We start from the raw sequence: 65,368 nt of genomic DNA, 5'->3' as shown, positions 1-65,368 counted from the left end.
CCCCAAATAAACTTGGTATCAAATTTACGCTGTTTGATTTTCCTTGATTTGGAAATCGTCGCAAACAAAGCGGAAATTGGATACACGCGCAAAAAAACCTGATACACGGTATGTTAATGTGATAAAACAAGTTTCTTAAGACAAATAGAGACATTTAAATCACGAACGTGATATGTATAATATTTGATTATTTAAACACAACATCCTTACACAAATCGATTTATAAATTGTATTTTACTGCTGACTTTCTTAGTTTTAAAATCGACATTGAGGCTTTGAGGATCCTGTAGTCAGGATTCTGTAACAAAGGATGTTATCTTCCAAATAGTGTTATTTTTGTAACTTTCGTATTTTTTTTGTTTGTTCAGTAAGTGAAAAAAAGACGACAAATTTAAAAACCGATTTTTTAGATGAGCGACAAGCAAAACTGACCCGTATAAAATTAAATTGTAAAAAATATTCCACATTTCATATATATATATCAATAGAAAGATAAAATTGTGAATTTTGTAAATATTTAAGAATAATGCACATGTATCCAATGCTAGAATTTATTTGGCTCTCAAATTATGAAGAAAATTGACAACAGGATGCCTCTAAATGCAGAACACCCATGCAATTTAGGCTCCCCCTAACATCAGAATGCATATAAATCAGCCAATTTAATTTCTGTGCCGTTTCAAGAGGAAATCCTTAGGCATCGTTTTGTGGTATTTTTAGGATACATTCGGCAGCTTTTTAAAGAGCTATATTACCCTTTAAGAAATTCATAAAATACTACCAGCGTAAATTCGGGATGTTTTTTTGGAGTTAACTCCCTTTATTTTAGAGTCTCGCAAAATTAATTTTTAAAATTTTCTACATACTTTTTTCATGTAATCGAAAGATAAACCTCTGTATTATGCAATTGATAACTTAAAAAAAATATGTTCATGTATTTCGCGTAAAAATAGCAGAAAAATCCCTAGTGAAAAAAACCCTGGATTTTATACAAAACTGTGTTTAGCTATCGTAGTAATATGTATTTGTAATAATGTAGTAATATGTACTTATGCTAGGTGCAATTTAAGTTTAGTTAGTATTCATGTTGAACGAAATAATTTGTCAATACTTAGGTATAGCTATTTGCGCTCTCTCTGTAAATCATTTAAAATTAACTAGACTTTCCTTATAATTAAAACATCTAAATACATGCATTGTTTATTTTTAAAATCAATAGGTGACATATTTATAAATGTGATTGATGTTTGAATAATTATTTTGTTTTTCATAAAGGAAAACTAACTGTACAGTTGTTTTTAAAATGACGTTAATTATACATATCTTGATTGCGAAAACATGTAGGTACGTGTGTGTTGTTGAGGCCTATAAGATGACTTGGAATTATAATAATTACAAATTTGGCATATCAACACGTCACATATTTTTGACATCAGGTTACAATTAAGGTGAGTCGTGCCACTGCAGAGAAGTATTGTTTGTTGTTAAAGGATACAATACGGAAATACTAATATTATTCTTACATTATTGACATCAACTCGCAAATTCATATTCTATATTTTTTTCTAGTTTTTAGTTGTTATTTTTAATGAAAATGATATTGAATTTAAAAGAAATATTGATAGGTATGCACTTTTCCATATAGCGTAAATGTCTCTAAATTGTGAAAAAATGAAGTTTGTTGAACCAGCAGTGATTTATTAATTAAGGTCTCGTTTCCTTTTTAGCATCCTTATTTAGTATCATTTTACAAAGATAAAAATACCCTATAGTTTACACTCATTACAATTTAAAAAATGTTTTCAATTAACTTAATCTACCTACATGTAAATCACATGTGAGTTTTTAAGAGTTTAATTAATGTTCACATCAAAATATTAATCTTTTTAAAATGTGAGATTTTTTTCTCGGATATAAACCTTTTCTGTCACTTTTGTTGCTATCAGGCCTGCAAACCTGTATAAACAAATAACGCTAGCGTGCTATTTACAGCACAACTTTCTGTATATTGTGTTTGCAACGATACCAAATGTAACATGACTTTTCTATTAGAATTTTACCTGTTTCTTACCAAAGTGTGTTTGGTTTTGTAGCTGATTGTTTCCTGAGAAATGTTTGAATCAACACTATGTTGTTACACATGATTCTTAAAACTGTTCGGCCCAATTCCGAGCTAGATAGTGGTACAGTAAATGTCATTGCGCAAACCCTAACGGCGAATATAATTATAGTTGGGTCCAGCGGTGGTGTATCGCAAGGGTGTAAAGCATGGACAGGCTTGTATTCCCTGAAATAAATCCGGTCCATAGTTAAAACAGTTGAATAAGTTGAATAAGTACACGCACCATATTTGCAAAAATTTTAAAGTTGGTAGCTATCCCCGTATCTAATCCTAATGTTTTACATCCCACTTATAACATTTATAATACTTTCAATGGCAGATGTATATATTTTCGACTTATTGTGAAAAAATGCATATGCCTTAAATTTTATATAGCATTTTGATTTCAGAAAATAAAAAACAGTTCCTAAAAATATCTATTTTACGATGTAGAAAACATAATTCTCCGACTTCACGACTTTTTGCATTATTTCCATTATTTGTTACTTTGCGACAAACCTAAATTAGAAAATTGCATTAGGTGGCAAAAAAAAAGTAATATGGTTACAGAAAACAACGATTAATTTATTAATTTGATTTTAAAACTGTCTTCTTGTATTTTGCTGTTTTGGTCAAATGCCTTGTTTCTCTGAAAAGAATTAAAAAGAATAGCAATTAAGATTAGGGTTTGTCTATCAAAATACAGGTTTATTTTTCAACTCGGCATTGTAATGGTTATTTTATTTTTATAAACAACGCAAGTAAGCTTCAAAATATTCAAATTTATATCACTTTAATTACAAGTGGCCCACGGGCCACATCGCTCACCTGTGCAACAATAGGCATAATGAAATCAGCTTCATGGAGTCATGATACAAAATATCTGGACAATGTGATATAATACATGTAGATCCTATACAAAAAAACCTGTATCCACCTGGATATCCTCATATTTATAATCAAGTTCCTTTTCTAACAGGATGATTTGAGAAATGAAGACAATAATTTTTCTATTGATCGACGTATCAAAGAAAAAATTGACCGGAAAACTTCATGAATAAAACATTGAAAATGTTTATTCGAGTTCAGGGGCAATAATCATCGATATGTGCAAGTCAATCACTTATTGAACTAACATTTTAAAAACAAAATGGCGACCAATATGGCGGTGCCAAGGGCTGGAATTATTTTTTTTAGACTATAGTACCCCTGAATCAACTCTCATTTTTCACTGATTTTCTAGAGAGGTTATAGTCAAAGCACTGAACTTTGAAAGGTGGACTGACCTATAATTAAGCCGTTTTTTGGATTGTCATCATCTCAGTAATGCATTATTCTTTTCTAAACAAAGGAACATAAATCAACAATCTGGTCTACACTATTTTGTTTTTGTGGCAGAAATTTGTAATAACTATACCATTTTTCATTCAACAAAGATAATAAACTTTTTGGCTTTTGCACACATTTTCTATTCCACTAATAATCCTTGACCATATGTGCCGAAATCATGTGTTTGTCTGTAAATGAAAAAAAAAAAAACTTTTTGCCGATTTAAGATTTCCTTTTTCGAATTGATTTATAAACGTTTCTGACACAGCGTTTCTACGTTTTTCAACTAAGGTCTGGCACAAACTAAGCGGTTAATTGTTTGGTATTTTAGAACATTATTGCCAAAATGTCGTTTTTTTTATTTGTATAAAATATATTATATTATAACTTCTCATTTGAATTGAGCAGCATCAAAAGACTTACTTGTCTATGCAACGAGCTTTATTTGAGCTGTTTTTTGCCTTATATTACAAACTATGATGAATGAATTAGTGCGGAGGATTCACTTTTAATTATTCTTTGGTTGAATCACGTTAAACGTGTTAAAACGATATTGATAAACTGATTTGAGCCTCCTTAAGAATATATACACATGTATTTTAAACAATGGAGATGCTTTAGTTGTTTAACATATACATTCCTTGAATATGTCATTAATCTTTAATTTTTTGAACATTTAAATGAACTTGTTCTTAGGTTAAATTAGTGATATTCAACAATTACAGGTTGAATAACCAGCGACTTATTGATTCAGTTATTTTCACATTTTCTCTTTTTAAATATGCAGGTTTTACCTATCATTTGATTCTCTTTATGATTAAAGACAGTTTATCTAAGTTTAATTTCCTAGCGTAATGAATACGTCATGGACTTTTGCAGATATCAATAATGTTTGGTGTTTTCCAAATATGACGTAAGCATAAATAGTGATATATGTGGGTTCGTAAATTATGTGAAAGAAATTGAATTTCTTTCAAAGAATTTTACAATTGAGTTATAGCTTATCCGCGTTTGTTCATGCATTTCACATTTGTGGACAAGTTTATGTTCTGAAATTACTGAAGAGATTTATTTTCTTTGATTTTGAAATCTTTGAAGAATGAATTTCTTTCAAAGAATTCACAACTGAGTTATAGCTTACACGTGTTTTTTCATGCATTTCACATTTGTGGACAAGTTACTGTTCTGAAATTACTGAAGAGATTTATTTTCTTGATTTCATTGATGTGAGATAATATACATATATGCGTATGTCTTTAAAGGTATCGATTAATAAATAATTCATTGCCATAGAAACGATTTAAAGATAGGCCGTCTGTACAATTTCTTTCATTAAGCCTTGGTTCTTTCTTAGAACAATATACATTAATAATGCTATTATCATTTAGGTGTTTCAAAGACGGCTAGATGGATCAGTAGATTTTTTTCGAAATTGGACAGACTACAAGAAAGGATTTGGAGATCTAAGAAGCGAATTCTGGCTAGGTAGAACATCTTAAATTTTTTTGACTTTACTTGTCTTTTTTTTACTTAAAAACAAGTTAATGATTCTCCAAAGGCTAAACTGAACCTTTCTGATTACATTATGGTCTAGCATCTTTCTTAAGTTGCTGTTTGGTTCTGTAAACATATACATTTTCGACTCTTTCTTGATATCCATTTCACCAATATCCAACAAACATATGAAATATAATCTTTAAGCAAATAGAAATCATATTCAAATAGAAATGACTTAATTCTTTTACAATTGGTACAACCAACCCCCCCCCCCCCCAAAAAAAAATATGGCGAGTCTATTAAAAAATACCAAATGAATGACATAGTTAAGACTACTATTTTGATCCTGAAATACACCTAACAATTTATCTACGGTGTGATATATTCTACAAATTGATCTATACGAGGAACACAATTTTGATCATTAAGTATTTCGTCTATGTTTGAATGACCACTAAGGACAATTGATCCCCTGAATCTATACATAGGTGTTTACTGACTATATGATTTTCCTACGTTAACGTTTACATGCACACATTTTACGCATTGTAAACATCTTAATGGCAGGCAATGACATACTACATTATCTGCTGAGTCAGGGAAAGTACATGATGCGGATGGACATGGCAGACTTCGACAACCAGACACGTTACGTCAAGTACAGCTATTTTAACGTAGGGGACGAGACATCAAAGTATTACGTGACCGTATTCGGGCACTCGGGGGACGTTGGTAATAAATTGATGGAGTTCCGTTATTCATTAATTTTCATCAAAATGTTGATTGGTTTTTCAAATGATCCAAATTTCATATTCTTTTACTTACCTATGACGCTACTTATAAGATTAATTAATTGTCCTTTTCCGACTTAATGTGTGAATTGTAGATCTGTTTGTAGGCAATTATTTTTATAAAAAGTACACGAAAAATCTTTAAACCATATGAATCAAATAAAACATAATAAGTAAATCACATTTTTTGAATGAAATATAGTACTCGGAATACTAAAGCATTGCTGCATTGTGTATGCTTTTGTCAGTCGTTCGGGATAGGACACACGGGTTGCGAGCAAGGAAAAAATATCTTGATAGAATGCATTTATTTGTGTAATGACGCCGCTGTATGATTTTTAATCAACAACATGACTTTGGTCTAATTTAACTTGTTCAAAACGATCTGTATTTTGTTTCGTAGGTGATTGCTTTACGACAGATCGAGGAATTAACCACATGATGTTTTCCACAAAATACCAAGACAACGATATACTAGATAATAGAACGTGTGCGGTCATATACCAATCAGGCTGGTGGTACAGAAAATGCCAATGTGCCAATCCTAATGGCAAATACCTAGCTGGACGCAACGATGAGTTCGGAGTAGGAATAACTTATGAAGCATGGCGGGGTCAAAATTACTCATTGAAATTCACCCAGTTCATGGTTAAAAAAAGATTCACACAATTTCAAACAATGTCTAGAAAGTAGGAACCAGCAACTTTTTTCAGATTAAATGTTGTGCATTCCTCCGACAACACTTGCCTCTTATTCACGTGTGTGGGACATAATCATTGCATAATTAAAACATTATTATGGTGTCTGGTACAAATGATTAAAACTGTTTTATCATGCTTTATGTTCAAGGGTTTCAAAGGTTGTTGTTTTACCCAATGTATTAGGGAAGCTTTGATTAAAAATGTATTATGCATCAAAAGTACATTAAATAATTACAGGTAGTAATTTCAAGTTTTTCCACTTTATCATTTTTAGACGGGGTCACGTGATCCCGCCTTTAAGTTTACTGTTAGTCAAAGTCTCAAACCGGAAGGCACGCGTAGAACACATGAATTGACTCTACGCGTAAGAAAATAGTGCAGAAAGTTTTCATGCATTTTACTAAATATATATAATAAAAAGACGCATTAAATATTTTTTAAGTCGTCTGTGTATAAACCTAATTTTATTAAGAAAATAAACAAGTAGTTTTATTGATCAAAATATTCTTGCTCGGGTTCAAATGTGGAATGAGTTACATAACTGAATGCACAGCGCCGTTGACGATTCTGTTGTTGTGCAAGCTCATTAATCAATAGAAGAGGTTGAAGGTTGAATCGAAAGTAAAGTTCCCAAACGCAATGTGCCATTTTTGAAAAGTCGTGTATTTTGACAATCTTTCGCCTGAATACTACCGAACTTCATGCGCAAGCCGAAGTTAAAATCAGGACGGATTATACAAAGATGTCTTACATATTAAAAGATGTCTTACATATTGAATAGGTGTTTCATTGGCTTCCAGTCTACTTGCGGTATGACTGCTGTTCGTCTCTGAAGGAATTTTGTTCATAGAAAATAAAGACAAGTCTGAATTTGCCTTCTCGTTCGTTGGCTCTTTAATTATTTAAACTGGATTTAAATTTTGAAAAATGGACTGTAAGCAAAATCTATATACATTTAGATTATACATTTTGGGTGACCAATACATCAAATAATATAAACAATCTTATCGATTGAAGAACCAAGTTAAATGTTAATGTTCATGTTGTCCGGTTTAGTTGGAATCAGGCTTGGGTTGAATAACATTGTAAACTAATGCATAACATTACTATTTTTCATGAATTAGGGCATTAAATAACCATTACTTCTTTTTCTTGAAGTAATGCCTTACATTACCATTACATGAGTAAAGTTATGCAATACCATTACTTTCTAAGAAGTCAATAAGTTTTAAAAAAGTAATTTAAAAGCTAAATAAAGATTTGTGTAGACGTTTTATAAATAAAACATGCTTAAACATATTGACAGGTTCATGTTCAATATCAGGTTAAAATTCAATGACTTATACAAGATTCCTGTTGCACTTGTAGTGCTCAAAGTAAGGTTGGTCCCGTAACATTTACACGCTAACCTTAGACGTGATTGGAGGCAAGGTGTTTATCTGTTCCCCGCTTACACTGATGAACATATATAAGTTTACAACAGAACACAATAGACAAGATGTTAAAGAAAACATTTACAGACATGCTTTTTCTTCAATCCTTTTTCTTTTTTCCATAAGCGGAGGGCACAAATTATCTGTATAAATAATTGTGTTACTTTCTTGATGGCAAAACATGACAATTAACAATAAATAATTGCTACAAAAGTACTATATCGTATTGGTTCAGTGATTGTAAACCTGAAATAGTCAAAATAATTTCTACGTCACCAAAATGTCCGACAAGGAGACCTTAAATACTTCCATCATTCTATGTACATGTAACTAATCGTTATTAATGATATCTGAATAGAAAAGAAAGTTTTAGTAAAAATCTAAGTAGGTTTTCCACTGTAGCATGAAATAGATTATTATAAGTTGATGTAATTCCAAAAGATAATGATTCATTTTGGAACAGTTTTCAAAACATATTTCTTTTCAACCTAAACACATGAAAATCATTTGTGTGCTTATATTTTGTGAAAAAAATATTTTGATAGAAAGTTGCCATTGTGTCTAGGCTTACGTTATATAATTAAACTTTGATTTGAATTGATATCATTGAAACCTAATTGTTGATCATAAAAGACTTTCTACAATAAAAATAGAAACATGCAACAGCGTATTCTTATCGTTCTTTGCATTTTCCATTCTTGTATGCATTGTCCAATCTTTATTTTTTACTATATCAGCATCAAATACTTTTCCACACGGGTATATCCCTTGAATTGGTAGGACAATGAAGTAGTCTTGGAGAAAACTAGTTTCTATACTTGCAGAGCATATTCATTGCGAAAATTAGAAAGCAAGTGTCAACATTTGATTATCGTTTGAAAGAAAGAAATGAAATTGTTTGATGTACACCCTTTTCAAAACTGTAAAATTCCCTACATTATACTTTCATTTTCAGATTTTTTCAGTACAGACAAATTTTGCCGGATAACGAATCTAACTTTTTACCACGAATTTTTACAGGAGAGAGACAATTTGTTGAGCTTTCATATAAATGGTCCTTCGTTGCTGAACGAAGATTAGGACCAGAGCTAAGAACGCTTACGTTAGAATTACCGCCTATGGAAAATGCAATACTGGACTTAACCATACAGACCAATTATTTTAAAAAATTATAAACTTTCTTCTATTAACATCTATTTACAGCAGCTTTCAAAGATCTGCTTATCTAAATTAAATAAAAAGGATTTCTTTATGGGTATGACCCCCCCCCAAAAAAAAAACAAAAACAAAAAAAAAAACAAAAAAAAAAAAAAACAAACAAACCAAAATGCATCTTGTGAAGTAATAGGATAGGGAACCATTCAGTTTCGTTCCCCAAATGTTTGGATTTATTCAAATCGCATGTTATGCATCGATTGTAAACAAAAAACTTGATAGTGAAAAAAGGTGGACGTTTATTTTTGATTTTCCAGAATATTACACATATTGAGACTCTAGCTAAAGCGATGTCAAAGTCGTTTTACAATAATCCCCGCCATGACGGCATTTGCGAATTTCAATATGAGGCGAAATAACGCGATACCAATTCTAAGTCGTTTGTTTTGAAAAAATAAATTGTACATCTTTTTTTTTTAATAAAATATGACTGAGTTGACCGGGATAACTACTGTAATGATATTATTATACATATACTTACATGTAGCATAATCATCATTTAAAAGTATACACAAAATTTGATATAAACTCGGACCAAGAAGCTTTAACAACCCAATGATATGATCAATTAACGGATGTTCTTGTATGAGGACTTTAATCGCAAAAAACGAGGTTCTATTTTCGCACCCTTGCTGCTCTAAGACACAGAGGATGCGGCAACAGTCTCATTCCTATAACGACTGCTTAATTTTAATCAGATATCACAATCAGTGGCCCTTTCAAAAAATCTCAGAGATGTTTATACACAGAATTGCTGAAGAACTAAAGCAACAACAAAATAACATTTTTTATTTGTCTGCAGTTTATTGACGTCTTTGCTATAAAAATTTATTTTAACATTTTATCAAACATAATAATGAAAAAACTGTAAATGCAAAAAAAGAAAATAGTAAAAAACAAAACCAAAATGATTGTCATTTTCAATTTTTCTAATTCTTTTTTAAATACTCTATTGATTATATTGTTGATGACCAAAGTAAGATTGCATGATGATTCTTTTGATATAATGTATCAAAATCATGCAGTAATTGTTAATGCAAAACTAGAATAAAATAATTGATTTCTCACCATTTCATTTCAATATTACTCTATCAATTAAAGCAATAAAATCTATAAATTCGTTGATAGCTTTTCAAACAACTAATACCCCCAATTACAAACAGCTTGATCTATATTTTTGTTTTTTAAATAAAAATATCTACATCGAATCAAAATATATATCACCTATTCATTGAACAAATTCAAAAATCTGCAATAAAATTAAAGTTTGTTGGCTTAAAAAAAAGTAAGAAAAAATGATATATTCATTCAGCAGCAGTGTATAAGTGTGGCAACAAAGATACAATCAGCGTATCTCACAATAACAAGAAATTTATATTTAACTAGACAAAAGTCAAAAACTCCCGTCTTGGAAAATACCAAATGCTATGTAGGGGCTACTATACATATAATTATATCATGATCAGAAGTATTTCATTTGCTTTATTTGGATAATTATCAGTTCCCATTTTTATCAACTCATACATATTATCTATTTTTATGAATGCCATGTTCATAGCTAGCTCTAGGTCTTTTTAAAAACTTCTTGCCTTTCTTAAGTAATGAATACTATTTAAATGATCTAACTAACATGCAGTTGTCAATGGTTCGTTTTTTCTAGTTGGTAGATTGGCAACAACACCCGCTTTTGTCAACTCAATGAGGATATCAACATCTCTTCTATAAAATGCTATTGTAAGTGGGGTTCCAAATCTATCACTTATATTGACATCAGCCCCACTTTTTATTAGTTCTTTGACAATACATAAATCCCCATTATTGCATGCAGTTGTCAGAGGCGTTCTATTCCCATCGCTTAAATTTACATCAGCCCCCGATTTTATCAACACTTTTAAAAAATAAATGTTTCCAATCGCACATGCAACTGTTAGAGGAGTTTTCTTTCCGTCGCTTAAATTAACATCAGCCCCTGACTTAATCAACATTTTTACATCATACAATTCCCCCCTTTCACATGCAATCGTCAGAGGTGTCCCATTTCCATCGAATAAGTTCACGTCAGCCCCAGCCTTTATCAACTCCTTCACAAACCCTTTCTTTTTTATTCCACAAGCAATTGTCAAAGGTGTTTTATTTCCATCATTAAGGTTGACATCAGCCCCCGCCTTTATCAATTCTTTTACAATACCCAAATCCCTTCCTACACAAGCAGCTGTTAAAGGAGTTCTATCCATAGACCTATGATTAACATCGGCTCCAAAGTTCAACAACTCTTTCAATATATGCACATGTCCCATAAAACATGCATCTGTCAGACCCCCATCAGTATGCACATCAGCTCCATTTTTAACCAACTCTTTAACAAGATCTAAACTACCTTTAGCACATGCAATTCTAAGGGGCGTTCTCTCTCCATCGCTTTGTTTGACATTAGCTCCCGCTTTTATCACTTCTTTCACTACATCGATGTCTTCTACTTCACATGCAACTGTTTGAGGTGTTTTATTTCTTTCGCCCTTATTGACATCAGCCCCTGCTTTTATCAGTTCTTGTACAATACCTAGTACTTTGTTTTCACAGCCAGCTATTAGAGGTGTTATTGTTCCATCGCTCAAATTGACATCAGCTCCTGCTTTCAATAACTCTTCAGCTACACTTGATTGTTTGCTATTACACGCAGCTGTTAATGGAGTTTTGTTTGCATACCTTATGTTAATATCAGCCCCGGCTTTTATCAATTCTTTGCTTATACACAAATACCCTTTTTCACAAGCAGTGGTGAGAGGATTCATGTTTTGAACATTTAAATTGACATCAGCTCCTGCTTTTATCAACTCGACTACTATTTCCAGATGTTCGTTTTCACATGCTGTTAAAAGTGGGGTGATGTCTCCACTATGTAAATTGACATCAGCCCCAGAGGTGATCAATTCTTTAACCACATCCACATGGCCAATTAAACATGCAGCTCTTAATGGTGTTATAAGTTCTTCAGTTTGGTTGACATCGGATCCTTCTTTAATGAAATCTTTAACGACGCTCAAATACCCTTTATAGCATGAAGTCGTGAGTGATAATTCTTGGCCAGGCTTAAGATTGGCTTCAGACCCTGCTTTAATTAGCATTTCGACTATATCATACTTTTTATTCGACCAAGCAACTGAAATTGGATCTGTTTTTAGTGGATCAAAACGTTCATCTGATTGTTTAACATCAGCTCCTGCTTTTATAAGCACTTCAACAACATCCAAATGTCCCATTTTACATGCTGATGTCAGTGCTGATGGGGATTTAGCCGCTGCACTTCCATACTGTTGTTTATGTAAGTTGACAATAGCCCCTGTTTTTATTAACAATTCAACTACCTTTACATGTCCCATTTCACATGCAAATGTTAGCGGTGTATATATATGAAAAAGTAATTGTTTGTGTAAATTGACATCAGCACCTGCTTTTATCAACATATCAACTATATTCAAATGTCCTTGATAACATGCAGCCATTAGAGGTGTTTGTAAGTCGCCACAATTTACATCAGCCCCAGCCTTTATTAACAGTTCAACTATGCTAGCATGTCCTTTTGTACATGAAGAAATCAGAGATGTGTCCATCACATATCTACTATTAAAAGGGACAAGATATTTTAACAACTCGTCTGTCATGTTTACATATCCTAAACTACATGCGATTTCTAATGGATTATCACGCATACGAAAAACAGTTTTGAAATCTTCCTCAGCCAGGCATTTTAATAACACTTTCAAAGTGTCTGTATCTCCACTAAAACAGCCAAGACAAAGCAGTCGATTTTTGTCGTTATCTGAAGTGTCATAGTCAATAACGCTTTCATTTGTCATGCCATAATCGTCATCAGAATCATAGCTATCCATGGTTGAAGGTCGTTGACCTTTAAAAAAGGGATTTTGAAAAAGAATGTCGGTCTTGCCATTTTCCTTTACTAATTGTTCTGTAATGTATTGTAAGATTTGATGGTGCCCATGATATATCACCCAGCTGATGGCATTTACGCGCGTGTAAACAGCGTAATTTACTTCTATTTCATTGAATAATAAGCCAATTTTGTCGCAAACAAAAAGTTGACTTTTTTCATGTTTCTTTTTCACATACATATAATCGTGTATTTTGAGGTTTTCCAGAAATATAGAATATAGTTCTGAATACGACTTCGTTCTCATGACTTTCATAAACGCTTGAAGCACAGATTGCACTTTCAAAGCTTCATTTCCAAAAACATTGAAAATTTCTTTATTCTCTACGTCCTTAAACAAACGCTCACCTAACATTTGCAACAGAGTGTTTTCTGTCAATTTAATAGATAAATCGATCACATTTGTTTCAGCTTCCGGTTTATGTTGTTGGTCATCTTTAGGCATTATTTTACTTTCACCTTCTATTTTATGAGTATCGAATGTGTTTACTTTGATGTAATTGGCTATATAGTCACTGCTCATATACTCCAACATAAGCTTTCGACACCGATGACCAAAATGATAAGCAACGATTTCGAACATGGAGTCATGAATAAAGGTAAACTCACTTTCACATTTCTTTGTGTAAGTTCCCTCCATTTCTGACAAAGCATCAATGAACTCGAAGCTCTCTGTGTTTGTCTTTACTTTACATTCCTTTAGGAATCTGCATTTCTTTTCACTAAATATGTTTCCATTGTAAGTACTATTGCCACTCTCTAAAATTTCTTCTGACAATTTGTTTTGATTTGCCATCAGTAAAACTAATGAGGCATACTGTAATTTGTACAAGGTTTTCATACCATTAAGTTCATTCAATATGCAGGGAATTGGCAGTATAAAGAACTTCGGACCATAAATGCTATACCTAGTTGAAAACAATTTGCACAACAAAGGAAACATATGTGATGATGATGCCAGATCTTCTTGTGACAAAATATTTGTGTCCAACTGATATTTAGTCATCAGATCGCGTTTGTCCTGATCATTTAGCGCAAGTTCATTACTATGTAACAATACGACATTATCTTCTTTGCACAGAAAACTTTCTGCAAGAGTTTCGTGTTTATATACTGTCTCTCGGCATGTCATAAGGACCTTGGTTTTTGACATGGTAGGGTTTACCAAAGTATCTTCATACCTGCTTAACAAACTGAACGCTGCGTTGTCTAACCCAAACTTGCCAATCACATCATCAATGACAAACACTTGTGGATCGTGTTGATCACAGTAAGTTTCTATGTCTTTGATATCTTTAATGTTCAAGATTTCGTATCCTTCGTTTTGTAGCTTTAGCGCTATGTGACGTGCTGTAGCCGTCTTTCCTGAGCCCGGAACGCCAACAAACGTCACATAGGACTGGGCTCTAACTTTATCCAGCATTGAAGGGAAGCTGTGAGTTTCTAAAAACACTTTTTCATTTTCTTTCCATTCGGAAATATCTAGAAAAAACGAAAGAGAAGGAAAATATACTTAAAGATATATCGTTTTTGTTAGGTTACCAACATTTTTGTTGGAAGAGCTTTTTTAATATTGTTGAACAACGTCAACAAAATTAATGTTATCGCTGTTTTTAATAAAAAGAAAATTTTATAAAGGTTTTCACTGGACCATGACATAAAACATTTTAGCAATATTGTCTTATATAATTGTATTTAATGTTGAATTCAACTTAAAAGTTTCCTTTTGACCACACTCTTCTGATTATCTTAACATTGTAATTGATCTTTTAAATAAAAGGCACAATATGGTTTGAAAAGTTATGTTAAGGCATATCGTGTTTTGGAATGGAACACTCTAAGTTTTACAATGCCTAACTTTCGAAACTGGAACAGAAGGAATAAGAAATGTTTTTAAAGGATGGCACATACGTGTTAATATGCCAGATCTTTTAAAAAGGTTCAACATCGCAAGTTCAAACAAAACTTTACTTTAAAATAACGATCGTTTAGTTTTTCTCTGTAATTACCACACGAAAATCCTGTACTTTATTAGGGAAAAAGTTGATGATGAACAAATGCATTATATCCAAACTAACTCCGACAAAAAGCGTTCTGCATATATGTTGTTTTAACAAGGCCAGCACAAGGTTCTATACATCTTATACAAACCAAATATATTTACGCACATGGGTTACATTTTGTAATAATTTCAAAAGCTTAAAACATTAATATGTGTTGCTTTACTTTTGATTCCAAATGGAACTCTTGCATTTTCCAAAACTTCGATTTTCTCTGAAAAAAAGAATGAACATATGTTTTACAAAACCCCTCGAAAAGGGAAATTATACTGTTAAAACTTACACCCATTGGCAAGTATTTCATTACAACAGAGTATACGAAAGCAAACAATATTCCTCCACGGACAGCATTTACAGTAATCAGATTTAGGATAAAAAACTGATTTTTCAAAATAAAACATGTGCCTTCAAGTTAAACTCAGATTTTGGATGAAAAAATATCGATAATGATAATCAATCATTATCAATGATAAGAACAACTATATAAAAATGTTGGTCGCCCAAATATATTCAAAGGAAAGTATAATAATTTCGAATCAATAATTAATATGCCTATCTATGTTCAGGATTTTATAAACTTATCAATAATCTTATTCGAAATCATTAGGAACATTATAAAACATTAACAGAACATAACAAAACATTAGGAACATTATAGAACATTCCAGAATATAAAGATATATAATTCTTACGTTCGAGATTTTCAACAGTTTCTTGTAGTTTTTCAACAACCAACAATTTGTCGATGATGTTCTGTTCTACTTCAGGGTCCATAGAACACGACTTGAGCCGTGTCACAGCGTCCTGGTGATCAGTTGAACTTCCAATGTACGACTCTAATTCCTTCACAATCACATAAAGGTCATTCCATTGGTTTATGAAATCAGGATCCGGGAGAGAAAAACTCGCTACATGTCCGTAATAATCGTTTCTAATCAATCGAATGCGCTCTATGTTTGCTGACACACTCCTCTCTGTTGGACTTGGTTTTTTGCCCCATTTTAGTCTATGTTCAGGGATTGAACAAATGTTACGTAAAAGAAAGTAGAGCAACGTGGTGTCAAAATGTGAAAAGTTCCCGCCATAAACGATATGTTCTTGTGTTTTGCTTATTGGAGGCTTCTTGTGTCTTGGGAGATTGGCAAGAAAAGTCTTAAGATTTTGTGACAAGGTAGCTGGAGGCATTTCTTTTTTCAGAACAGCGCGTAATACATCAGTGCAGGGACCAAGGATAATCCGGGCTATACGAGCAAGGTTGGTGGTCTCCGAGGTAGAATCGTAATTTGATGTAGCCATATCGAGCTTAAAAGACACTCTTTCCTGCAATAAAATAACACCTAATGTAAAATGAATAATTTAAAAAAAAATCAAATATGACATATAAACTCTGGTATAAAGTCATAAGATCTACAAACTAGATGTACTTCGATGCAGCCTCGTGTATCTGTTGTGGCTCTTTTTTTTTACGATAACTGAAGGCCAAGAAGTAAAGTACGACTGTGGTTTCGTTAAAGCAATATGAGCTGTAATTTTCATGATGAATTTTTTTAACGAAAATGTTATTTTCTACTAAAAGGACAAAAATATCATGATTTTAAAATTTCTTTTCACCAATTTTTTTGTGAAAAGGGCCGTTAAGGAGCCTTAATCGGAGCTAAATAGAATTATTGTGGTCTTTTACAAAAATTAATTTTCTATATGTTCCTTAGCAGAGTTATCTTTCCTCTGACAAAAATTAATGATTTTTTCCAACCTTATTTATTATAAAAGTGTAAGATACATGCAGCCTTAGCATACTAGCAGGTTTTTACAGCAAAAAGAATTCTAAAAAATACAGCTCACATTGCTTTAAAACATATAGTCAAACTTAAAACATTTTGTCCTATAAAAGGAATAAGGAATCATTATGAGGTGATAATTTCGGTCGGGGCGTGGTCAAATCAAATAAAGCCCGAAGGGCTTTATGATAGATTTGACCACGCTCCGACCGAAATTATCACCTCATAATTATCACCTCTTAATATTCAAAGAATGATTCCTTATTACTTATATTTATATTATTTATAATGTGCACGATTAAATATCTAATAATTATAACATTTTTACCGTTGTTTTAATTCGTATAATTATGCAAACCCCACTGGCGCCCCAGGAATACGTCATTTGACACTTGCATCACACGTGTGTTGTACAGGAAAACTCACAGACATGTATTGAAGAGTCAAATTTGCAAATTTATTAAGTCGATACAACAAAATATCAAATCAAATATCATTTGATTTTTAAAAAAAATGTGTGTAGTTGCAAAATAGTAAATAACTAGAGTGTTTATTTCGTGATAGCGGAAGGTACTTTCCTCCTGCGCGGTAAGGCGGTCGATCTACACCTCAGTCGAGATTGTACTTGATGGTAATGGAACAGTTCTCAAAGCGGGAGTTATTCAAAACTCCAGATTTAATGCTCGAGTCGGACATGGTGGAACAATTAAGTTCATTTTTGACAGGTAAGTTGGAATTTTCAGAATTATAGGGAACGATTTGAAGATTCTGTGATTGTTGGCCGGAAATTACACATGAATCTTCAGATGGATCTTGCGGTGGTTATTGTAGATAAAGTTGCACTCGCACTTTTTTTTGGGGTAGAAGACAGTTCACGATTATAGCTACGTATGGAAGCTTCGTTGCGATGCCCGGAGAAGTACATGATGTGTCTTGCTTCAAATCCAGCGTCGTTCATGGCCTGAATTGCTGTCGCTCTTAGACAGTGAGCTGTGTAACGTTTGCACCCGGCGGCCTTGCAAATATCCGGAAGGAAATTAACATATGATCGCTTTTTCATGGGATCGGCTGTGTACCATATGTTGCAATCTTTCGGGTAAGAAATGGCATCTTTAACGCATTTATTGAAAAGATGAGACGCATTTGGGTCCGTTTTAGACAAGAAGAACTTCAACATCTTCACAGGACAAGTTTCGTTTCCAGTTTCATACATTCTTTTGTCGTTCAGTGCTTCAAGTTTGTGAATGCCACCTTGATAGTTTTTTTGTTTTGTTTCATGCTTCAAACAAGCATATATGGAGCCTTCTTCGTCAACTTTGAAATCGAAGGAATCTACCCGAAGCTGATGATGGAATTCAAGACCACGAGACACAAAATGTATCGCGATGATGTACCACATTGCAAGTCGCAGATTGACTGGAGAAGAATATGCACTCTCCAGGTAAGCAGAAATTTTCTGTAAATCTGATTTGTGAATGATCTCCTTATGAGTTGTAGGGCGAGAAGTTCCAGTGACCATTCTATGCTTCATGAGACCGGTCAAACTTTTATTTGCAGTTTTGAATGCTTTATCGTTTACAATGTCTATATTTCGACCGATGTCGGATAAATGCCTGTTTATGGCGGCTCTGATTGCTTTCATGGTATTTTTATGATATTCGGAGGTATGCTCCTTTTTCGCGTTTTGGGGTTTTGCTTCACAGTAAAAGCGACTGAGTTTTTTCGCCAGATCCTCCTCGCAAATCTCAGTCAGATCTAGAGGGACTCCAAACGTTTCAATATGCCAATCTGTAATAGAAAACGCACAATGATATCCATGTTTTGACAGTTATTTGAGAAAAAACTGTAACTGCATAATATGGGCTGTTTTTGTTTGCGTTTAATTGCTGCTTACTAATATTCACTTTTTAAAAAAAAGAAGCGTACCTGTAAGAATCTTTAAACCCCATTTGGTGCTTTGTTTTGTAGCCTTTGATTGTGTGAGTTCCTGAAATCCTTTAATTTCGTCGTCGGAAAGCTTGGCAAAACGAGTACTTGTTGGCGTTTCTGGGGCTGGCAACCCGGGATCATCGGATTTTTTCAAATCGGCAAATGCCTGTTGGGTTAATGTTATATCGAAGTCCGAAACGACCATTTCGGATAGAAAATTGTCAAAATCAGAATCAAAACCTTCTAATTTTAATTCTGTCAGGAGGGCTTCATAATTATCCCCACTAAATACTTCAAAATCGCCATATTTTACCGCATCTGATATATCGTCGTTCATGGTGGCTGCATTCGATCGAAATAAAAAATGAAGTGATCAGCAGACGATCATTATAAGAAATCTATTCATCAGCAGACGAGCCGTTTATATAAAATATTTAAATTGCATATTAAGATATTTTTCTATAAATTTTATTTTAAATGGTAACCTTTACATGCTCATTTTAATTTTCATTCATTTTGTGTGCGAAAAGAAAACATTTCAAAACCACTACTTTTTTTATTTAGCACATGCAATGTATTACTACGCGCGCCGTGCAGCCAATACCGTTTTTCGGTTTTGCTATAAGACACGCCCATTTTGTGTCACTCATATTTTTTGATGTTATTCGGTTTTAGGGTTCAAAATTGATTTGTAATGTTATCACAGACAAAGACAGTTGAAAATGTAAATATTAGATATTAACCAAATAATTTCGAGCAACTGATTAGTGTCTGCTAAATATCTCTGTATCTCCCCCTCTCTCTCTCAGCGAAATTCTCTCTCTCTCTCTCTCTCTGTGAAATCTCTCTCTCTCTCTCTCTCGTTCTCTCTCCGTCTTTTTTCCATTTGCCCCAAAAATAATGATTTCTTATTGATGTAACATAGTGATTAATTATGCCGTATATAAACAAAACAAAGTCACCATAAGTCACCGTACCCAAATTACAAATATCTGGGCTCACTTGATGAGTATTGGAACCGTTTTCATAAAATAGCAATATATCAGAGTCTAAATAGACGCATACAAACATTATTAAAGGGACTTGGACACAATTTGACTTAAAAATTTCAAATTTTGTTTTTCCAGTTTCAATGTTCATACTGATAAATATAGAAGTTCATAATGCTATGTCAAATTAAAAACTCAAATATCAAGTTATAAGCAAGATACAGAGATCATAATTCTTTGTTTAAAAATTTTGTAAACAAAGCTAGAATATTGTTATTTTAACATATTCGTTGTATTAGTGTACATTTCAACCAAATGTAACTTTCTTTTGTTGATAATAGTATTTAAGAAGATATTGAATTAGTTGAAATTGTTTTTACATGTCATTTTGTGTAAGAAATGGTAATTCTCTACATTACATTTTTTGTAAACATCTATAAGACTCGAGCTTTGTTTACATAACTATCAATTCTTACTTCTGTATCTCGCTTGTAACTTGACTTTAACATTTTGGTCAATCATTTAAAATGCACCATTAAACCATTTTATACATAAAAAATAAAAATATTTTTTTTGATCTCAAATCGTGTCCAAGTCCCTTTAATGAATTAACTGAGTTTTTAATTGTGTTAATGCATATTGTAAACATAAACAAATAAAAGAAGGGTCAAATACCTAACATCTCAACTTAAATTGACTGTTGTACACGTTGTTAACAAATTCTTGAACAATTTCTATTCGATCTTTCTCACCTTGATAGAGGGTTCTCTAATTATGTATAGAATGGCCTAAACTATTAAAATAAACTAGGTGTTTTTTGCCGCTCATAAACTTTGTCTTGCAAACTTGAGGTATTCAGAATGTAATAAATAGCAAGATTACCTCGTAATGTTTTTAAATATTCGGTGTAGACTTACAATGACAAAATGACACACTATGTATTATACTCTCTCTCTCTCCTTTAAGTTTAAACTACACTTTTGCGCAGAAAAAAACGTTTTAACCGTGGTCTGAGCTATAGCCTAGCCATTGCTTACCCAATGAGCCCGGATTAAAAAAAATATTTATTTTTTTTTTTCATTAAAAATTTATTTATTTAGTAGAATATCAAGTATGGGCAATCAAGAGTTGTATTTTAATCGTTAGGTTTAAAGTGAAATGCAGAGACGACGTGCTCAAACGTTTTTAGTAATGTGTGAACACGACCTTTGCCATGTTTTATGTATGGAAAATTCCAAAGGTTAGGACAAACAATGGAATATGTTATAAGGTTTTTAAACGTAACTTGCAAGTTAAAAGTAAGAATTCGTTATGTTTTTACTGATGCACAACCAATTGTAACAGAAACATAAAATACAAAAAAAATTATTTGGAAAACTTGACTTTCACTCATATAAATTTTAAAAACTGTAATAGTTAACTTGAACTTAATAACATAATAACGATAGTTGTTATTTTGCATAATAGTAGTTGTCCACTACGAATAATATTGATTTCATGTGAATAAAAAGCAACCTGAATATGATTTCTTTTTCCTGATGCTTTTGTAATTCACGGTAGTTATTCTCATTTTACCGTTGCTTCAACTAAAAAAGAAAAACCAAGTGTTTTTGTTCACAAATAAAAGAACACATCGACCGGAAGTATTCCATGTAAAGAAAAAACCCTACAATCATATGGCGTTATGACTCAGGGTACTCAAATATCATAGACTGTCGCATAGCGCGCTCCCGTCAAGCCGTGTTTACAAGTCGCTAGTGTTAAGGTTGAGTGATTTTGAATCGGCCTATGATATCGAGAACAGTCTCTGTCTATTCAAATTCTAATTTTTTCTTCTTGTCGACATTTTGTGTTAAGATTATGACAGCAACATATTAAACTGATAAAAAAGATTAAATTATCTTAAAAATAACTAAAAGCTTTCTCGAGATAGATAACGATTCTAATAAAACAACCGCTAACCCCAAACATGTACGATTATAACATAATGACAAGTGAAAATATAAAAGAATAAAGTAAGAGTTTTTCGTAAAGTTTATAACGATTACTTTATAAATCCGATTTTTGGAGCTGCAAAATATTTAGTCAAATTCGATATGAAGACATACACCCGAAATACAAATACAGTTATTTAAAACAACAAAGCTTGAGAACTTTCATGGTACATGTACTATGTTAGACAGCTCTAATGTCTACAGTAAACAAATTGTCACACAAGAAAACAAGAAAAATGTAAAATGTTAATCAATTTGAAAATTTCGATTTAGCGTTTTACCTTAATTCCAGATCCAATGATTTACATGTAAGACACGCATTGTGCACTTCCACCTGCACCGATCCAATGAAATGATTGTGATAAGGTCTAGTGAACAACAAAAGTCTTGGTTTACGTATTCGGTAATGGTGAAGTTTTCTGAAGTGGAAGGTCATTAAAGCAATCAAAACAATTATGCGTGTTTTCAATGATTAAAAAATTAAATTTTAAGAATATGAACCCTGCGATTAGTTGCAATCCAATAATTTTGAGTGTTATGAACACATTTTTTTTAGATGATAAAGATTTAAGAAAAACAGTAAAAATGTTGCAGTTCACATCATATGTTTATTATTTAACATAATATTAATTACAATATACTTTATATATCGTAGGAACATGTGACAAAGACAAAGGGTCAATATGATATTTCACTTTGTTAACGTGGTGATATTGTTGGCACAGTTAAGTACAAGTACATATCAAATATAAACATAGACAATGGTTTGCCAAACAAAACTCTCATAAATTCACATTTTTTGCTTACAGTTTGTAGATAAGACCCCCCAAAAGAAAGAAAAAAAAATAAAGCAACAAAAACTAACCACACACAAAAACAAAACTTACGATGAAAACAAAATAAAACAAGTATTTCGTTTAAAGGAATGATCGGCAATAATGATATATAGATAGCTAGAAGCAATCAACATGATCAGTTTGATGTAAAATTATTAACAAATACTGTATTTTATTAAAATATAGAATATTCTGAATCTGTACACCATAATTTCATTATTATGAACCGTCAACAAATTTAACTGAAATAAATTTGGGGAAAGCCGTACATAAACTCCTTGTCTTGTTTTATATTTTTAACGTAATTATTGAATGTTAATGTATTTTCTTCTTCAGAATACTAGGTACAGCTCTTCAAAGAGCATTAACACGTATACACAGAAAGAGATGAATTAAAATATTTTAAATGCGACTGAAAAACATTGAATGCCATCATAATTTGCTATTGAGGTCGCATTATTATGTAACCTTGTTTATAAATCAAGCCGTCTTCCTAGCTACTATTATGCAACATCAATAGATCGAGGTCAGTTTATGGAGCATCTTCTTATGATCGAGGTCAGTTTATCGAGGTCAACTGCATTGCTGAATGAATCTTTCGATCGAAATTCTTACGCGTGAGACAAAATATGCATTCTTGCATTAACAGGTCGAATTCTATTTAATGTATGTTTGCATCTCTTAAGGTAAACGAATGGAAATAAAACTGAGTTAAATGTTATCTAAATACTAAACCAAAGCTTCAAGTTTTATAAGAACTACTTATGCAAGCGGAATGTGTGCGCACGTGGAAGCATTTGCCGGATGCCTCATATGGACACTATAGGGATCGACCGAAGCCAATCACAAAAACCTAAAAATCAAGAAGGAAAAACCCACATAAAATCGTAGAAAAATGCAACATTTTTCAAATTATTTAAATAATTGCAGAGAATTACTAATTCTAAAACGGGTAATATGTACAGTTCTCGCAATTTGGTTAAAATGCAAATCTCTACATTAGCGGAAAGCGCAGAGAGATTCTGACGACGATCCTTCATTGAGGGTCTTGTTTTATTTTTTGCATGAAAGATACATGTACATTTATCCATCATGCAATCATATTGTTAGATACAAAATCAGCAATAACATTGTTTTAAAATGACTTCACTTACAGAAAAGCGCGTAACTGAAATACATTTGGTTAAATTAAAGGTTATTCTTAAGAGTCGGAACATGACCCTCCTTGGGTCGTCGCTGACAGATGTCTCAGCGCTTTGCGTTAATGTAGAGATCTGCGGACATGTTAAGTTCATGAAGCTATCTTAAGACTGTGGTGTGTTGTTAGTATGTCTTAGGATAGGGCTTAGTCCTAAGCCTGTTTTTCGAAAATCTCATTAATTTAGGAACCACAATCACTTACATTGAACAAGACCGTCCTAAGGTTCTAAAATCCCTTTTACAGGATATTGGACTGTTGTGAAGTGTTTTTGAGACCAGTAAAATAAAGCAATCTTTATTTCAGTTCCAGCATTTATGACAAACCTAAATTTTCATTTAATCGTGGAGGAGGCAGAGTAATTAAATCATCCATGTACGTTCATTTTAACAATCTTGAGGAAAGCGACATCCCCCACCTTATTCTTAATATCTACATTTAGTGACATTCATTGTTCTGAATACTAGTTTTGGGTGAAAAGTTATTCAGTGTCTTTGACTTAAAAGTATATCGATATTGTATTTTTCATTCTGAAAACAATAATCTATAAAAAATGCGTAATGTTGAAAAAGCTGTATTGATATATAATAACTTTTTTCTCATGCACAGCAACGGAAGGCCCACGTGTTGTTAAAACAATTATTTGCTTGAAAACTAATCCTGTCGTAGTACATTTTCTTTATTTGAATTTTTTAAAAGTTGTTATTGCTCACTGATACATTTAATTAATACGTATAATTTTCTCCTGTAGAATATTTAATGATTTATCCCTGCACAGTCTCTCAGATGTGATCGGTATGAATAAAAGTGAAAAATAAGAATGTTTTAGTAGGTAAGTACATATATATCTTAACTTAAGATGATCCTAAGTTACCATCGAGCTACATCTTAAGACTTGTCTTAAGTTGATCTTACGATGTTTCGTAAGTCATATCTTAGAAACACAATTAGGTCATATCTTAGGAAAGTTTCATGAACATGTCTGCATTACTGATGGGTGGATAAGGCGTGTAAAATGCCAATACACGAATGCATGGATAAGATAATAGAAGTGACGCTATTTCTATAATTCAATCAAAATCAGTCAAAAATTGACATTTTCTTTACCTTTTAACGAATGGGAAATATAGAGCGCATGCTTGAACAAGGAAATTTTTTTTGTCAGCTATTAGTCTTGGCTAGTTACATCTCTGATTAAAATATTTTGTTTGTTCAAGCATGCGCTTTATGTTTTCTGAAAAACAAAAAAACTGCTTGAAAACTGTGTGTGATGTTTTAACGTTATGTTCATTTTGATTCAAGTGCCCACAATTTAGAAATATGGTATCATGAAGACAGCCTTTTCCCGCCATTTTTGCATTTTTAGCATAAAACAGTTTGTTTTCAAGTAGCTGCAGAACTGTAGCTCTCCGGGGAAAAAAATATTGACAGACCGGAGAGCTACAGGGCCACCCATTGAAAAAATTGTATATTTATTGCGCTGAAAAACGTGCGCTAGTTTTCGACTAATTTACTTTATTTATACGCAAAATCTGTAAAAACAATAAGTACCATTAAATTCTTCGTGAAATGTACTGCTGATATCGTCTCTTCACTTGCCTCGGATATTCTTTTAAACACCATCACCAGTCCCGTAAAGTCATGTGGTGCACTTTGTTAACATGTAAAAATGGCGACTCTCGATCTCGATGTAAATTCCACATACTTGATTTTCCGAGTTCGGTAGCGTGTCTCGGAGAAAGTCTGAGGCAAATAAAGAAGCGATATCAGTAGTAAATTGCATGAAGAATTTAATGGTACTTATTGTTTTCACAGAATTTGCGTATAAATAAGGTAAATCAGTCGAAAACTAGCGCACGTTTTTCTGCGCAATAAATATACAATTTTTTCAATGGGTGGCCCTGTAGCTCTCCGGTCTGTCAATATTTTTTTCCCCGGAGAGCTACAGTTCTGCAGCTACTTGAAACAAACTGTTTTATGCTAAAAATGCAAAAATGGCGGGAAAAGGCTGTCTTCATGATACCATATTTCTAAATTGTGGGCACTTGAATCAAAATGAACATAACGTTAAAACATCACATACATATCTGTACAAAGAAAACAAAGAATTACAGTAAAATGATAATGTTCATTTTAGGGGGCCATTTTAGACCCTTATCATATATAGTCCTTTATTTGAACATTTATCAAGATATTGATGTTTATAGCATGATATATACGTGACATCGCCGCGTCATGAATTTACATAAGGAATAAGGAATCATTCTTTGAGTATTATGAGGTGATAATTTTGGTCGGGGCGTGATCAAATCCAATAAAGCCCGAAGGGCTTTATGATAGATTTCATCACGCTCCGACCGAAATTATCACCTCATAATATTCAAAGAATGATTCCTTATTACTTATATTTATATGATTTTAGGCCATCGTACGATTAAATCTTTAAATATAAATAAGCACACTCCGCCGGCGCCTCAATTTGGCGATATTTGTATTATGGGTTATATAGTACAAAATCGATACGTTGTGTTATCACAGACAAAGACACTGGATAATGTAAATATTTTTTTTTTTAAAGTTTGTTTATATAAATAAATTACATGCTTCAAAATTTAAAAAAGCCTCAAACAACACAATATCTCAAAATAGATATATTATCAACTTTTTCTGTTTTGAGAAATGAGGAACCGTTACCGTCCATTTTGGATATCTATAATAGCATTGTACATGTAGTTCTCGAGAAATTTTTTTTTAAACATTTTTCCTATTTACTTCAATGTTTAACTTTGAACCCCTATTGGTGCCCCAGTAGCCATGGTTGATTGCATAATAATCCCACAGACTGTTTCACTTTAATTCATCAGATGAAGATTTTCATACATGTTCCCTATATCTTTTCATGTTAACTTTGAACCCCACACGGGGTCCAAGAATTAGTCTGGGGGTTACGGCTTCCACAATTTAGAAATTTCACAATTTGAAGATGCTCGAATAATAATCTCAAACACTGTAGCATTGAGAAGAAGATTTTGAAATACTTTCCCTATATACTTCTATTTTAAACTTTGACCCCCTGGTTTTTGGATCACTGTTTTAACAATTCAGAATTTACAATAACAAAATATCTATACATAGAAATATCCTAAACTGCTGCATTGTAATTCACAAAAAGAAGATTTTTAAACAATTTCCTATTTACTTCCATGGGGGTCACGATTTTTCGGGGAAATACTGACAAAGGGCCATTAAAATGACAGTTTTGGAAGTAACATTCTTCCTCATCATATTTACAAATTAGTTCATTGGCCAAATACATGTATCAAGTTGAAGAAGAGAACATTTTTAAAGAATTCATGCATTTTCTCTATGTAATTATTAGAGCCCTGTCCTAACACCAGAACCCCTGACACGGGGGCAATGGAAGTCACAATTTTGAAAAAGGCAATCTTCGGCATCATAGCTATATACTTAATTTATGAGCATATTACCCAGGAGCAGAGGAGAAGATTTTCAAATCATTAATTTATTTTCAGTATGTTATTATTAGAGCCCCGTCCTAACACCAGAACCCTTGACCAAGGGGCCATGAAATTTAACAAATTTGAAAGAGGCACTCTTCCTCATCATAAATATGTACATTGTACTTAGTTGATTGACTTAATACCCAGTGGCAGAGAATATCTTTAAAGAATCAATATAAAATTTTCACTTTATAATCATTAGAGCCCCATCTTTACACCAGAACCCTACACACGGGGACCATAAAATTAATAATTTTGAAAGAGGCATTCTTCCATATCATAAATATGTATTCATTGGTTCATTGACTAAAACCCATAAAGAAGAGGAGAAGATTTTTTAAGAATTAATGCATTTTCACTATATGATTACTAGAACACCATCCTTACACCAGAACCCTTCGGACGGGGGCCATGCAATTCACAATTTTGAAGAAGCAATCTTCCTCATCATAACAATGTACTTAGTTTATGGGCTTAATACCTTTGAGCAGAGAAGATTTACAAAGAGTTTAGTATGCATTTTCACTACATACATGTAATCATAAGAGCCCCCTAATCAATGAACCAATGAATACATATTTATGATATGTACATGTGAGAATGCCTCTTTCAATATTAATTGTTAATTTTAAATTAATTGTTAATTATTAGAGCCCCACTCTCATCTTTTTCACAACCATAATAAATTCCATTCACCACTTCTATCATTGCGAATATTATTAAAACCAAACAAATGGTATTCTTAAAACGACATTTTAACATTAATGTATCTCACTACACGGAGAATTTTACTTTTTATGACACTACGACACAATATGGCGATTTAAGGAAGTATGGGACTCACGATTTTGAATCTACCGCGCAACTCCGAATGACGTAAACCAATTCGCGGTCGTTAAATCTGTTGGTTCAATTCTAAGGTATTAAATGTTAAAAACTATAGTGGAAAGGATTGCATAGTTTAAAAATAAAATAAAACGTGAATATAAATGATAATGAGAGTTAATTTAACCCAAAATTCTTATTTTACGACATAAATATCGGTTCAGTTTTCGGCAATGCGGAGGAAAAGTTGATTTGATTTTGAACGTTGAGAAGACCAATCGGCACATAAAGGTTGCAAAATCTCAGAAATAGGATGGTCTAGTGCAAACGTGGACGCTCTCTTGGGCAGACCAATCACATATTTTGATATTACAGCTGAATAATTCTCATCAGAGATGGAGGAATATGACTCGACGCCAGCAAAAGCGATCTGTCCAGGTTTGACCTACATTCATTGATAGAGTAAAAGTATTTGGTAATCTCAGCAAGATTAAGTTCGTCGAGACTGAAAATTTTTGATAGACGTCCCTTCAAATTTTCAGTTTCGGCGAATCTTGCTGAGATTAGAGTAAAAGTAAAATTGATATAGACATCATTGCATTTTTCTTATATAAATGCTATGGCGTTGTTATGCACATGCATTGGTCTCTGCTGATGAATATGTAAGATACCTATGCCCATCAAAGTAGGCATCGTACATATTTGTGAGTAAAGCCTCAAGCACCTGAGATGTAATTTCATAATTAAAAAAATAATTATAATCATTTATACAAGTTTTTCACAGTATGGATCAATACACATATCCGAAGTATTCAGAACACAGTAGAAGTCTCTCATTATTAATAGTTAATTCTAAAATATATCAGAATTTGTATCATGTTGTCACATGTTTCAGATAATCAGATATTTCCAGTAGTCGATTTTCAACGCATGAGTTCAAAATGATGTCATACTACACATACGAAATCTCCTGTCGTCTTTATGCATATCCATTAGTCAAATTATGTGGCATTGATCATGGGTCTGTTCGTATAAAGACAATAGTTGGTAATGAAGATGGCACAATGATTTCCAAACTTCGGACAAACACACATATTGGTAAAATATTGGTAAAACATTGAATGCTAATCATGTGAAGGAAATTTTAAGGAACCATCTATACTTTGTGAAAAAAAACACACAACTTTAATTTTCAAAGTCATACAGTATCTCAAAAGATGTGTATACTACATCTTTGCCCAAATAAAAGCGGATGTTGCAAGGATAAGCCAAGGATGTGCTCTTGTCCGCTTCAATATTTATGTTAGATTTTTTTTTATAAAATTGTTGGTAGGGTTCGTTCTGGAGCGCTACATGTAATTGTCAGCTTCATTATTTATGCTAGATTGGTAATACATGTAATAATGTTGAGAGGGCTTTTGATTTGGGTGCATTATTTTTATAAGTTTGTTGATTGATTACATATACATGTAAGGACTTAAATGTCCAGTATAAACTTGATTAGTATAAAAAAAAAATTCATACCATAATATATGGTTGTAACAGTAATGGATTTAGTTCTACCAAATGGCTTAAAATTATATTCGGTATTTGTACTGTGCATTTTGTACATGATGTAATGCTGATTTCGATCCTTCTTTATGTTTCAGAGTTGAAAAAACAATCATTAAATACTTGTAGCAAATCATTAATTAAATATTTGTTTGTTCATACTTACTAGAATTATTTTGTTCCTACCTGGTATATTGTTATAAGGTGCAAATGGTTATAAAATTTGTATTTTAACAGAGGAATTTCAAGTTAAGCAGAAGAAATTTGGGATTAAAATGAATTATTTTTTACTTTTTGGTGAATTTTATAAAGTACAAGCATTGTAATAAAGATATTATTATTGAATCAATGTTTATTGAACAAAAGGTTGGTATTGATTATTTTATCAACACTGAATAGTGATCAAGTGAAAATGGCGCGAGATTGTAAAAACAGGCCAGAGTAAATTCAGACTGCAATATCTTTTTATCTAAGTCATTGACATATAAGTTTTTCCTTTTCCAGTGAAAGCATAACATTTGTATATTTCGTTTAAGTTAAAAAATAAAATTTCTGATTATATCAAAACAGATTTTTTGATCATTTTGCATTGAAGATTAACACAAAAAGCAACAAATTTGAACCTTGCAGAGGAAATCCGGTCGCACATTGTATGATACTGGGGAGGCTTTCAGATTTTTTTTTTAAATAAATTGTTCTTCTGTCAATGGATTATTAATAGCATATAAGAAAAATGAAATCAAATGATCACAAACTATGTAGCATTGCTTCATTTCTGTTGCAAGTGGTGTATTTCCAACAAGGGTATGTTTTGATACCGTTACCATGGAAACAAACATATTACCCTCTCAAAAAATTGTTATATTCTTTTAGAAAAAATGCAATGCTATTTTTTGGTTACTTTTGTGTCAATCCCATACTTCCTTAAATGCTTTTGTTAAACTGTTTGTATCCACCGATTTAGTTGTATTTTGTCATAGCCCAGTGGTTAAAGTATTGAACTAATGAGCGGCAGATTATGAGTTAGAATCCACCTGGAACTATATTTTTCATGTTTACTGAACTCAATTTTTAAAAATATAATTTTTTTTAAAATTTTCACATTTTTGCCTTATTGAATTATATGTTTCTTATCCATTATGATATCTATCAAAATCAAGTGATTTTCTGCAGATTTTAGACACATTTTCAAAGTGTAGTGAGCCACCTAAAAGCAATTTGTATGAACTTTTTTCATTAATATTGAACTCTTTATTTAAAGCTTAACACCAACACCAAAAAACCTCAGCAGAGGAAGAAATAAAAAAAAAGTTTTTAAATTTGTTTTTTATTGACTGAAATTTTTGTTTTAGTGAAAAGTCAATGTCATAACAGTCAGTTATGTAAAGTCATTGTCCGTATCATATGTTCTATACCCTTGCTCTTATAATAATTTAGGTGCCATGTTGTTGCACCTGGAAGGCTTCATAAAGAGAATAATTGATACATGTACCACAAAAGGGGATAAAAAGGGTAAACAAAGATTAGAGTCACTACCAGTAAGAAATTAGATTTAGAAATGCAGCTTTTCTTAATCATTATGATGGCATGACTCTCCCAATAGGCTCTAGGTCTCAAATGACACACTTCAGCTATTTACAGATAGTTCATTTGGTGGGATCGGTATATTTATTTCACAATAAATGGGCATTTGGTAGATGGCCACATCATTGGTTGAAATTAAGCAGACTACATAACATGACATTTTTAGAGTTCTTTTCAGACGTTACGCCGTCATAGTTTATATTCTCTTATTGGCTAATAACAGGATATTGTCACATAAACAATCCAGGGGTAATGCTGATAGTCAATACACAAGCATCTAAATTCTATTCGTGGCGTTAGTTAGAACATTCTTACTCATGACCCTTCAATATGACATTTTAATTTATTTCATGGGTACACTATTAGAAAGTTAAATGCAATTGCAGATTCTATTTCTCGTTGCTAGTGGCTGCTTTTCATACTTTGGTTCTTCATGTAGATTCAGCTTTAAATCAACTGCCCAAAAGATTTATGGAGGATTTGACAACAGAAAGCAATAGACTGGTAAAGACATCTATGGCCAAGAACACCTGGCTTACATGTAAGGCAGCTTTTGAAAGTTTCAATCAACGGAAACAGCAACAAGGGACTGATGATGAAGTAATCAAACAATGGGGTTGTTTGAAGTCCGAGGCCAAGGCCTTAAACATTAGATTTAGTAAATTATACATTACTTAGATAATGAATGTTTTAATTTGTCTGTCCGCCTGTTTGTGTGTCAGCGGAGGGCAAATTTTTGGAGGGGTCAGCGTGGTAGCCTCCGAGACAGGACACACGAGCTCCTACATGTATAACATGCAAATGCGAGTGACGTTACTCTAGGCATTTAATAAAATATCCACTTAAAATTATTAAGATCACGTTTTTAAGACTAAATTTGACTGGCATTTTTTGGTTTTGGGGAGAAGGTGCACCTTCACTCAAAGGACATGAACATTGGACCCTGCAATTGGTCTTCGTCCGTCGTCGTGCGTCTCCCGCTAACAATTTTACATTTTTGATTTCTTAAAACTTATAGCTAAATTTTGGTTCTAAGTATCTCAACAGTAGTAGAAATTCAAAATTTGAAATTCATAGTTGCTTGTATACCATCCTTGGGGCCTCATGTGAAATTCATAGTTGCTTGTATGTACCATCCTTGGGGCCTCGTGTTTTACAAATTTAAATCTCAGTATCTGAGGATGCTTCCATACAGTTTCAGTTTTTCTGGCCAAATGATGTTTGATTAAATGATTTTTAAAGATTATATTTATATATTCCTATGTAAAACTTCGACTCCCCCCCCCCCCCTTGCGGCCCCACCTTATCCCGGTGGACCATGATTTGAACAAACTTGAATCATTCTTTCTGAGAATGCTTCCACACAAGTTTCAGCTTTTCTTGCCAAATGGATTCTGCGAAGATGTTGAAAGATTAATTTTACATACTCCTATATAAAACTTCACCCCCATTGTGGCCCCACTTTACCCCTGGGAACAATGATTTGAACAAATTTAAATCTAAACCATCTGAGGATGCTTCCATAAAAGTTTTAGTGTTTCTGCCCAAATGGTTTTTAAGAAGAATATCTTTGAATAATATCACCAAATTTACAATTTATCCTTATTTTTTCCCCTTAGAATAGGGCGTGGCTCTTTTTTAACAATCTTGAATCCCCTTTACCCAATGATGCTTTGTGCCATGTTCGGTTGAAATTGGCCCAGTGGTTCAGGAGAAGAAGTCGAAAATGTCAAAAGTTTCCAGCAGACAGAGGGACGGACAGACAGACGGACGCCGGACAAAAAGTGATCAAAAAAGCTCACTTGAGCTTTCAGCTCAGGTGAGCTAAAAACAAATACCATTGATTCATACATGTATAGAATTTTTAGAAACACCATCAGTTCATACATGTTGCCTTTAAATATCTAACACCATCAATTCATTAATGTTTTTCCTATTAGCCAACTTACACTATCAATTTATACATGTAATGTTATTAGAAATTAACACCATTAATTCATAAGTAACTAACACCATATGAAGCGCTATGAAAAAAAAACCCACAATCAATTTATACATGTAGAGCTTTTAGAAATCTAACACGATTTATTCTGATAAGTAGGGATATCAAAAACGAACTCCATAAATCATATGAACATGTAGGGATATGAAAAACGAACACAACTTACATCATCAATTCATACATGTAGCGCTTTAAGTCAACTATATATATATATATATATATATATATATATATATATATATATATATATATATATATATATATATATATATATATATACACACATGTATCCCTTTTAGACAACTTACATCATCAATTTATTCATGTAATTATAACATTTTCAGACAACTTAAATTGTTAATGCATACTTGTAAAGCTTTCAGTCAACTAACATTATCAATTCATCCATGTAGCGCTTTTAGACAACTTACATCAACAATTTATACATATAGGGCAATAATAATAACTGTTATCCAATTTTTACATATGAAGCCCTATTAGACAACCAACATCATGAATTCAGATATAGAGAGTAATTACGGTAGAAAACTGTTCAAGCTGTCAAATCATTTAAGTACAAAGTGGAAGAAGCAGAACCAGAGAACAATTTCTCTGTATGTTTATTTACATTTGACTCAAATGTAAACATGCAGAGAAAACTGCACTTAGTTTACTTTGAAATACAATATGAATTTCTAAATGTGTTACATTTATAAGATATCGATTAAATTCTGTCAGAATACATACATAAAAATGAATCAAAATGTATTACATGTACAAATTCTGGCCATCGCATCCATGCGTGCAAGCGATGCACTGACAGTATTCTGAAAGTCTTCATCGTAGTCTTGTTCTGCTTCTTCAAACTTTTATCTTTTGGCTCCTTGGGCTGGTTGTTTCTTTGTTGCAAAGTTTGCAAACAAACCTCTTATTTGTTGCTGACTGAGCCATTCGGATGGTTTAAATAAGCGATGAACATTTTTTTCCACTTCATACCTCATACTTTTGGATACTGAATATGGATTTGCTTTTTTTCCCTAATTGTTTACCCTGCTTCAAAGCCATCAAAGATGTAATCTTTTACTTTAAATGAGAATTGGGTAACATTTTCCCGTTTTTTCAGGGCATACCAAGCAGCTTCAGTAAATGTAAATGAGGGATTAGTCAGTTCTGTGTGAGATAATGTTACATGATTGTTGCCTCTAACATACTTCTCTGCCTATAAACGTTTTGTAGTATCTTCAGTGTTATCTGTTTTGTCTTAATCATATACAATGTAACAGATCAGCTCGAATGGAAATGCAGAAAAAGTTTTGCATGATAGATTGTAATGAAATTATTCAAAATCCTGATAGAGAAAATATCAAGCTGTTTGTTCATAAATTTAAGAGTTTAACATGGTTTCACATTATCTACTTTCTTATTCACTCGTTAAAAAAAAGGACAAAGAACTGTGTGAAAGATTTTTGATATCCTGTCCCTCAATTAAAACATGCAGTGAATTATTTTCTGCCTTAAAGATGGAACTTGGGCATATCATTAAGCATGTTGACATGTTTCATTCACAATCACCAGACACAGTTAAAGAAAAGATTAAAGAAGCTATGAGTGTAGAGAGTGGTAACATCAGAGTTTTAGTTGCAACAAGTGCAGCAGGGATGGGAGTGAATTTCAGATCGGTTAAATATGTTATAAATAATGGACCTCCCAAAGATATAGATGGATTTGTCCAACAGTTTGGTAGAGCAGGTCGTGATGGAGGAGTGGCCATGGCCTTGTTACTTTTTCATGGTAAACAGTGTAGAAAATTGGATGAAGACATGAAAACCTATACTCAAAATAAAGAAACTTGTCGTAGGGACATCATACTTTCAGCATACAAATCAGCTGTGATATTTGTGATGTCCAATGTGATTGTAATAGTATTGACTGTTCAAATTTTAAACATCCATTTTATAAATACGAATTGCCTGTGTGTTCTTCAGATTCTGATAATAGTGCTGACGACATGTTTGACGACGATTCAGATTAAAACAAATCATTTCATTATATTCCTGATGTTGTTTTCTATGTCATTTAAAGGTATGGTGACATTAAGTGAAGAATGCTCATTTTTCTACCGCAGCAAAATTGAAGAAAAAAAATAAACATTATTCAAGTTAATTGAACATATTTAGAACAAAAATAAAAAATAAGAATCTTCACTTTGGAAAAATTTCAAATTTTGTTGCATTAGACAGCATTTCTTCACTATATGTCCTGTTATTGATATTGCCGTGAAATGAGAAAAACATCCTTAGGTCGTACACATGTTAATCATATAATATACACAATCTGAGGTAGATCCAAAGTATGCATGTCAAAACAAGGGTTAATTTGGATATATTAAGGAAGCAGTCATACTATTTGGCTACCGACACTCTAAAATGCATATGATAAGTGTAAATACTTGGTCAATACATAAAAAATGAGACCTTAAAGGCTAAAATATGATGTAAAGCATAATTCATTATGCTCATAGATGTATCTATATATTGTAATTACATAAGAAAACTTGCAACATTCTTTTGAGCTTTAATCCAGTTGTGCAAGTCTTCACTATTAATAGAATACAATGGCTCCTAAAAATTTGAAAAACTTTCCCATTTTAAATCTTTCATCTGTCCTTTTTGTCGCAATACTTTCACAATTGTAACAATATCACCTGTTTTGTAAACTGTTGGTCTCGTACTCCTTGATTTTACAGTTATAGTACTTTTCATTAACTGATCTTTTATTCCATCTATTACTTGTGTTGTCATACAAATTAGCCTTGCAGATTGAAAGGATTTGTTTGCACCTTGTGTGTTTAACTGAGATTTAATATTGTGTACCATTATCATTCGGAATATTGTTTTTAATTCCACCTTTCAAGTTAACGGTCATGTTCCATTTATACTCAAAGCTTTCTTTGGTATCTAGTATGGCAATTATGTATGTAATCATTCACCAAATCCAAATTTTATATTTTGAGTGTTTTACTGCAGAAGCATACAGCCATTCCATAGAAGCATTGCGTACAATTCTTTCACCATCACCTATTTGATAAGCATTGCATGTATCTCTTAACAATAAAGACATTAAAAGAAAGCAATAAACAGGATTTGAATCTGCATCCAAATTTTCAACACTACAAAACTTCCAGCAATGTTTTTTTTTCTAAATGTTTCTTGAACCAACCAGATTTGTAGTATGTTTTAGCACAAAGAGGACACTCGTACAAGTCTTTCATAGCTTCCATCTGGGAATCATTCTGATTCAAAGCCTGTAAGTTTTCTGGCAAATGGTGTATTGTTCCAAAATTAAAAAAACCTAAATATTCGACCAGTTTATTTGCGGCATGGAGAACCCAATTAGTTTTTTCTTGGTCATTCATCATAGAAAACACAGGTGCATCTACAGGTGTTGAACTGATGGCATCCATGTCCATGGTATCCAGGAAAGCTCCTACAATGTACCCATCCGTGACGTCATGAATGAACTGGTGATGATTACTGAATTTATTGATTACTTCATCAGGTCCTGAAACATCTCTTCTGTTTATGAGATTGCGAAGTTGGTAAATTGTCCCAACATCTGATGAGGTTTTTTCTTTGTAGAAGAGTTAGTAAATGCTCTGTAGAAATAAAAGTTAATGGCAAATTATTGTATAGTTTACCTTATTCCTCTTCATCTAGAATTACAAACATTAAAATTTATTGTAAACATAAAAAAAAACAGCAAAAAAGTAACCCTCTCAATTTCATGGGCATCTGTTAAATACCCGGTAGATTTAAAATCAACCCCTCCACCCAATGATAAATTCATTGAAGTCTGTCTACATATTATCACAAAAGCAATACCACAAAATTGAGAGATGATGTTAGACCAAATTAAATTATCATGCATTTGAAAAGTAAAGCAATATCTAATATGGCAATGTCTTTAAAACAAACTGCATTTTTTTTTAAATAACATTTTAAATCAATTTGAATTAATACATGTGTTATAAAGGCTTGGTTTATGTTATAACAATTTATCAATAAATTTTCTTATTTTTACACATAAAAACTGTCCTCAATGGACCAGTGATTTCTCTAAAAATAATTCCATTTTTCTGGGGAGGGGGGGGGGGTTGTCTATAAGGACGGAGAAGCCATTAAACCCTATTTTTCATCAACATTACTATGTGAACTTAATTTGTTAGAATTTTCCTAGAGGGAGGGGGAGGTATAGACACGATTTCCAGTCTAGATCAACACACAACAATAATAATCAGTTAGTAAAACACAAACACAAATGAAAACAAAAGAAGAACTTACATGTGAACAAGGTGAAAAATAAACTTCATACTTTTTGAACTGTCAACTTTTGAAACATCCACGCTCAGTATACCAACAGAAAGTTCATTTCCCTGTACAATCCCTCTGGCCTGTGAATTAATCCACTAAGGCTCTCAAATTCAAATGGGACATTCTGCATGGCCTCCTGCGCAGAAAAAGCTCTCTCATTCGTCAGAACGTCTCCACCGAACATAATTCTTTCTGGCGTTTCATTGTCTACATGTGGAACTGCTAGGTGATGGATTCTTTGAAGTATAGTAATCGTGCCTAAACTTTAAAAGATAATGAAAAATATTTTCTTAGAGAGTGTGAAGATCTAATTTTAAGAAATGTTCTCTCACGGTCATATTAAAACATGTATATGCACATAGAAAAATTTCCATTACATTTAATTTTTTCTCATTTAATTATACCTTTAGAAGAATTCTCACTGGCTTCAATTAGTTCACAATTGAGAAAAATAGACTTCTCCTTTGTCTTCTCCATGTATGGATGTGAAATATAAGTTAGAAAGCTTGCACTTGCAGGTTTCAAAAATTCAATATACTTCAGCAGGATGTGAGATACATGGAAAACAATGTTTTTACAAAGGCTGTCAGTCTGTACCAGCGATGGTATCCAACTATTTGTTGGTACATTTAAACAACATTTCTTTCTCTCAGCATATTAGACGGTAAATTCAAGTCCTCTGCTGTAAATCGTTTTTGCTTGGCCATGACTAGGAACCAGTGTCAGCTCTTGCGCTGTTTCTCCATGGTCATCTTTGCTGGACTGATCGTGACGTCCAAATTATCCCCAAGAATTTCTATTGGCTTTGGTTTTGAAATAATGTTCTGAACTGAATGATCTCCTGTATCAGATTTATCATCAATTTCACATGCAGCAGAAAAAAGCAAATTTTTTTCTGCACTACTTTCAATTCTACCAGTATGGTACTGTGTTTTGTCTGCTTCACTTTCAACAACAGCAGCATGGCACGGTAAGCCTTGTGTCTCACTGTCTCCACAAGCAGCAAGCGAAGTTACTTCTGTATCACTTTCAAGCCCTGCAGTAGGAGACAGTCCTGAAGCATTCCTTGTAAACTCTTGTTCGTGATTTACATATGTTGAAACTGTGATTTACATATGTTGAAACTGTTTCCATAATCTGTTTTTCTTGCTGTTTCACAAGTTGTTTTTTCTTTTTCGTTATGCTTGTAGGCGACACAACTACACCAAGATCATGAAGTATTTTCAAACCCTGAAAAGATAAACAATTTAATCAATCCATGAGTGTTGAACTTGAAATTTTAACTTTTTAATTACAGTACTGTGCATGTACTATTTTGTTTTGTATCTGTTTCAGCAAAATAATATTGTTTGGAAGTTCAACTCAATTTGTAATAATTCAAATGACTTGTATTTTAAGTATTGAGTTTCAGTCCCATTTTTACATTTATGAATATAATGTCAAACATTAAAAATCTATCACCTCTTTGGTCATTCCACATTTGTCTGCAATAAGTCCTAAGATATACTGCAGCTGATTAAGTCCTTGGGATCTTGTGTAAAGTAATATAGCTGCAGAGGCTATCACACCAGGCAACTTTTTCTTGGTTCTCAAATCCAGGTTAGCCGCACCACACATAGAATAGTATGCAAGTAAGGAGCTTTGGCTTGAAATTCATGAGAAACAGCTGTCCAATCAAATTTAAGAAGGTTTTCTGAACTTTGATTTTGGAAGACATTTCCATTTCTACTAACAAGAACATTAATTTCTTTCTGAATCTCTTTTTTCACAACATTCACAATAGCATCCTTGTATTTATCATTTTTCCTGTAATGTTTCATAATTGCTTCAGGTTTCTTGCTGTTCATCATAGCTTTCAAGGCCGATTTTTCAGGTTCAGTGTTAACATACTTGGAGCGTTTACCATAAGGGTACTTGACTGTGATCTATCAAAAAATAAATAAATGAATTGTTGATCTTTACAAGACGTACTGTACATATGCCGGTATATGTTCATATCCATGTGAACTTTGCCAAGGATCAAGAGGTCATAATATGATGCCACAATGATCATTGCGCATTTTATAATTGCTTATTTTTTTTTTGATATTCTATTATGTATGTACCAGGTATATAAAACATGATATTGAACATGTTTTATTATTTATTTATTTGTCAATTTTAATAATCTGATTTTCTCAAGATAACAATGATAAAAAGTTCACCAATTTGAATTTGTTTGATAGTCATAGATATCAAATCTCCTGCTTTTTATGCTATAATTTAAAGTCTATGAAATAAAACGTTGAATATGTGGACTGGTGTGCGACCAGTTCTCACCAAGTACCGCTTCTCGCTAGTACATTTTTTAAAATCTAAAATCTAATCTGCTCGCCAGTACATAATTTAAAAACTATGAAATAAAATGTTGTATCGTGGTGTGCGACCAGTTCTCACCAAGTACCGTTTCTCGCCAGTACTTTGTGACGTCATTTTTTGTATATAATTTTATATGACAGTTTGTTGATTAAATGACGTCACAATGTACTGGCAAGAAATGGTACACAGCGAGACCTGGTCACACGTCAGTAGTTTTACGAAATGATTATGGTACAAAATGACTCCTAGTAAAATTTCATGGAGACGAAGAATAATTGTTTCATAGTTCCTACCATTTTTGTACTCAATATTGTATAATATTTAAAATATTTGATTTTTGCAATAGCATTATAATATATATATATATATGCAAAATGTAAACCAAGTGCGCTATATTTACCTTAACATCGAAATCTTCTCGTGGTTCTTTTGTCCTTGTGACTTGAGTTACAACCCTTTTCTCTGGTGTGACTTTAGGTGCAGGACTACATTTACGGGTAGGTGTGCAAAATAAACTTTTCTTGAGCCTTGACCTTTGTGTCGGCGTTTGTATAACTAACGGTCTTTTTTCCCCTCTTCTAGGCGTACTTACACACTGTTGATCAATGCCTGGCATTGCTTTGAGTGTCGCTAAACGTTTGTCGCGTTCTTCTGTTAACGACACAACTTTCGTCTCAATGTCCCCATCATTTAACTTCCTTATTTTGTTCAGTTTATTCACACACTGATTGCAAAGAACGCCAGTCATAGCTATTCCCAGTATTTTGAAAATATTTCCATAGTGATCTTGGCTAATATTTGATGCTAAGGACCTGTAAGACTTTTCCCGGAAACTTTTCTTACAAACGCCAGACGTCTTCATGGGCGCCGCCATTGTTGCATGTTTAGTTAACAACAAAACGTATTTTCAAAACTGAAGACTTCTAAATGTACTATCAGAGTTTCTGATTGGTTGTTCAATATGAACGAATTCGCATATTTTACAGCGATATTTCGGCTGGTTTGGCCACGGGTGATAAGTAAAAGACGCGATCACCCGTGGGTATCCGACGATGAACCCCTTGCTGAATCAACGTTTTCATTAACGCATATAAAGGGAAAAAATTGAATTTTTTTTAAAATTTATTTTGATGTAAAAAAAAAAAAAGAAAGAAAGAAGATATTAGTTCTCAGTCTCTCTTTATGCTTGTTTGTTAGCGATTAATCTATGTTCATTTTGCATATCCTTTCGTAATTAAAAAAATGCGATGTTAATCTTTTTTCCATGCAATATATCGGATAAATCTATGAAGAGTAGTATTTTGAAACTTCATACAAAATTTTATTAGACCTTTAAATTGTAAAATGCTTACATTGAAAATTCTGCCCGATTTCTTTCATTTTTTAAGGTAAAACTTTATCGATTATAAAAACTGATTCTTTTAGACAAAATAAAATGACATAATCAATAAGAGTTTGACAATCTCTAAATGCAGGTGTGTAGCTCTTAGTCTGAAAAAGAATCGGATGGACCACCTAGGACCCAGATCGTCCATTCAAATATCTTGAATATTGCCATTTCTTTCGTACGCGGTCGCATGTTGGCCGAATACTCACCGAGACTAAATGGTTCGTATTTTAAGTTTTAACTGCGTTTAAAGGTAATATTGGAATTCCGATAATTTTGAATATGAATTAGTTAAATAAAAGAGGTTAAAAATACCATAAAATTACCGGCATCGGACTTCCCCATGCGCGAATCTAGGAGAGGAGGGGGAGGGTTCCAGACCCCACCCAAACACCATCCCCCCGAAAAAAATTCTTTCAATTACCTGTACATTGCACATTATAAAATTACCAAAAATATGCCTCGGACATCCCCTGGCAAACTCAAATACAACTCAAATAACCGTCAGACATTCAACCCTCACACCCGGAATTTTTTTTCTGATCCGTGCATGCTCTCCCTTCTCAAAAAAGCAAAATTATTCTGCAAAACCCCCCGTAAAATTTCCAGGATCTCCGCATTTATACTAAAAGATTCATCGGCGCTTGCGTTCGATAAAAAATGCTTGTAAAATGTTCGGTATTTTTACTTTCATACCGGGCATACCCACTGTGTGAATATAATCGTCGTCCATATTCTGTCGATATTGAGTCAATTATGATGATTAAATAAGTTTTTCAAAATAAAATGCACATGACAAAAAACAACATGCAGCGAATCAAACTATAGACAACTTATAAAGATCTGTATTTCCTAAAATATATACATGTAGTATAATACTTTGTTTCTTTTACTCGGTGTTTATACATCAAATATTGTACCATAGTCAGGTATCAATTTTTGTTATACGTCACAAGTATGACGCAGTTACGACGGAAGACCTAATCGTTGCTAGCGATGAGCTCGTCTCTAACTTTTAAATATATATTACGGGAACTTGCATGTGGCCTTCATTTTTACATAAAGTGGTACAAAACAGTGTTATTTAGGGGCAAACACTTGGTGCGGGTATTGCTGTCAAATGACAGCTTCTAGTATTGTTATGCATTTACAAGCGGTGTTCTTCTTTAACTATTTTATTAACTTGTATGTCGTCATTGTCGTGCGTACATGCATGTGAGCAAGTTAAAAGAGCATGGTTATGATATTGGTCATTTTTTCCCCGATTTTAATGTTTACAATGCTTCAGTAAGGCATTTGTAATAGTTAACCAAGTTTGATTTTCAGTCGTCGAGTTAAAAGCGAAACACAAAGTTCCCCATACTTGTTTATATGTAAACATACATTTGTTTTCATTTTGAATATTGAAAAGAAAATTCCAGGTTTAGACCTAAATTGAATGTAACAAGCCTTAGGAACGGTTTATTCTTATCAAAACGAATTAACTGATAGAAATATTTTGAAAAAAAAACCTCTTACTTGTATATTCAACGAATGTAAACAAAATCATTGCATGAATCATATTTACATAACCAAGTCTTTTAGTTTCGACAAAGTAATTTAACTCAATCCGTATATAAAAAAAATGATTATTTTATAAACGCGTTTTCAAAATTTAGATCATAAAGAACATTTGATAAAGAATATTCGAATGCGCATTGTGAACACGTCGGACAAGTTTCTTTGGAGTAAAAATAAATTAGCCAAAAAAGAAAAACAAAAAATCAAAAGGACCCCGAAAGAAAAATGTGTTCTAAAATGGTTGTAGATTCTTCATTATGTGTATATGTGTCGTATTACAAAAAGTGTCATTGGGGATAGAGATTGGTTAAATTCGTATAAACATCAACTTGAAGCTGATCCGCGTAAGAAGAACTCACTCATTGTCCATATTTGTACATGTATGTGTTGTGATTCTAGTGCCGTTACATGTTTACTGTGTTGTGATACCTGTACAAGAGCAGGACAGTGATACTATGTATATTGTAACAAAACTCAAAACAATAAAAGGAAAATGGAGATATAAATTTGCAGGTTACGAGATTATGTACTCCGCCTCGGGTCCCAAACGATCCAACACAGCGCTAAGTTGATTAGAGGAAAAAGTGACAAAAAGATAAGCCTCGGAAAATTTACCTAATGTCATCAGAAATTATTTGTTAATAACAAAATTAAAAATGAAGGATAAGGATATAAGGATCCCGGCTATATATATATATATATATATATATATATATATATATATATATATATATATATATATATATATATATCACAAAAGTATTTTCTCAGTGTCCAGTTAAAATATAATAAAAGAAAAAAAGCAACTAACTGCAAAACATAAGTGCTTTCATTGTTAAAAATCTTCAGACGTTTAACAGTCGTTAAAACTATGACGTAATTACGTTACCTAGTGATAACGTCAACAATAATACTATGACGTCATAATGCTTATTTATCGTTTATTGTTTCCTTCAATAAGCTTTATGCCGTCCTAGTATTATTGTTGACGTTATCACTAGGTAACGTAATTACGTCATAGTTTTAACGACTGTAAAACGTCTGAAGATTTTTAACAATGAAAGCGCTTATGTTTTGCAGTTAGTGTTGCCTTTTTTCTTTTATTATTAAGGTCTTCCGTTTCCAGCGGAAGACCTTATTGTTTTCGTACTGTTTCTTATTAAGGTCTTCCGTTTCCAACGGAAGACCTTATTGTTTTCGTACTGTTTCTTATTATTAAGGTCTTCCGTTTCCAACGGAAGACCTTATTGTTTTCGTACTGTTTCTTATTATTATTATTATTATTTTTTTCCAAATTTTGTGCACGCGATTTCTCAAAAACCATTCAACTGATTTCAATCATTTTTTCACAGATGATGACCTTTTCAAAGAAATCAAGAAAAAGGGGCTGGCCCCTTAATATAGGGGCCAAGGTACTCGTTAACTCTATTACAAATAACTTAAAAATGATAAAGATTTTGTAATGCATTATAGAAGCAAAGTTGTTGATCGTACCAATATCTATTAGAAAAAATCATTGCCACGTCCATTTATTACGTAATTAGGGATTTTTAGGGGCCAAAGTACTTAAACGTTGACACAATATAACTAGAGAAGTTGACATATTTGGTAGACATCATAGAAGAGAAAATGTTTGAATTGATGATTTAAATCGATTCAACTTATCAAAACACGAATTTTTGTCCCCATTAAGGATCTAGAGGGCTGCCCCCTAAAATATTCAAACATTTTTATCTCAAAAATGATCAACAATTTTAGATGGGTGTAAGAACAAAAATTGTTAGTATTCTTAAGACCTTTTCAAAGAAATCAAGAAAAAGGGGCTGGCCCCTTTATTTGGGGGGGGGGGGGGGTAAGAAACTCGTAAAGTCTATTACAAATTACATAAAAACGATTAAGATTTCGTAATGCATTATAAAAGCAAAGTTGTTAAATGTAGCAATATCTATCTGGAAGACTCATTGCAACACCAATTTATTACGTAATTAGGGATTTGTATACATTATCTGAAAGTGTGTGTGTGTGTGGGGGGGGGGGGGTAATTCTAAAATTATATCGATTATTCATGGTATGATTAAAAACAGAAATCGCAAGGAAGACCTACTCGTTACTCGTAACGAGATCGTATCTAGTTATTATTATTATTATTATTATTTTTTTCCACGAATTTTGTGCACGCGATTTCTCGAAAACTATTCGGCCGATTTCGACCATTTTTTCTCAGATGATTGCCAGTGGTCATAATTCTAGAAGTTTTTTTAAAATTTGAAATCGGCACTTCCGGTTCCGATTTACGGCCGATTTTGTAAGTTTTTACGACTAATTTTGTGCAGACATAAACTCAGAGACTATCAGAGATAGGAATATGAAATTTTCAGGATAGGTAGACCATAGGTTGAAGTTGTGCACAATGTAGTTTTTTGGCGCCAGTGGCGCCATTTCTATGAGCTCGCCTAGGCTCGAAAATTGGGTACGAATTTCGAATCAAATTTTTCATACGTTTTGATCTGTATCTTTTTATGAGTTGATATTTTGTTAAAACATATATAACAAAAGTGGTAGATAATCAAAAGTTCTTTTCAACAAAATCAAAAAATAGGGGCTGGCCCCTTAAATTAGGGGCCAAGACACTCATAAACTCTATTACAAGTAACTTAAAAACGATAAAGATTTTGTAATGCATTATAGAAGCAAAGTTGTTGATCGTACCAATATCTATTAGAAAAAATCATTGCCACGTCCATTTATTACGTAATTAGGGATTTTTAGGGGCCAAAGTACTTAAACGTTGACACAATATAACTAGAGAAGTTGACATATTTGGTAGACATCATAGAAGAGAAAATGTTTGAATTGATGATTTAAATCGATTCAACTTATCAAAACACGAATTTTTGTCCCCATTAAGGATCTAGAGGGCTGCCCCCTAAAATATTCAAACATTTTTATCTCAAAAATGATCAACAATTTTAGATGGGTGTAAGAACAAAAATTGTTAGTATTCTTAAGACCTTTTCAAAGAAATCAAGAAAAAGGGGCTGGCCCCTTTTTTTAGGGGCCAAGACACTCGTTAACTCTATTGCAAGTAACTTAAAAACGATAAAGATTTTGTAATGCATTATAGAAGCAAAGTTGTTGATCGTACCAATATCTATTTGAAAAAATCATTGCCACGCCCATTTATTACGTAATTAGGGATTTTTAGGGGCAAAGTACTTAAACTTTGACGAAAAATAACTATAGAAGTAGACATATTTTGTTAGACATCATAGAAGAGAAAATGTTTGAAAAAATGATTTAAATTGATTCCACTTATCAAAACACGAATTTCTGTCCCCATTAAGGATCTATAGGGCTGGCCCTTAAAATATTCAATCATTTGTATCTCAAAAGTGATCAACAATTTTAGATGGATGTAAGAACAAAAAATGTTAGTATTCATGAGACCTTTCGTATAAAATCAAGAAAAAGGGGCTGGCCCCTTAAATTAGGGGCCAATAGACTCCTAAACTCTATTACTCATACCTTAAAAATGATCAAGATTTTGTAATGCATTATAGAAGCAAAGTTGTTGATAGCAGCAATATCAGTTTGTAAAACTCATTTCCAAACCAATTGATGACGTAATTAGAGATTTTAGGGGACTAAAATCTTAAACCTTAAATATGCTGTATGTGAAAAAGCAAAACTCTTTGTTAAGCATTTCAAGGGATATTGACAATGGTATGCATTTTCTGAGAGGGAGTGGTTAAGAGGGGAATTCTAAATTTTCATTGATATTTTAATCTTATCGTTTAAAAATTGAACGGAAGACCTACTCGTTACTCGTAACGAGATCGTATCTAGTTATTATTATTATTTTTTTTTTCCAAATTTTGTGCACGAGATTTCTCGAAATCTATTCGACCGATCTCAACCATTTTTTCACAGATTGTTGGGCGTGATCTAAACTTCATACGTTTTTCTTAATTTTTTCGTAGTCACTTCCGGTACCGAATTGTCGGCCATTTTGTAATTTTTGACGACCCATTTTGTGCAGCTATAAACTCGGAAACCATAAGAGATATGAATATGAAATTTTCGGGATAGGTAGACTATAGTTTGAAGTTGTGCAGCATGTAGTTGTTTAATGCCTGTTGCGCTATTTCTTGGAGCTCGCCTGGGCACGAAAATTGGGCACGAATTTTCATTCAAAATTTTCACACGTTTTGATTTATATCTTTTTATCAGTTGATATTTTGTTTAGACATATATAACAAAAGTGGTAGAGAATCAAAAGTTCTTTCCAACAACATCTATAAAAAGGGGCTGGCCCCTTTATTAAGGGGCCAAGGCACTCTTAAACTCTATTACAAATAACTTAAAAACGATAAAGATTTTGTAATGCAATATAGAAGCAAAGTTGTTGATCGTACCAATATTTATTAAAAAAAATTATTGCCACGCCCATTTATTACGTAATTAGGGATTTTTAGGGGCCAAAGTACTTAAACTTTGACGCAATATAACTAGAGAAGTAGACATTTTTTGTTAGACATGATAGTAGAGAAAATGTTTAAATTTATGATTTAAATCGATTCCACTTATCAAAACACGAATTCCTGTCCCCATTAAGGATCTAGAGGGCTGGCCCCTAAAATATTCATACATTTGTATCTCAAAAATGATCAACAATTTTAGATGGGTGTAAGAACAAAAATTGTTAGTATTCTTAAGACCTTTTCAAAGAAATCAAGAAAAAGGGGCTGGCCCCCTTTTTTTTGGGGGGGGGGGCGGCAAGAAACTCGTAAAGTATATTACAAATTACATAAAAACGATTAAGATTTCGTAATGCATTATAAAAGCAAAGTTGTTAATCGTAGCAATATCTATCTGGAAAACTCATTGCAACACCCATTTATTACGTAATTAGGGATTTGTATACATTATCTGAAAGTGTGTGTGTGTGTGTGGGGGGGGGGGGGTAATTCTAAAATTATATCGATTATTCATGGTATGATTAAAAACAGAAATCGCAAGGAAGACCTACTCGTTACTCGTAACGAGATCGTATCTAGTTATTATTATTATTATTATTATCATATATATATATATATATATATATATATATATATATATATATATATATATATATATATATATATATATATATATTAACAAACTCTTTCGTATTAGAGACTTTGACCCATGGGGAAAATATTTACGCCCAATATGCGTGATGTTCTATGACAAGACTCTCAAGGACTTTGTCATTTTGTCAAATACTGAAAAATGAAAGATATCCCATTAGGAAAAGAAGAAAAAAAACCCAGCTATACCAGGTCCAGAAAACAGTATGTAGATCGTAATATTGTGACCACAATTAAAAGGAACAAGTTGTTTCCATGCAAAACAACTCAATATACAGAGACAAGGTAAGGCAAGATCAGTAGCAGACAAATTCATCACACGCAAAAAAGTGACAAAATAAGTGTTTCTAGGAAAGTTAATGGAGGTTAACGGTAACCGGTTCATCGCACATTCCACGGCCTTTGATTGCTATAAACATACCTCTGTGAATGTTATTGTCATTTAAATTTAAAACACGTGGTTTTATTTGACCCTTACAGTTTTGCAGTTAAAATCGTGCCTCGTCTTCATAATCTATTTCCTGGAATCTTGATTTGATTTGAACATATTTTATTGTGTAAGTAACACAAAAGGATCGGAAACAAGTTCTTACAACTTACAAGTTCCTCTCCTAATGATAATACATACAATATATACAATTGTCATAGTACATGTAATATTACATGTTACTTATAGTTATTGACTTTATAATAATTAAATTCATGGACATACATTTACAAAGTAATTGCAAATATATAGTAGATAACGTTAATGTACAGTATAGAAAGCAAAAGCAAAAAGGAATTTAATTATTAAATCTTCCAGACTCATTAATGAACTTTTGAACTGCTGAAAAAATAAAGCAGTTTGTATTGTAAGACAAATTGTCACTACCCCAAAGAAGCAAATGTGAGTTAATTAAAATTGTTTCATCAAGCCTATTACAAAGTAATTCAAAAAGAGTGTTTCTTGCATTTACATAATTCTTGCATACAAAGAAAAAGTGATAAACATCCTCCTTTTGACCACAAATACAATTGGGTGATTCAATAATGTTTCTTCTATACAGATCATAATTCAAAATACAGTTGTGTCTCAACTTGGTATGTAAAATATACTTGCGTTTACCAAATGAAAAATATTTTGGAGGTTGAGGAATACTTTCAGTAATGTTTTTCTTGAATATGTTGAGAGACGTTGCTTCCCTAACTTCTAATTTGAGAGAATTCCATTTCCGAATGGTGTCAGGTACAAAAGATTTTTTGTAAAGTTCTAATCTGCTGATTGGAACACTATAATTTTCGCTATTTCTTGTGTGATATATTGACACATTTTTTGTTACGGGAGGAATAATATTGCTCAAGTACTCAGGTACTTGATTTGTATGAATTTTAAACATGGTTATTAATTTAGCCTTATTTCGTCGACTGACCAGAGATTCCCAGCCAGTTTCTGTGTAGAGAGAATCTGTAGATGCTAAAATGGGTAAACCAGTAACAATCCTTGCAGCACTTAATTGAACTTTTTCTAATCTCTCCATGTCAAACATATTGCAACCGTCCCATACTACAGAAGCATATTCAAGAACTGGTCTAATAAACGTGATATACATTTTTGATAAATTAGTTCTACCTAGAGTAAACTTAAGTTTTTTCAAAAGTCCTAATTTTTTGTATGCACTGTTTACTATATTATTAATATATTGAGACCAACTTAAATCATTAGAAAAAAGTAAACCAAGATCCTGGAATCTTGGTACCTGTAGTCAAAAATAAAATCTAAACGTTTATTGATTTTAAACTTTAAGCTCAATAATTTGCTGACAAAATGAGTTCTAGAAATAATGTAATAATAGAAAATACACCATTTTTACACTGTTGCATCAATTAACATGCTTAGTAGCAACCCCACCTAAGGATTAATTTTCGATCCGCACCTGACCTAGTAATAGCATCAATAGTGAAACAGACTATTATAGCATTGAATCATGATTTTTTGAAGTATACACTCTCATAACTGCAGCGGTGTGTGCATACAAATTGAGTAACGCGCGTTAGCGCGTTATGAAAATTTGTATGCACACACCGCTGCAGTTATGAGAGTGTATACTTCAAAACATCATGATTCAATGCTTATATTTACATTTTTTAACTTCTTGCCTTGTCTGCAAATGTGATTCATACCTTAAAATTCATATCTTATCCTAAGGGTAAGTTAATATTAATGGAAGAGCCACAGTAACAGCCACAAGCGTGAACTTTGATTTTCGCTTGTGACGTTGCAGTTTACAGCGTTCAACGTTTGTGACGTCATAATAAAACTCTTCAATTTGACCTTTGACTACTTGTTGCATTTAGAGGCATTTGAAGATCACAGAATTTAATGGAAAAACACAGTAGAATGTAAATATACTATTTTATGCAGAATGTTCCTAGAAAACGACGCGATATGCTAAGTTTTTATACAAAACAGACACACATTTTTTTTAAACCATGGTATTACACATCAAAAGCATCAAACAAGGCTTTGAATTTTTTAGGCAACCAAATGTTAATAATACCAACCACGTGTAAATTTGTTGAACACGAAGGGTAACTATGTTTTCAAAATCATCGTTTAGTTTAAATAACCGATATATGATGAAATAAGACATATATTTTATAGATTTTCATGTTTTAACATAAATCAATATAAGATATGATATGAAAAACGATCAGTACTTACGTATTTTAAGAACATTATCCGAACACATACTTCTGCTCGAAATTTCACAGGAACTGAATAAATCTCGGGGAAGTCTCGTGAACTTTCATTCCAGCAACTCTGGATTTATAACATACTTAGCAACGATAAAGAAAACATTACCAACACATTCGCAGGAGTGAACAGGTCAGGAAATTAATATTCTAAAGCATGCGTATATATATATATATATATATATATATATATATATATATATATATATATATATATATATATATATACACACACACACACACACACACAATATTCTATAAATCAAGACCATAGCGTGACTGAGGTAATAAAGAGCTTTTGGCTCATTCAATTCCTTGAAAATTTAAAAAGGAGGTTGTAAAGTTGATAAATTACTCAAATTAAGTGTATATACATTTTCAACTGTTGTTGTGATAAAAACCACTTGTTAAGTCAAAATTCTGTTTTTGTTTTTCAATAATATCATCATTGGCACACTGCCTAAAATGAGCGTGTTCAGCAGAAACACGTACTAGTTGCTATGCACTGGGGGTTACACACAGCCTGCATTATTTGAAAAACATTAATCGATATGTACTGTTGTGTCTCAAGAAGAGTTTACACGTTAAAGAAAAAAAATTATATCAATATATTTAATTGTAATTTATTAAATGTAAACTTAAAGAAAATGTTAAAAGAAGTTATAATAAATCATTCTGAATTACTTTTATTGAGGTGATCATTAAATGTTGGTACGGGTTCAAGTTTATGAAAAAATCTCCCTTTTTTATCACATGTTCAATTATAATAATCACCCTATAAAAGCCAAAGAATGGTTCTTTGTAATCTTAGTAAAAACTTTTTTCTCTTTGTAAGTGATCTTCAAATGACAAACTAAATTGTTAAAAATTTATCTTACTTTTTCGCTGTTAAAAGCGTTTTGATTTAAAAAAACAAAAAACAAAAACAAAACAAAAACAGTACTTCATCATTTTCTTGATTTTTGTACATGTTAGGCTTACAAGCATTCCATCAGAGTATATTTCACTGTTATAAATGCATACAATGCAGAGGAAATTTATCTTTGGATGTACATGGTTTTTACTTATTAACCCCCGATTTATATATCAATGACATGATAGTGATTTGATCAACAAAGTTTACACCTAAAGTATCTCTTTTATTCGAAAGCTCCCAGTAATTGGTCGAAATAGGCGACATAATTCATTCATTTGGTGTTATTTGTTATTAAATGGGATTTCAAAATATTAAGAATACAAAGTAAATTATTGCAACAAATACAACTGCGACGGTTAAAACGATTCAGAATGTGCAGCTTGTAGAACCGTTTTGTATTAATACAAACACTACTTTATCCTGTCGAATTTGAATTCTGATACATGGTACTATACGCTATTGAGGTTTTTTTTTTTAAAGAAAGAGACTTTTCATGACAAGATATGCGATGCAGAAATGTACGGCGGTGATTTTGCAGTTGTGTCACCATGTCACTTTACTGTGTATCAATAAGACTGGTACGTTTTGAAATTTTTATTTATTTGTTGATTTAACTACTCTACATGAGTTATAAAGACTTCAAACTTTTCAATTACATATTTTAATTGGCAATTATCGTCTTGCGCGAAAGCTACGTTTTGCTCTATCAGGTATCCAGTATTGCATAAGAGATAATTGCGTGGACCCTGAGGTCCACGCAGAAAATATATAAGCGAGGTTAAACCGGATGCTATGGGGAAAATTCAGCCTGCGCATGGGCTAGCCTGGTTCCTGTGCGTAATGGGTAGCTCAGGGAACCAGGCTAGCACACGTTTATCTGAATCGGGATCGGGATTCCGTGCCATATGCACACATAAGTTCAAATGCGCTGTAATTGTAAAGTTGTCGGTAAACAGTACAGAAACCAAGTATACGTTTAAAGAAATGACTGGCATGTGATATGAACTATCAGTCTTATGAAATAAGTTAATGAACTATCAGTCTTATGAAATAAGTTAATGTTATGCCGAAACTACAACATGCATCAACTAGCATAATTTGCAATGTTTTGTTGTTTTTCCGAATACACATGTAACTTAACTTTACTTTTATAGTAGGCGAGGCTAGAGAACTTCCAGATTAAATTTTTTTAAGCATGATTGAATAATTATGTCACTGTATAAAAGTTAAAATCTCAAGAAAAATGCATCAAAATATGAATTTTTTAATTTACACAAAGCTGTCACTGCATAGTTAACAAAGTAGTGCGAATCGTATTGTGTGCGCAAATAGTAGAATTCACCGAATGCCTAATACTATACATGCAAACTTCATTCATAGATAGATCATAATTATTTTAGAAGTATGAATCCTTTTTAAGATCTGAGATAAAAAGTCAGGGCTATACATACATGTATACGTAACACAACGTACAAATTTAGTGGTTAAAAGCAGAGGGCTAGAGTCGGTGGAATCTCTGATAATCTTAAGGCTTTCACGTTTTCGTTGGAAACACTTGCAAATGGTCCACGTATTGTAGTCCTTTTTTAAAGGACAGCAACTTGTTCTTTCTCTTTAAATCTGATTAGGAATGTTAACTGTGTACATGAGTGATGCATTTTCTTACGACATTCAGCTTTGATATTATCCAATTAAATGGATTGTTAAAAAACTCAAAACTTGTATCGTATTTGTATTATTCAAAAGAGAACTGAGTGGGTCTCGTAAATATCAAATTGTATGTGCTAGGTGGTCTCAGCAATACGTTTCTACGAACATTATCATGTACCTATTCAATAAACTTCGACTTACCATACATTTATTTGAATATCGCTTATCTTGTTTGTTTACTGCATGTGGTTCATACAATTAAAAGAAAAAATTAATACAACAGGGGGTAAAACCCCTATACTAGTATTAAACCAAAAACACGACAAAAGATATACAGTTTTCATAATAAATAAATTTATATTCTTCATAACTTTAGAGTTTTCATAAAACCTTTTAATCAATATTCAGGTATTCATAATTCAAAGAATGTAGATTAAACCAAAGCGTGTGATTCATTTTCATGTAACATAATAGAATATAGTTAAATGTAAAATTTGAAGGTTCATGTTTAATTGATCCTTTATCGTGGCACTAACTGTTCTTCATCAGTAATGAATAGTGTCAACAACGTTTGCAATCAAAGTGACATGTTTATAAATGTTACAAGATAACTGACATGGCGGTAACTGACGTAATGGAAGGTAACTGACAATTTAATAAATATGATATAATACATGTATGATTCATGTGTCCTAAAATAATATGATTCATGTGTCCTAAAATAGATTGTTGGTTTTTTTAAATGTAACAAAAAAATTCGATCAATTATGAAATTATCCATACACATTTATTTTTCAAAGAATGAGTACAACCGAAGTACTCGAGTCATTGTTTCTATATGCATTAAAACTAACAACATGTAATTATTATTTTTAAGAAATTCAATGTTTTTATTTATTAGCAAGCAAACTGCTTTACACTTGTAAGATTTAGATAGGATTTTGTAAAATGGAAAACATTTGGTTTTCTTATAATAAAAAGGAGCAAACATTTACGGAATTTTAATAAAGAAATCAATGATTTACAATTGATCTTGGCCTTTTAAATTCATGTTCATTGCCAAAATGGCAAGTGACGACACTGGATGTCCTATATAAACGCATCTTGCATTGTGGGAACAACCACAGAGATTTTAAACAGCGAACGACAAACTATGTAAAATAACGACACATAACAAAAGAGGTAAGATTTTGAAAGTGCAACAATAGCATATCGTTAGTTGTGTATTATTTGTATTATTTATCACATTGTGTAGATGTTTATATTTGTTTGATATTCTTATTCGTGCCTATTTGTTAAAATAGTAATATTTGGGTCGGTATAGTGAACTGGAGATGAGTCAATGTATAAACGAGAGATTATTATTTTAGGTTTTTGTTTGTAAAACTTTTTGTTTGCATTGGTGCAGTTAGCCTTTTTGTAAATGATAATGTGTATTGCGCGTAGATCTTTACTTTCCTCTTTTATTTATTGCATGAAGGTTACTGCTGAAAAAATTAGATATACTTGCTAAAGTTTATTAGCAAATAGTTCAGATTTGGATTTGAAAATTGCCTACATGTATCTTTTTTAGTGTGGTGTTTGGTGGATGTTTGAAATATTATCAGGAAAGTGTTTTTAACAAGTACACAGCATCAGAAAATATTAAATGTTATTCGACACTTTATTTTGGTTGCCTATAAATGGATTTTGAAAATTCATTTAAAAATCTCTCTATCGCCTGTCTTTCAGGGTCACAATTGATAAACTAATTCTTTAAGTTAAAAATCGATCAGAATAACACCCCCGTGATAAGAAACGTAGAAATGCAGGGATTAAAGAAACGGCATAGAACTTCAACATTGATTTATATAACCAATCGGGATAAATGTGTCTGTATTTGCATATATGCAATGTATGCCTAGAAATATCAATGCGTTTAAGAACAAAACGAGACGTGATGACTCATCGGGTTTATTTGATTAAATTATACGTTTAATCAGAATGGAAAAAAACACACAGATGATAATGAATAACTATCTATTGTGTGTTATAGACCTTTCATGGTAGGTTTATTTTTGACGTTCAAAAACGTAGGTCAATGATCTACTTTTTGAGATAATGGCCATTGAATATTTTTTGAAAATTTAAGAAATATCCCTAAAAATGTTACACTATGATTAGGATTTTCTTAATTTTTAAAATTATACCAATTGCTAAACATTTTAAACAGTTTATGAATGGCAGTGACACGAAATACATGTAGATACAAAGAAATAAGATTTTATTCACAATATTTTTATAATTATTCAAGTCCAAATTTCTTCTATCAGTTTTTAAATCCCTCCCCATTTTTTATTCAATTTAACAATAACCTGAATGATGTTAATACTAAATCATTTATAGTATTAGACCAAGTATATTGACCAATTATAAAACCAACAGAAAGTATGCAAAATTATGTTAACTAACAACTTAATCCTTAACGTTAAATATTACAGTACTACCAACAAAATTTAAGTGAGAAACAAAATCTGAAAAATTTAGTCCGAATTCCCGGATTTGCCAAAAGTCAAACTTCTTTTTGGCCTTATTCCATAATATAGTAAAAATATCAAATGTTTTTTTTTTGGGGGCCTAATTCCATGATATAGTAAAAATATCAAAAGTTATGTCAATAATAATTCATTTCATAAATACCTTTTGTGGTTAGAGCAATTTTTAATCATGACATTGAACTTTATAACAATCCGAATTTGAGAACTCAAAACCTGAGTAAACAGCGTCCTTACAGACCCTGAAGCGTGCTACTACACCTCTAAAACGAACCGTACCGTTCCGTGCAAGAAACGAACCGTACCGTTCACAAAACGAAACGTACCGTTCACAAAGCGTACCGTACCGTTCACAAAACGAACCGAACCGTTCACAAAGCGAACCGTACCGTTCACAAAGCGAACCGTACCGTGCAAAAAGCGTGCATGATAATTTATGCAAGACCCGCCTCCAGACGGACAAAAAAGCGTACCGTACCGTGCAATAAGCGTGCAACTTCCATATACGGCTTATTGACTTAATGTCTTTCGATGAATACGGACGGAGATTATCGCTGACCAGATAAGTTCAATATTTTGCTAGATTTTTTATACGGGATTAGATAACACATACTAAGATTTAAAACTGTTATTCTTATAAAACAGTCACAAAAATATTTCCTTTCTTAGACAGTAACCATTTCTTTCGACAAAACTTGCATCGCCGATTTCTTAAACATTGTAAACTATTAACGTTCACACAATCCGTGGTTATACTATTTTGATTATTTTTATGAAATGTTTGAAACATTGGGTACATACTGGACTTTACATAGCTTTAAGTGATTCTCGGGAGAGAGAGAGAGAGAGAGAGAGAGAGAGAGAGAGAGAGAGAGAGAGAGAGAGAGAGATCTCGTTACCCGAAACGTTAGAAAAGTAGCGTTTGTTTAGAAATATATATATACACTATGGCTAAACAAAGTTTAAATAGAAATATATCTATATATAATTTTATATCCTTTTTAAATTAAAAAAAAATGTCGACTTAAGTTACGCAGACCCAGAAAATGTAAATGACAACCACATATTACCGGTGACTCGAGTGATTTGTTCTTGAGCTATTTATGTACCAATAAATAAACAAAAAATCACTCATACATGTATGATGAATTGTAAATAAATTCATGTACAAATTATTAATGCATTAAATGCAAGCATTGAACGGAAAAAAAGTACACGCATTCCATAAAATAACTTTCAACTTTATTTCCCGCATAGCTGGTAATGGCGTCGTGATTTCACATGAACAAAAATCACTCGTGCGAAACACGTGTACAGAAGCTGATCTTTGGTTCTATACACAACAGGTGTTATTGTCTTTCTTTGGTTTTTAGCAGTTATTGTACTTTACAACTAACTCTGTATATTTGGACGCTTAAATAGGTGTACACGAGATGTCGGTATTCACACCTTTCCACGGGCACCTGTTAGGTTACTCATCACAATCTGTCGGGTGTATAGTCTAATTATATCTTACTTCTACTTTGTTAGTTTCATGGCTTTTCTTAATCTCTAAAAAACAAAAGAACTGTCTGTAGAAATGGACACAAACAACTACACGAAAGACTATCGGCGCGTGGATCCGTGGAACAATTCAGCGACTCTATACATGCGGGATTTTCACATATTAACTTGCGATAAAAATATCATTTACCGGGTACATTCATGTACCAAAAAAAAAATGATTAATTAAATCATAAATAGTTGAATGAGATAACAAGTACATGTAAGCACAAACACAGCTCTTTTAAAATTTATTTTCAATCTTATATGTGTGATGTGAAATAGCGTCGAAATTTTAACCGTCGAGATCAATCTATATGTACATCGTCCGCTGTGCAAACTTTTAGTCAATGGTTGAAATCGTTGTGAAAACCGTGAGTCTAAAATAAATGAATTCAATTCATACAAATAAAAATCTAATAATTCCCAATGGTTTGCACACAATCACATACACCCTCAGAGAGAGAGAGAGAGAGAGAGAGAGAGAGAGAGAGAGAGAGAGACCACGTGCTTCGCCTATCAATCAGTTTAAGCATAACAGTACAGATCACGCCACGCGCCGCGTGCTACTTGGCTCCTCCTATATGGCTAGAAGAAAATTATCGAATGAAACGTTTTTGTTTTATATTTTCTTATATCCCTATTGAAAAGAGTGTTCCTATTTTAAGTTATTCAACAATAATTTCTCTCCGATTTCATGATTATAATTCATGTACTGGCGATCAGAGTCGTTTTCCCTCGCTGTCGTATTATTTTTGTTACTAGATAAATTCTTATATATTTATCACTTTTAACATTCATTTGTTGATTACCGGATACTTTCCGTGTCCTGTTTACAACAATTATGTGTGTAAAAAGGTAAATAAAATATAAACAGGTTAGTCAGCATTTATAAAACGTCAGCTAAATCGCATGCATATAGTGAAGAGCGGACACTTGTTCAAAAGAATGAGCCATTATATAAATAAAAGTTATTGACTTGTTGTGTATATCCAGTTGTGTACATATTGTATGAAATATGTTACATGAACATGTATAGTTTAACGAAAAACCAAAAACTAATAGTCATATTTTAACTATACACGCGATCTTAGTTCAGATAAGAGAGGCGATGACGGGTTAGATGTAGGTATGATCTATGTATACAAACAAGTGCAGAAAATCATAGAATTAATATTTAAATGAATAAAAATTCGTGTCAAAAAACTATATAACAGTTGATTTCAAGATTTCTTATCTATCCATTAATTTTACATCGTCTATTCACTAAGGCAATCGGCGATCGGCAATAGTACTAAAGTAGTACGCAATAAAGAATGATCATACGAATTATGAATAATAAAAACTAGCCGAGAATCAAGACAACGATAAAGGAAACTAAACTAAAAAATATCGCAATAACGTCGGGGCAATTTGTTATAGCAATTTTAAATGGATTAGAAGTATTTAATGACTTCAACTCAAGTACATGTATAGAAATAAAAACTCAAGATGCTTTGTAAAATTATCAACAGCTCGCTGAATTAACAAAAATATATCGGATTAAAGTCAAACAGTTCTTTTAATCTATCTGAATGATTACATTAATCTAAATTAAATACTAATAATAACAGACCGATCAAAATTAAAATTACCCCCGCTTCCCAGTTGTCACTGAGTACACGATTCACGCAACGTATCAAAAACGGGGGAACGGATGGACGTTCTGATTTTAAATAGATCGATTGAAATTCTTTTGTAATATATCAAATAAAAAAAGAAAAATTCTTGTCATAATTACCACCTTGATGAAGTAGATCGGGCAAAAACTAAACAAAATTATATGGAGAAAAATCAAAGCGTTCAGGCCACGCCTACCTCATTAATAAAGCGCGCAAACCGTTCACAAAGCGTGCAGCTATTTTTAGCAAAGCGTACCGTGCAAGAAGCGAACCGTTCCGTTCACAAAGCGTACCGTACCGTTCACAAAGCGAACCGTACCGTTCACAAAACGAACCGTACCGTTCACAAAGCGAACCGTACCGTTCATAAAGCGTAACGAACCGAACCGTGCAACTGGTGTAGTAGCACGTTTCAGGGTCTGTAATATTTCACTTTATACAGAAACCCCTCACGTTAAAACAAAGACAATTATAATTCTTTCCCAAACACTTAAAAGACAAAAAAGAATTATGATTATAATAGTTATATATTCTGAGTTTAGGACCTGTAACGTGCAAGAGGGTCACTGCCGGTCCCCGCGGGCCCGTACCCGAGATAGAATCGGATAGCCCTGATTGCTGCCAATATTTACAAGCGCAGACTTTAATCACCGCTCCTGCTATATAGGGACTCAACGTTACGCAAGCAGGGATGACCGCATACTTGTGCTAGAAAGGCCAGAACGCCAGCAGGGATGACCACACACTACTGCTCCGCCGCCACCACCAGCAAAACAAGCAGGGAAGACCGCATAATAGTATTAATGCGATACAGAGCAGGGATGACCGCACAATTGTATTAATGCGATACAGAGCAGGGATGACCGCATACTCTGTATCGTAGGTTACATCACACGAAGAATAGATAGAGCAGGGATGTCCACACACTCAATCTAGCCGTACCTGTTCAAGTTTAACCCCAAACAGTCGTTCCCCGAAACGCAATAGCTCTGTCCCTATATATGTGCCGACCTAAAATAATTCGAAGTATCTAAAAATTGGAAATCAAAAATAAATACTAATTATTATAACTACTTATGCAAAACAAATTATTTACATAAACTATTAATTATTGTATAAAAAATAATCATCACAGTGGATGCATTAATTAAAATCATCAAGAATCAATAAATCAAGGGTGATAACTCAATACAGTAATACAAAAAGATACAAATAAAAAATGGCTGCCTGCTTCATTTCCCCCACCCAAGCTTTATGCCTCCGCGCATAAGAATGTTACTGCACAAACATAGACTATCTGTCGGTGTGAAAAGAAAATATCAGTCTTAGCCTGGACTTAGCAGTCTTCGTCCGTGTACCATGAGTCCTCGTTGGTCTCTTTCACCTTGCGATCATCCTCACGATAAGTGGTAACTTTAGTCCGTAAACGGTGGCCCCTTCGTGGCGACGTTTGAATGCCGCATCCACACAGCTCCGGTTGTTCCGACTGCGTACCAACGTTTCTCTTTTCCCCGTCGCTTACTGACAACGAGTCGCTGAAAGAGGCCGCAGAGATTCTAAAAACCTTCTTTGGATGGGCAAACTCACAGGTGCTTGAGGACAGGATCGACCCCCCCCCCCCCTGCCCCAATATATTGACCCCCTGGACTTTATTTTTCTTTTTTATTAAATTATTCTTTTATGACATATTTCTAATCGAATTTATTCATCCATTGCCCAAAATTACATAAAACAAACATTTTTGAAAAAAAAATCAGACCCTCTATACATATAATACAAGAAGGTTGCTAACTTCGTCTGCCAGCCGAGAGCCACTGCCAATGAATATTTGTTAAAATTATCAAACTTTATCTACCAGTAAAAACGGTGACCTCATGTCGTAGCCCGATAATTCCCTTCACTGAATATCTGCATGCCATATCCGTGTAAATACATTTATTAGGTAAATAGGACAATTTTCACTGACAAGTTGCAAGCTTTGAACCGATTCATCTAGAACCAACGGAAGTGAGGTTTTATCGCAAGGAAGACAACTCCGAGAGATTTATGAAATTGCATGGCAAACTCGAAAAAAAGTACAATTCATAAGAAATATGAATTCTAATCAAGCCGAGAAAACTTTTTTATCGTCTTGGGAACTGGAAAATCTAAAAGAAGGCACTCATAGAGTGTATTACAATGGAAGACATAAAAGAGAAAAATATAAATTCTGTTACGAGTTATCTTCCTTGCGATAAACCTTTACTTCCGTTGGTTCTAGATGGACGAAGTTAGCAACCTTCTTGTATCATATGTACAGAGGATCTGATTTGTTTTTCTTCAAAAATGGTTGTTTTTTTGTAATTTTGGGCTATTGATGAATAATATAGATTAGAAATATGTAATAAAAGGATAATTTTATAAAAAAGAAAAATAAAGTCCCGGGGGTCTATTTATTTGGGGGGGGGGGGGGTCGATCCTGTCCTCAAGCACCTGTGGACAAACTCTGGTACTTCGACTTTCTTCTTCTTAGGAACGCTGGCCTTGGTACTTGTTTCCTTCAACCCTATTAATTCAAAAAGATCGTTGGATTCCTCGGGCTTTTCTTTGGCCGCGGTATGCGTCTTCGAGTGGCGCTTTATGTCCATTTCACGTCTGGTAGCGTAATCACATTCCTGACACTCATAATTCAATTCATCTCTCCTTTCCCTCGCACAGGACAGCGTATGCTCTTTCCACTAATTTTTTGTGGGGTACCGCTTGCCGCACAAACTACATTGGTGTCCGGGTTTCGCTGGAGTAATTTTGGTGCTCACCATTCTATCAAGACAAAAAAAAAACAACGAAACACAACCCCTCAGATACAGGTATCCACAAATACATCACATCAACAAATCCACGCTTTAATTTGCGCATCATCCCCGACACTGCGCCGATGGTGGTGTTGGCAGTATGCGCGCGTTTAAGTGAACTTTTAACACATAATCATCATGCCAGCGCGGCGCTTGCGTGCTGTGTCCATACTTTCATTGTCAGTAGCAGGGTACTTCTCATCCTGAATGATCATTTAGATCATCTGCTGATTCAATCTTTGTCTCATCAAAACTTTCCGCATCTAACGGCATGTACGTATTCTCAGACAATGAATCTGTGTTTTTGGCTTCATCATATAAATTCTGGGGAAGCTGTACGCAAATTCAGTCTGTATGGATCACTTGTGCTCTTCCTCGCCTCCCACAATTTATTTCATACAGGAGATCGGAGATTGGTTTTTAAATTGAAAATGGCCCTCTCCAGGACGTCGTCAGCTTCGAGGAATGACCCACTTTGCGCTGGGGAAAATAGACATACACAGCGTCGCCTTTTGCAAATTTCTGCCAATGAAGCTTGGTATCATGGTAGCGTTTCTGACGCCGCATTTCCCCGTCTACATGATATCGTACTGCAGCATGTGCCTCCTGCAACTTTAAATTCCCATGCCCATTTATGCTGAGGAATGTCTGTAATACTGCTTGGCGTTTCGTACATTATGTCTAACGGAGTCGCAACTTCACGTCCTAGCATTAGTAGGTTCGGCGTACATCCAGTTGTCTCATGTTCGGCAGATCGAAATTCCATCATCAGGTACGGAAGGTTAGTATCCCAATCTCGCTGATGATCGTCAACATATGCGTCTTATTGAATCTTTCCACCATGCCATCCGACTGGGGGTGGTATGGCGTCGTGCGCGTCCTCTTGATAGTGAATTACGTATGGAACTCCCAAGTGAGTGATGACTTGTTCCACGATGATGCGCACCACTGTCTCTGCCTTCTTGTTGCGCATAGAAAAACACTCCGTCCACTTGGAGAAATAATCAGAGATGACACGTATATACTTGTTACCCTTGGCTGTCATTGGCAACTCTCCAAGGATATCAGTGGCAATGTAGTCCATAGGAGCTCCAGCATTTGCAATCTGCATTTGCGTTCTTTTATGCTTCAATGGTCCCTTTTCGGGTGCATTGGTCGCATCCTGCTTTGTACTCACATCCTCCTGCAAACCAGGCCAGTAGTACCTCTGTCGAAGGTTTGCTAGTGTTTTATGCACTCCTAAATGTCCCGAAGACCGGTTATCACGACTCAGGAACAAGGCATTTCTCCTCTCCGAGAAGGGAAGTATTGCTTGCATTGTGGACGTTTTGTCAGAATTCTTCCACTTTCGGTACAAAATGTTGTCTTGGACTTCTAAGGACAAGAACTGTGACCACAGAGACTTAAAAAATCTGCCCTCTCCGCTGACTACGTCAAAGTCAGGCTTGGCGAGATTGGTCAAACAGTCTTTGACTTGTTTGATATGCGGGTCATGGTCTTGTAAGGTACGCAGAGTGTCACCTCCTGGTTCGGCTTTTACATGGGCGATATCAGTGGAGCGCTCCCAATCGCTGGTAAAACCACACCCCTGTACGGAATACGGCTGAGCGCATCTGCGTTTCGATGCTGGCTTCCAGGCCGATGCTCAATCTTCATGTCAAACACACTCAACACTTCTAGCCAGCGTGCGAGTTGCCCTCCGGAATTTTTGATCGCATCAGCCAGCGTAGGGATCCATGGTCTGTGCGCACTGTAAATCGCTTGCCATACAGATAGTGCTTAAAGTATTTACAAAAATGCACCACTGCCAGGAGTTCCTTCCTTGTTACACACTTTTGTTTTTCAGCTTTCGATAGAGTACGGCTGGCATAGGCAATTGGACGTTCTTTGCCATCAATAACCTGTGAAAGCACGGCACCAATGGCAAAGTTGCTGGCATCTGTATCCAGGCTAAAAGGTTTGGTAAAGTCTGGCATAGTTGGTGCCTTGCATAATCGACCCTTTAGCTCGGCGAAAGCTTCCTGGCATTCTTTAGTCCACACGAACGCGTTGCCCTTTTCCGTTGATTTTGTCAATGGCTTTGCCTTTTCTGCGAACTTGTCTATAATCTCCAATAATATCCGCAGATGCCGACAAACGAACGGACCTCCGTCAGGTTACAGGGCTCTGGCCAGTCTTTGACCGCTTGCACCTTCTCTGGATCAGTGGAGATACCATGCTCGGTGATAACATCCCCAAGGTATAGAACACATGTCTTCGGCTTGAGCTTCAGGCCTGCAGCTACGCGGTCGAATACCCTTGTAAGGTTTTCTATCATGTGTTCATACGTGTTCACAACTACTATGACATCGTCTAAGTATATCAAACATATCTCCCATTGTAACCTTGCCATAACTGTCTCCATTAATCGTTGGAAAGTCGCTGGCGCGCAGCTGAGCCCAAATGGCATCTTCCTGAATTGAAAAAGACCGTTGCGGGTAACGAAGGTGGTCTTTGGACGGTCCTCTTCTATAACGGATACTTGCCAGTACCCGGAACACAGGTCTTAAGTTGAAAACCAAGCATTCCCAGAGACATTATCGAGAGACTCATCGATGCGTGGCAGAGGGTAAGCATCTTTGATAGTCACACTGTTTAGTTTCCAGTAATCCACAAAAAAGCGAGTGCTCCCGTCCTTTTTCTTCACGAGCACTACTCCCGCTGCCCATGGACTAGAAGAGGGTTCTATCACTCCGTCTTGAAGCATTCCCTCTATTTGTTTGTTCATTTCTTCAGCTGCATAGAAGGGGACCCGTCGTAATGGTTCTTTGATAGGGTGAGGGCCGCCAACATCAATTTCATGCTCAACGATGCTGGTTGTCCCAAGATCCGAATCTGTTTAAGCAAAGCGTGCGTGTATTGACAGAGAAATGTACGCACTAGTAACCGCTGGTCATCCGTCAGATCAACACTACACCTTCACAGGAGTTCCTCCAATTTTTCGTCGAGTTTGGTATTATGCAGCTGTTCCTTTTCACTTTGCATAGGACGACAGAAGGACAATTCAGCCAAATGCGTTCCATTGTATAAAGTGCGGTGCTCTGGTCCTGTGTTTAATACGCGGATTGGCACAATGCTGTTCCCTTTCACTAAGGTTCTTCCAACTAGTGTACCTGAGGCAACAAATTTCTCATTAGGCTCGACAAGTAGCCTTGACTCTCAATGTTTTGACCTTCCTGAATGCATACTTTTCCTCCTATGAGCACCTCTTGGTTTGCAGGAATGGTTACTGTGTTCACTGCGACAACGTGATAACATCCAAATATTCCCTCATTCAAGAGAGTGTTGGAAAAACCATTAATGGTCAAGATGCTTCGCTGTATATCTATGCAACAGCTGTGTCGCTCTAAGAAGTCGAGGCCTAAGATCCCA

At 33.5% G+C, this 65,368-nt stretch overlaps 2 protein-coding genes and 2 pseudogenes across 2 annotated transcripts; 2 read left to right on the top strand and 2 right to left on the bottom strand.

The window, feature by feature from the left end:
* The first annotated feature begins 4,680 nt into the window (after window positions 1-4,680).
* Window positions 4,681-6,554, top strand: LOC128160941 (ficolin-2-like). Its single transcript, XM_052824226.1, has 4 exons — window positions 4,681-4,692; window positions 4,819-4,915; window positions 5,495-5,659; window positions 6,122-6,554. Exons 1-4 carry the CDS (start codon window positions 4,681-4,683, stop codon window positions 6,409-6,411), a joined length of 564 nt encoding a protein of 187 aa, XP_052680186.1. The 3' UTR covers window positions 6,412-6,554.
* Window positions 6,555-9,886: 3,332 nt separating this feature from the next.
* LOC128158373 (uncharacterized) lies at window positions 9,887-22,079 on the bottom strand. Its single transcript, XM_052821164.1, has 4 exons — window positions 22,048-22,079; window positions 15,769-16,396; window positions 15,243-15,290; window positions 9,887-14,498 (listed from the first exon to the last, which is right to left on the bottom strand). Exons 2-4 carry the CDS (start codon window positions 16,370-16,372, stop codon window positions 10,693-10,695), a joined length of 4,458 nt encoding a protein of 1,485 aa, XP_052677124.1. The 5' UTR covers window positions 16,373-16,396; window positions 22,048-22,079; the 3' UTR covers window positions 9,887-10,692.
* On the top strand, window positions 17,489-35,315 carry LOC128160940 (uncharacterized; annotated as a pseudogene).
* Window positions 35,316-37,687: 2,372 nt separating this feature from the next.
* Window positions 37,688-40,885, bottom strand: LOC128158374 (uncharacterized; annotated as a pseudogene).
* Window positions 40,886-65,368: the final 24,483 nt, after the last annotated feature.

This window comes from Crassostrea angulata, chromosome 8 (assembly GCF_025612915.1).
Source record: "Crassostrea angulata isolate pt1a10 chromosome 8, ASM2561291v2, whole genome shotgun sequence".
NCBI classification, from domain to species: Eukaryota; Metazoa; Mollusca; class Bivalvia; order Ostreida; family Ostreidae; genus Magallana; species Magallana angulata.
This window is presented reverse-complemented; position numbering and strand designations above follow the sequence as displayed.

Coding starts and splice junctions, on each gene's coding strand:
- LOC128158373 (XM_052821164.1), bottom strand. CDS start 16,372: ATGGCTACATCAAATTACGATTCTACCTCGGAGACCACCAACCTTGCT. Junction 15,291..15,768: donor AACTGTTGAAAATCTCGAAC/GTAAGAATTATA, acceptor TCTTTTTTTCAG/AGAAAATCGAAGTTTTGGAA. Junction 14,499..15,242: donor AGTTCCATTTGGAATCAAAA/GTAAAGCAACAC, acceptor CGTTTTTTCTAG/ATATTTCCGAATGGAAAGAA.
- LOC128160941 (XM_052824226.1), top strand. Junction 4,916..5,494: donor AAGAAGCGAATTCTGGCTAG/GTAGAACATCTT, acceptor TCTTAATGGCAG/GCAATGACATACTACATTAT. Junction 5,660..6,121: donor CGGGCACTCGGGGGACGTTG/GTAATAAATTGA, acceptor TTTGTTTCGTAG/GTGATTGCTTTACGACAGAT.